The 72,089-nt window shown below is 41.5% G+C and overlaps 1 protein-coding gene across 14 annotated transcripts; it reads right to left on the bottom strand.

The window, feature by feature from the left end:
* Positions 1 to 18,149: 18,149 nt before the first annotated feature.
* brca2 (BRCA2 DNA repair associated) lies at positions 18,150 to 61,238 on the bottom strand. 14 transcript variants are annotated; one of them, XM_029772142.1, is made up of 29 exons: positions 60,058 to 60,375; positions 50,053 to 50,127; positions 49,680 to 49,928; positions 43,732 to 43,792; positions 43,509 to 43,558; positions 43,380 to 43,408; positions 43,171 to 43,297; positions 43,021 to 43,082; positions 42,700 to 42,790; positions 41,810 to 42,583; positions 38,543 to 41,686; positions 38,006 to 38,446; positions 35,706 to 35,804; positions 35,525 to 35,594; positions 34,809 to 35,335; positions 34,357 to 34,535; positions 32,274 to 32,458; positions 31,742 to 31,912; positions 31,159 to 31,287; positions 30,651 to 30,909; positions 28,856 to 29,011; positions 28,395 to 28,542; positions 27,826 to 27,938; positions 27,097 to 27,301; positions 26,704 to 26,873; positions 23,448 to 23,586; positions 22,206 to 22,474; positions 21,894 to 22,025; positions 18,150 to 19,045 (listed from the first exon to the last, which is right to left on the bottom strand). In XM_029772142.1, exons 2-29 carry the CDS (start codon positions 50,084 to 50,086, stop codon positions 18,665 to 18,667), a joined length of 8,394 nt encoding a protein of 2,797 aa, XP_029628002.1. In that variant the 5' UTR covers positions 50,087 to 50,127; positions 60,058 to 60,375; the 3' UTR covers positions 18,150 to 18,664. The 14 variants fall into 14 exon arrangements, with proteins under 14 accessions (XP_029628002.1, XP_029627995.1, XP_029627994.1 ...); XM_029772135.1 differs by lacking the exon at positions 60,058 to 60,375 and adding an exon at positions 61,061 to 61,238 and having other exon boundaries at positions 38,006 to 41,686; XM_029772134.1 differs by lacking the exon at positions 60,058 to 60,375 and adding an exon at positions 60,467 to 60,629 and having other exon boundaries at positions 38,006 to 41,686.
* Positions 61,239 to 72,089: the final 10,851 nt, after the last annotated feature.

Here is a 72,089-nt window from a genome sequence, read left to right as displayed (position 1 = left end):
ATTCTATGTACATAGCCCAGCCATCACGGGCTAGCGATTTAGACACCCGGCAAGATTAGCCTTCACCAAAATCACATTTCCTATAAGAAAAATGGTCTTACCTTTCCTGTTCTTCGTCAGAATGCACTCCCAGGACTTCTACTTCAATAACAAATGTTGGTTTGGTCCCAAATAATCCATCGTTATGTTCCATCAACGACGTTTTGTTTGTGCGTTCTAGACACTATCCCAATGGTAAATCACGGTCGTGCGCATGGCGCAGAACGTGACAAAAAAAATTCTAAATATTCCATTACCGTACTCCGAAGCATGTCAACCGCTGTTTAAAACCAATTTTTATGCAATTTATCTCGTAGAAAAGCGATAATATTCCGACCGGGAATCTGCATGTCTGTAAACTGAGGGAAAAACCGAAAGACGGGGGCGGGGCAGGTCGCGAGCCTAAGCATTTATCCACTGATTGCCCACTTAGCTTTTGCTCTCGTGTGCTTCAGCCAGGGCTTTGAATTACGTCATTCCTGTTTTTCCCGGGCTCTGAGAGGCCATTGGAGACGTGGGAAGTGTCACGTAAGAGCAGAGATCCTTTGTAATAGATAGAGAGAATCAACAAGGGCAAGAAATGTTCAGACAGGGTACTTCCTGAACAGAACCTTCTCAGGTTTTTGCCTGCCATAGGAGTTCTGTTATACTCACAGACACCATTCAAACAGTTTTAGAAACTTTGGAGTGTTTTCTATCCAAAGCTAATAATTATATGCATATTCTAGTTTCTGGGCAGGACTAATAATCAGATTAAATCGGGTACGTTTTTTATCCAGCCGTGAAAATACTGCCCCCTAGTCATAAGAGGTTAACCAAACCCATATGTCCAAGATTTTGTGTCCAACAGGTGAATTACAGGAGAAGGTGATTCACTCAATCCAACCAGGAGACTGGGTGTGGATCCAGTCCCTGAGGAGAAAAAACTGGAAGCAACACCGTGGGGAAGGCCCATACCAGGTTCTGTTAAACCACTGCTTTTTGCCATTAGAAAAGCTGAGAGAGTCACTTGGGTCTACGTTACCCACTGCAAGGAGGTATGTACACATATGAACACTGTTGATCACACACAGAGTTAGGAGAAGAACCGATACCAACAGGGTCCGGGGGTTACCTCCTTAACGAAGATTTCCTATCCCGACCGTTCATCACTATGTGTGCTCCTAGAGGTGTGAGTATGGGGTGGTACCTAGCAGAGAGACTAAGGGCAGGAGAGGGTTGGCGATTTTTGGGAAGAGTAGAGACTCTGAGCTGCATAATAGTCTAATCTGACTGATACATTCAGATCCACCACCTTCTGACACTAATCATACGATACCGTTGTCATTGAGAAGAAGTAGAAGATAAACTATATAATACACTGATGAGTGACTTACAGAATAAGGAGTCAAAGAAGATCAAGATGTAGGATTTAAGGTAAACATTAAACAATTTCCTGGGAAAGAAGACAACTGTACAGGAATTGGGGTTGGCCAGATTGAAGTACTCAGCCAACCCACTTCGGTTCACCTTAACTCCTGATGAGCACCAGTGTTATAGATACAAGAATGGCACCGAGAACTCAAGATGACTTTAATGTCTGAAAGTAATCGTGAATGTGACTTAGGTTTGAAAGACGAATAGAACATGTTTAACCTCACAGCACCTATAACTGATGAAGGGTGGGCTAGTACCAGCAAAGGACGCATACGACAGAAATTACCACGAAGGGTGGTTAGCTTGCGCCCTGGGGTTATAGGTCCAACCAGTTCGAATTAGTCATCAGAGGCCAGTTATAGGAGGCTAAAGTAGGCACAGGAGGAGTTTTGACCAGGATGGGAGTAGCTTTGTCTAGATGGATGCTATTGGCATCCTCAGGGAAGTTCCAGATGAATACAAAGCTATGAATCAAATATGTGAAGGCATATTTGTCAAGGCAACACTACATTATTTTGGTGGTTGACAATAAATAGAAATGTGGATTGGATTAATGACATCTTTTATAATCAACAGAGATTCATGAATGAAAACGGGGATGCAGTAAAGAGGTTCTCTGACCAATTATCCACCACCCCCCTCATGACCTGGTAAAATAGATTGACTCTCGATATGTTATTGGCAGAAGAGGGCAGTGTAGGTAGAATGATTAGGTTCAGCGATACACGTACATTCCTGAGAACACATCCCATGTTTGGGGAATGGAAAAGTGTTGTAAGAACTGTATTATGGGCTGCTTTCACCTGTATGAGTGTGTTTGTGTTGTGTGGATGTTGTCTCGTCCCATGTGTGAGAGGTTTAATCACCAGGACTCTAGAGAGATCAATGACGCAGCAGATGGTGAGATATGGACCAATCCCGAGCTCCGATCAGTGGGATGGCGAATGCGGGCCTCCAGGCCAGGAAGATGGCTCTGTCTCTTTCAATAACGAGGAGCCAATGTTTGATGAAACGATTTTCAACATTTAGATTCACTGTTCCTTTAATGAAAATTATGATGAAAATCCTAAACAGAAGTGTCATAATTGGAAATAGGCCTAGGACAGTAATGGAGGAGTAGGAGGAATATTCATGTATTGGACTTGTTTAAATCCTTGTATCACAATTTATTTCCATATAGCATGAGATTGTTAGTGATTACTCATAGTATGTGATCATCATTAGGTAATCCCATATAGCGTGTGATGTATTTCCATATAGCGTGTGATTATTGTATTTCCATATAGCGTGTGATGTATTTCCATATAGCGTGTGATTATTGTATTTACATATAGCGTGTGATTAGTAGCATGTGATCATATCATGGTGAATTATTTAATAATTTAAGGGTGGAATTGATAAGAGAATTATCTAATAAAGGTAAATGAATCAATAAACCATGATGAATTATTAGTCATACAGCATGGTTAATGAATAATCAATGTAATGATCAATGTAGGGATCGATTAGTCTGATTAGTTCCGGAAAGTCCAGGAACCACTGGAGGGAAAGAAATGTGTGTATGCAATTAGTATAGAGAGATAGAGGGACAGATGGTCAAGGGAGTAAAAGCTTCAAAGAATTCCTAACCTTGAGGGAAAAGAACAGGCTGAGCTCTGGATAGTGATAAACAAGTGTGTGAAGTCTATAGGGGATGCAGGTCACCAACAGTTTGTGTGTAAATGCATGTGCGTAAGAAAGCAAGAACTATATAATGACTGTTTTGTTATCCTGACCTCAGAACGTTCTCATGAATAAAGCTACAGAAACCTTTTGCAGAAAGCTGAGTCCTTGCCTAATTATTTTAACCCATTGTCTTACAAACCTTGGGCATTAGTCAAGGCGAATTGATTATTGATTATTATCATCAAAGATATAAAATTCCTTTAACAACTGTATCTCAGTAAAATCTTTGAAATTGGTGCATATTGCGCTTATTTTTGTTCAGAATAAATTGCTACTGTGTATACCTCTTGAATTAAGAAACAAAACATTGCTGACAAGTGTGAAACATCAACTCAGTCAGACTTTTGTCCAACATCAACTCAGTCAAAGTGCTGAAAGATCAGACAGAATGGTTGTTTTTATTGGGTATTTTCAAAATTAATAATTTTCCATATTTCCAAATGTTTGTATTGAACTTTTATTTTTAGAGACAAAAATGTATGTGAGTATCTGTTGGCAAGCATATGTTAAGCATATGTTTTTGGCAGTATTCTGAAAAAATATTTTTAAACACCGTTCTGCAACATATGCTTAAACAATTGAAGTATTTGCTGTGCTAGACCTAAGGGATAATGTTTTTATTTTATTTTATTTATTTCACCTTTATTTAACCAGGTAGGCCAGCTGAGAACAAGTTCTCATTTACAACTGCGACCTGGCCAAGATAAAGCAAAGCAGTGCGACAAAAACAGAGTTACACATGGAATAAACAAACGTACAGTCAATAACACAATAGAAAAATCTGTATACCGTGTGTGCAAATGAAGCAAGGAGGTAAGGCAATAAATAGTGGCGAAGTAATTACAATTTAGCAATTAACACTGGAGTGATAGATGAGCAGACGAGGATGTGCAAGTAGAAATACTGGTGTGCAAAAGAGAAGAAAAATAAAAACAAATATGGGATGAGGTTGATGCTTAAAGTTAGTGAGGGAGATATAAGTCTCCAACTTCAGTGATTCTTGCAATTCGTTCTAGTCATTGGCAGCTGAGAACTGGAAGGAAAAGCGGCCAAAGCAGGTGTTGGCTTTGGGGAGGACCAGTGAAATATACCTGCTGGAGCGCGTGCTACGGGCGGGTGGGTGTTGCTATGGTGACCAGTGAGCTGAGATAAGGCGGAGCTCTACCTAGCAAAGACTTATAGATGACCTGGAGCCAGTGGGTTTGGCGACGAGTATATAGCGAGGACCAGCCAACGAGAGCATACAGGTTGCATTGGTGGGTAGTATATGGGGCTTTGGTGACAGAACAGATGGCACTGTGATAGACTGCATCCAATTTGCTTAAAAGAGTGTTGGAGGCTATTTTGTAAATGGCATCGTCGAAGTCAAGGATCGGTAGGCTAGTCAGTTTTAGGAGGGTATGTTTGGCAGCATGAGTGAAGGAGGCTTTGTTGTGAAATAGGAAGCAGATTATAGATTTAATTTTGGATTGGAGATGCTTAATGTGAGTCTGGAAGGAGAGTTCACAGTCTAGCCAGACACCTAGGTATTTGTAGTTGTCCACATATTCTAAGTCAGAACTGTCCAGAGTAGTGATGCTGGACGGGCGGGCAGGTGCGGGCAGTGATCGGTTGAAGAGCATGCATTCAGTTTTACTTGCATTTAACAGCAGTTGGAGGCCACTGAAGGAGAGTTGTACGGCATTGAAGCTCGTTTGGAGGTTGGTTAACACAGTGTCCAAAGAAGGGCCAGATGTATACAGAATGGTGTCGTCTGCGTAGAGGTGGATCAAAGAATCCCCCGTAGCAAGAGCGACATCATTGATAATACATTTTATACAGCATAGCATTTTGACATGTTTGACATAAACTAACGAAATTAGATCTGGAACTTTTAATAGTGCTATAAAAGAAAACAATACGTTTGGAGATTTGTATTACATAATTGAATAATCTACTGTTAGAACTAAACAATCAAGGCCTTTAAACACTTGTTGGACAGTAATTGTAAAAATGAAATGCCTTTTATGCTGTCTGAAGGAGTTTAAATAAATCCAGTTAGTTGCATTTAAGGAACAAAATTATATTAGGTTGTTCCTTTACATGGTGAGATAGCTAATACTTTGGTCTATCAAAATATGTAAAATGTTAATATTATAGGGTGTTCATCCATAAAATTATTCTTTCATTCTATGTTTATGAAAATAACCTGCACCAGAAAAACCCTAGGTTTCTACCATATATAGTTCAAAAGTTATACTATTTCATCAGTGAATTTAGCATGATTAGAGCGAAAAGAATGTTATTACGAACATGGTCAAAAAGTGTTCTCTGCTCAGAACTCTGTCACTGCTCGGTGGGCAGAACAGCACCAACTTCGAACACCAACTGACAAGCTAGCTAGTGGCTGCAGGTTTGTGTGTGATAACATGGGCTTTTTCTAAATGAAATACAGGGAATAACAGAGCTAACAGACTGAATTTCATTATGTACCATCCCCCCCAAAAAAATCTGTTCCGGATATGATTGTGAATTTCTGAGTTTTCCCTTTTAAAATTGCCATAGAAACAGCCCCTCTCAACATTGACTGACCGTGATTAGAGGATCAGGAGATGAAAATGATCAGACTGATGCTGGCACTAAGACCACACTGACGAGCTGTATTCCGCCATTAGCAAGCAGGAAAACACTCACCCAGAGGCAGCGCTCCTAGCAGCCCGGGAATTTAATGCAGTGGATCATTAATCCTTCTTACCAAATTTTTATCAGCATGTTAAATAAGCAACCAGAGGAGAGAGAAAAATAAATAAAAATAATAAAATAAACTCTGGACCACCTTTACTCCACACACAGAGACACATACAAAGCTCACCCTTCATTTGGCAAATCTGACCAGAATTCTATCCTCATGATTTCTGCTTACAAGCAATAATTAAAGCAGGAAGCACCAATGACTCGATCAATAAAAAAAAAGTGGTCAGATGAAGCAGATGCTAAGCTATAGGACTGTTTTGCTTGCACAGACTGGAATATGTTCCGGGATTCCTCCGATAGCATTGATGAGTACACCACATCAGTCATCGTCTTCATCAATAAGTGCATCGATGACGTCGTCCCCACAGTGACTGTACGTACATACCCCAACCATAAGCCATGGATTACAGGCAACATCTGCACTGAGCTAAAGGGTAGAGCTGCCGCTTTCAAGGAGCAGGACTCTAACCCAGACACTTATAAGAAATCCCGCTACGCCTCCGACAAACCATCAAACAGCCAAAGCGTCAATACAGGACAAAGATCAAATCGTACTACACCGGCTCCGATGCTCGTCTTATGTGGCAGGGCTTGCAAACTATTAGACTACAAAGGGAAGCACAGCCGCGAGCTGCCCAGTGACGCGAGCCTACCAGACGAGCTAAACTACTTCTATGCTCGCTTCGAGGCAAATAACACTGACACATGCATGAGAGTACCAGCTGTTCTGGAAGATGGTGCAATCAGGCTCTCCACAGCCGATGTGAGTAAGACCTTTAAACAGGTCAAAATTCACAAGGCCGCAGGGCCAGACGGATTACCAGGACGTGTACTCAGAGCATGCGCTGACCAACTGGCAAGTGTCTTCACTGACATTTTCAACCTCTCCCTGTCAGAGTCTGTAATACCAACATGTTTCAAGCAGACCACCATAGACCCTGTGCCCAAGAACCGACCCGTAGCACTCACGTCTGTAGCCATGAAGTGCTTTGAAAGGCTGGTCATGGCTCTAATCATCATCATCATCATTATTATCCCAGAAACACTAGATCCACTCAAATTTGCATACCGCCCTAACAGATCCACAGATGAGGCAATATCTATTGCACTCCACACTGCCCTTTCCTACCTGGACAAAAGGAACACCTATGTGAGAATGCTATTCATTGACTACAGCTCAGCATTCAACACCATAGTTCCCTCAAAGCTCATCAATAAGCTAAGGACCATGGGACTAAACACCTACCTCTGCAACTGGATCCTGGATTTCCTGACAGGCTACCCCAGATAGTAAGGGTAGGTAACAACACAACTGCTACCCTGATTCTCAACACGGGGCCCCTCAGGGGTGCGTGCTCAGTCCCCTCCTGTACTCCCTGTTCACTCATGACTGCATGGCCAGGCACGACTCCAACACCATCATTAAGTTCGCCGATGACACAACAGTGGTAGGCCTGATCACCGACAACGATGAGACAGCCTATAGGGAGGAGGTCAGAGACCTGGCCGTGTGGTGCTAGGACAACAACCTCTCCCTCAACGTGATCAAGACAGAGATGATTGTGGACTACAGGAAAAGATGGACCGAGCACACCCCCATTCTCATCGACGGGGCTGTAGTGGAGCAGGTTGGGAGCATCAAGTTCCTTGGTGTCCACATCAACAACAAACTATCACGGTCCAAACACACCAAGACAGTCGTGAAGAGGGCACAACAAAACCTATTCCCCCTCAGGAGACTGAAAAGATTTGGCATGGGTCCTCAGATCCTCAAAAAGTTCTACAGCTGCACCATTGAGAGCATCCTGACTGGTTGCATCACTGCCTGGTATGGCAACTACAGAGGGTAGTGCGTACGGCCCAGTACATCACTGGGGCCAAGCAGGACCTCTATACCAGGCGGTGTCAGAGGAAGGACCTAAATAAAATAAAAAAAATAAGACTACAGCCACCCTAGTAATAGTCTCTCTGCTACCACACGGCAAGCGGTACCGGAGCGCCAAGTCTAGGTCCAAGAGGCTTCTAAACAGCTTCTACCTACAAGCCATAAGACTCCTGAACATCTAATCAAATGGCTACCCAGACTATTTGCACTGCCTACATATTACCTCATTTACCTCAACTAACCGGTGCCTCCGCACATTGACTCTATACCGGTATCCCCTGAATATAGCCTCGCTATTTTTATTTTACTGCTGCTATTTAATTATTTGTTAATTTTATTTCTTTTTTTGGGGGGGGGGGGTTTCTTAAAACTGCATTGTTGGTTAAGGGCTTGTAAGTAAGCATTTCACTGTAAGGTCTACACCTGTTGTATTTGGCGCATGCGACAAATAACATTTGAACACTTGTTTTCATTATCCTTTGCAAAGCATTTTGCTACAGTGCAGAACGTTTTGCTACGGTGTGCACTAATGAATACACCCCCAGGACATAAGGACTAGTTGTTCTCTTGTGTCTCTGCTGCTGTGAGGGATGTCTTGTGGGTCTAAACGGCTCCTGGGAGTTCATCACAATGTCCAGGGACATGGGCATCTCAAACCGCTCCAGCATCTGCCCAATCTTCTTCCTTGACACACTGTGCTTGTTTCTCCTGGACGTGAGAAATGATGGGTGTATTGGAAGGTTTCTTCTGCTCTACATAGTATTTGTTGTTCTATAAATATGCTACAAAGTATGTCTTCATGCAAAAAATATCAAATACAGGCAATGTATTATAGGGTGTTCACCTATAAAATGAGTATTTCATCCAAGGTTTATAAAAACAATGCACTACATGACCAAAAGTATGTCGACACCGTTAAGATGTCCCTTCACTGGAACTAAGGGGCCTAGCCGGAAACCATAAAAAACTGCCCCAGACCATTATTCCTTCTCCACCCCACTTTACAGTTGACATTATGCATTCGGGCAGGTTGCGTTCCCCTGGCATCCGTCAATCCCAGATTTTTCTGTTGGACTGCCAGATGGTTAAGCGGCTGCTTGGCTTTGGAAACCTATTTCATGAAGCTCCTGACTTACTGTGCTGATGTTGCTACCTGCCCGATTAATCTTACAGAATACAATGACATTCTAGACAATTCTGTGCTTCCAACTTTGTGGCAACAGCTTGGGGAAGGCCCTTTCCTGTTTCAGCATGACAATGCCCCTGTGCACAAAGCGAGGTCCATACAGAAATGGCTTGCTGAGATCGGTGTGGAAGAACTTGACTGGCTTGTGAAAGGGGTCCACCTAGGGGTTATGATAGGGGCTGTACCAAATGTTTGATGTATTATAATAATTGATTATGCTTATGTTCTATTAATAGAAGGGGAGGGGTTATAAGACCCCTCCTTACATTTATACGGTTCTAGACTACAGATTAACAATTTATATACACATTAAGAGGCTTAATATTGTTCCACAGTACTTTTCTAGTCCCTCTGCCTCTTATGAAGAAACTGTCTGAGAAGTGTGACTGTGAAGACAGAACTCTGCAGGGGAGTGTAAGAGATAAGTCAGACATTCCACTATAAATCAACTTGGACATTTACTGCTAAGCTTTTAGATAGCTATATAAACAAGAGTTTTAGTGTTGAGTAGGCATGGTTTTGGTCTCATGAGTAGAAGATAATGATGACAGTGACATCACTAGGGCTAGACTTCGGGTTTAATAAAATAACTTAGGACCTTTTCTTTTATGCAGAACTTACTCGGAAACATGCGTTATGTTCCTGTTGTCAACTTCTGTCTGCAATTGCGTTAAAGGTTTTGGAATGATTTAATTAAAGATATTGTCATAATGCTAATTTCACCAATGACTCAATGATTGACAACAAGGAAATGAACCCCAACACCTCCACTGAGCCCCCAACTCAACCCAATCGAACACCTTTGGGATGAATTGGAACTCTGACTGCGAGCCAGGCCTAAACGCCCACCATCAGTGCCTGACCTCACCAATGCTCGTGGCTGAATGGAAGCAAGTCTCCGCAGCAATGTTCCAACATCTAGTGGAAAGTCTTCCCAGAAGAGTGGATACCGTTATAGCAGCAAAAAGGGGGACCAACTCCATATTAATGGCGATGATTTTAGAATGAGAGGTTAGACAAGAAGGTGTCCACATACTTTTGGTCATGTGTAGATAAACAAGTTCCTTGAATTTTCTTTAGTGGGTGCCTTTTCATTATAGGATATAGACAATCAAAGCAGTGGACCTGAGCATGTAGTAAAGTAAAACTTTAGTCGTCAAAAACATTGATCTTGGGGCGACGGGGGGAGAGGGGATACAAAATGCAATCATATAACGCATTGACACCATTTATAAAATGGTTAGATATATATAATTAATACAGACAAGCTAGAAAATAAGTGAAAATTGACAAATTATCCAACGGATTAGAATAATTCTGGTAAAAAAAAAAAGTGTAGGTGCAAAAACATAAGTTTGCAACCACTATTTTAATTTGTACAATGGGCTCAGGCAGCTAAGTGGTTGCAAGGCTGTTTAGCTCCACTCAGTTGTAAAGAGGAATAACTTTGCAGGTATTTCTGATAAATAATCAATGCCGTGCTGCGAACATTCAAATAAAACCCAGCCATGAAGTATAACAGGCTAAAAAGAAATTGCACGTATTGGACATTTTCTAGTACATATGTGACACCTTAGAGTAAAATAACTGCACTCTGTGTGTCTAGGTCATTAGACGCCATTAGACATGCACCTGTCTTGGGAGTGGGCATGTCTGTTTATTTTTGTACCATTGCTATGGCTCTAATATTTATATGCCCTAATATGAAACCAAACTAAAATTTGTGCAAGGCAAAAAGATAATGGTGGCTAAATGCCAGAGGGGATGAATCATTAACATAAAGAGGAGTTGTGTGTGACGTAAGGATGAAACCTGTATAAAAAGTGTGCCAAGGCTGGAAAAGGAGTTACTTCATGAACCAGCTCGGCTTATATTACTTTGTAATCAAGTCTAAGTGAACTCACAGGCTCTGGTATTTGAGAAATATTATTGACTGAATATTTCCACGACACACGTCATCTCATAAGAAAAGACAGCGCATTGACACAGATTTACACGAATGTCCCACTTCAGATTTCCCACTTTAAAGCCAAATATCATACTTTGGCTAAAATGACAACCTTTTGAAATAAATCGATGTACTACAACATGGGCCATTGTCTTTCAGATCAAAAAAGTGTATTTCTGCTGGTGTGGGCATATAAATAGCCATATAAACAGCCTCTCAACATAGATTGATCGTGGTTATAGCCAATGATCTGGAGATGAAACTGACGAGGGTATCAAGTTAATTTTGATTGGTCCACAGTGTGGAAACGCCTCCAAATGTTACCACGTTCAAACACCGGAAATGATAGCGACAGTCAGTCTAAACTTGCAATGGTCACAAAAAAACAAACGTTCTTATTTCATCATCACTGCTAAGTAAGGTTATAATATTGTAGAGAATAATGTAATGAATAATTGTATGTGATTTATGATGACATAGGGCAAAGAAAACTAGGTTGACATTAATTTAGTAGCACCCTCTTAAATTGACCAGTTTTCCTCTGCATTCTAGAGCAGCGAGTGAATGCCCTTTGATGTAGCATATATAATTTGTACAATGCATATTCTCTAAATACATGGGCATGGCATCTTACATGACGTTAGCACAGGTATCTTTTAATGCAGACAATCATGGACAGAATTACTTCTCTAACTCTATGGGATCAAATTTACAACTGGTGTGAGGCTCATTGAAGGTGATACTGTATCCTCTCGCCAAGGCCTGCATTGTGAAAAATGAGTATTCATCATGTACATAAAATGGGTAGATTTTTGATAACTGAACAATGCAGTCTGCAACACAGACAATATAACAGGATAAAAACTTACCAGTTTAACGTATGGCTTCATTTCCCAAGCTTGCATGTTTGTGTTATCAATAATGACAGGAGAACAGCGTTTACACATGACTTTGGCTGAAAGAATACAAAGCATTGATGTAAAATTATGAATCTATTCACCTTTTTACATGTTTACAAAACAAACATAACACTATATCCAATTAAACAATACAAAATATTAATAGCAATGATGGTGGCCTGGCTGGTCTAACATGAATGCCTCAGCTTCCAACATGCATCTTCAGTATCGGCATAGGTTTGAATCAGGCCTACGACACAATTTCTATCTTTCCCACTATCATTCTCTCTTTCTGGGTTTTCAATAAAATCAGAATATAGCTTAAAAACATTTTAAAACTATAACAACGATGGACTTTTGTAAAGACACTGCTATGAGCCAACCTCTGTTCTGGTTCCAATAGTGTGCGGCCCCAAGCAGACTGGGGTCGTAGGGGTAGCCTTCCTCCAGGAAAAAGTAGACATCTGTACTCAGCCCACTGGAGCCTGTCGACAGCAGTTCCCTAGAGTAACACACATGCAATGGCTCAAAACAAATGCTTAAAAAAAAGAGATTCAAACATGAGTAGAGTCGTGTCTCTATGATTAAATTATATGACATGCTATTTTATCAAATCGATAACCTAACGTTTAATTGATTACGTGATTGAATTAAACCATGCAACAATTAAACCATTAATAACCTGGGGCACCACGGAAGCATTAATTTATATAGAGCGGTTATCTCGTCAATCTACTCTTAAAGATCTGAAGATCTTTTATATCAATAGGAGTCAATTATTAATCGTCACCTCGATCGGTCTCATTCTGATTGTCGTAAGTACTTGGTTATCTGCACAAACCCTAGCTAACAAGTTGAATCAGCAATACACAAATTGGCTTAATTATTTATTTACTAAATAAAAATCACACGATAGATCATACATCGATTACTAATCATGTAATGAAAAGCCCCTAGTGGGCTAACCCGATATGACGGCTGGTTACACAAAGGAAGGGGTTGGGTTTGAATGAAAGAGCGGGAAGACTGAAGGACAAAGGGATTGGGTCTATCGGACCTTGAGAAGCTATGCTACCGTAAATACAGAATGTTATGCATTCTAATAGTCGCCCATTCGGAAAAGTAAAATGCAAGATATATATTTACACTGAGCTGTGCTTCGATAGTTGGAAGACTGGTTTACCCAGCCGAGATCGCCGTTGTCCTTTGAAGAATCTTTGTGGTCGTAGTGTTGTAGAGCGGATACGTTGAAGTACCCTGTCGTTCTTCGGAGATTGTTTGTCCTTTCCTAGGCCACGTACGTTTACAGCTGCAGCTGATAACTCGACGTCTTGGACATATCACTTCTTTAGTGAATAATTGTTCAAAGTTCATACCAAGTTGCCATAATCAGCTCGTGCTGAATTCTGGCTGGTCTAGTCAAAATTCACCATTCCAGCGTGGTGATCGTCACCTCCACATTGAAATTAGCCCTTTTAAAACATACGGACACCAGTCCTCAGGTCATCGTGAACTAAGTTTGACTTCCGTCAATGGCCTTTTGTACTGGGGGAGAGAAGGGCGTGTTTCATAGTTCTCAAGCAATGTTCACTTGGGCTTGGCCACTGAGTGGACCTACATTTTACTTACAATTCTCTTATTTAGGCAGCTAAAATTACATTTAATCTTTTCACAAATAGTCTCATATTTAACCTGTTGAGGATCTTATCCCGATCTTATCCCGGTATTGGGATTCATTGTCATGTGACCATGGCGGGGAATTCAAAACTGCAAGAGTAATCATTTCAAAAAATCAAATAATCAACTATTTTCCTCCATTTGAAAGATATATCTCCTAAATCTAACCACGCTGTCCGATTTTCAGAGGCATTACGGAGAATGCATAAAGTTAGGTTATGTGAGGAGAGTACATTGACAATAGCTGCGTGTAATGTTTAGCCAATTCAAAGAAGGGCATCTACAGACAGAAAACTAGCTAGAATTATGCACTTACCTTTGACAATCTGCATCAGATGACACTCATAGGACATTATGTTATACAATACATGCATTTTTAGTTCCATCAAGTTCATATTTATATCCAAAAACAGCATTTACAGTCGCGGTGAAATTCAGAATTTTTTTCGGCTCGAATGCACCCAGTGAATCCAGCATTACAAATCACGGAATTACTATTCGAAAACATTGGTAAATTATAATATTGTCATTCAAAGAATAATATATTATCATCTCGTAATTGCTACCGAAGGGCCAGATCTCAAAATAACTTTACTGGGAAATCACATTTTGTATAAACTGGGTACTATGCTAACAACAATAAGCTATATGCTAAGCTAAGCTAAGCTATACCGTTAGCATTAGCATCATCTAATATCGATAATAACATTCTAAATATCCCCTTACCTTTGATTATCTCCATCAGAAGGCGCTGCCAGAGATCCCAGGTCCAGAACAAATGTGGTTTCTTTTGACAAAGTTCATAATTTATGTCCAAATAGTTAGCGTTCAGTAGGCTCCCACAAAATGAGGTGGGCAGTGTAAAGTCACGTCGAAAAACTAAAGAAAACCTAGTAAATAATCTATTTACGTTTGTTTAAACATGTCAAACGTTGTTTAGCACTAATCTTTTGTTCCATTTTTAACGTGAAACATCAGTAAACATCAGTAATATTTTCACACAACCTATCAAGTGTCTAGAATAAACGATAATGACAAAGGCACTCTTCTCAGATTCATGCGCAGGCGCAAAAAATGAAGTGATGACGTGTCAACTTGTAAGCTTTCTAATTCGGTGTGTATTTATCACAGATGCTTCAAACAACTTTCTAAAGATCGTTGACATCTAGTGGAAGCAGTAGGAGTTGCGAACTGAATCCTTTCTCACTGTGGTATCTTTAAAACAATGACACTAAATAGTACAGCCACAAAATTCTCATTTTTTTTAATCTATTTTTCTCAGGTTTCTGCCTGCAATATGAGTTTTGTTATACTTACAGACACCATTCAAACTGTTTTAGAAAATTCAGAGTGTTTTCTATCCGAATGTGTTAATAATATGCATATCCTAGCTTCTGAGTTGGTGTAGGAGGCAGTTAAAATTGGGCACATATTTTTTTCAAAATTCTCAATACTGCCCCCGTGGCCCGTAGAGGTTAAACATTGAAATTGCACAACAAATCCACGTGAATCTGACTTTCCAAGATACAATTTGTCGTCCTATCATCAGATATAATGTCCCAGACACCAAGTGATCTGAAATCATATTCTTTTTGTAGCAATGGACACTTTCAACTGGTTGAGAAAGGGAAATATTGTTCCATTCCCCCCAACCTTTTGATGGTACCATACTTTCTCTGTGGTAACACAAGGCTTTCCAAGAGTCCATTCTGTAGAGTGGAGAAAAAAGTGGGAAAGGTATTTGGGGGGGGGGGGGGTTATAAACCTCACCCAAAAGGGCAACGTCATGACAGTAGTAAATAGTTAACATATTGGTTGAAATTGTGCGATTGTCATTTTGATGCTTGACAAATAGAATCACATAATTTCAACCAATTACAACCGTTTTATTACTGATTATTAAACTGTCTATATACTTTTTCTAAAACCTTTGTAGTATGTTACCCAACAATGTTTCCCTGATAAACACACACCTGGACAGTGTTGATTTCCCTGGTTCTCATCAGAATGAGAACCAGAGAAGGATCAGTCATATGTTGTATCTTCTGGTGGTTGGTGCGGATCCTCTGTCAAACCTCTGCCGCCATTCAGAAGAACCTTGCTGGTCATTACCCTGCTGTTCATACTCATCATCACTCCAACCATAGCCCCCTCTGTCTCTTTTAGAGTGCTGTGGGGGAAAGCCATGGTCATCCAAGTCTGGAGAGTTCCTGTACCCATCAGGGACAGGGAACTTGTGCAAACGCAGGACCTGCTGGGAGCCCTCTCTTTGGGGGTGATACTGGTGGTCAGTGGGAGGCGGTGGCGGGAGGCAGGGGTTTGGAGGTGGTGGCGGGAGGTGGTGTGGAGGTCTTTGGAACCTGGGGTATGGTGGTGTGGCATGATGGGGGAGGTTGCCAGTGATTGTGATCTGAGTTGGGACCATAGCTGGGCCCCCAAGGCATCGGTTTCCTGTGCTGGTATGGCTCGTTGTCATACCAGTGTGGGCAAGGCGCATTATTACAGTAGGTCAGTTATGGTCCAAAAAAATTTGTAAACCTCCACAAGTCTGGTTCATCCTTGGGAGAAATTTCCCAACGCCTGAAGGTAGCACGTTCATCTGTACAAACAATAGTACGCTATTAAAACACCATGGGACCACGCAGCCATTATACTGCTCAGGAAGGAGACGCGTTCTGTTTCCTAGAGATGAACGTACTTTGCTGCGAAAAGTGCAAATCAATCCCAGAACAGCAAAAGACCTTGTGAAGATGCTGGAGGAAACGGGTACAAAAGTATCTATAACCACAGTAAAACGAGTCCTATATCGACATAACCTCAAAGGCCACTCGGCAAGGAAGAAGCCACTACTTCAAAACCGCCATAAAAAAAGCCAGACTACGGTTTGAAACTGCACATGGGGAGAAAGATCGTACTTTTTGGAGAAATGTCCTCTGGTCTGAAGAAACAAAAATAGAACTGATTGGTCATAATGACCATCGTTATGTTTGGAGGAAAAAGGGGGAGGCTAGCAAGCCGAAGAACACCATTCCAACCGTGAAGCACGGGGGTGGCATCATCATGTTGTGGGGGTGCTTTGCTGCAGGAGGGACTGATGCACTTCACAAAATAGATCATGAGGGAGGAAAATTATGTGGAATGGAAAATTATGTTGAAGCAACATCAGTCAGGAAATTAAAGCTTGGTCGCAAATGGGTCTTTCAAATGAACAATACTCAAGCATACTTCCAAAGTTGTGGCTTAAGGACAACATAGTCAAGGTATTGGAGTGGTCATCACAAAGCCCTGACCTCAATCCCATAGAAAATGTGTGGGTAGAACTGAAAAAGCGTGTGCGAGCAAGGAGGCCTACAAACCTGACTCAGTTACACCAGCTCTGTCAGGAGGAATGGGCCAAAATTAACCCAATATATTGTGGGAAGCTTGTGGAAGGCTACCTGAAATGTTTGACCCAAGTTCAACAATTTAAAGGCAACGCTACCAAATACTAATTGAGTGTATGTAAACTTCTGACCCACTGGGAATGTGATGGAAGAAATTAAAGCTGAAATAAAATACCTCTACACCATTATTTCAGTCTTAAAATAAAAGTGGTGATCCTAACTGACCTAAAACAGGGAATTTTTACGAGGATTAAATGTCAGGAATTGTGAAAAACTGAGTTTAAATGTATTTGGCTAAGGTGTATGTAAACTTCTGACTTCAACTGTACAGGTCCAATGAAGGCAGCGCTGCTGGTACACAGCTTTTTGATAACTCTGCCCTTTATGCCGGGACCTCCATCAATTCTCACTGGCAGCACTCGTCTGTTACAGAGGCTCCATTTGTCTCCACTTTTGAACACTCCAGCCGTTCTCTATTTCTTCCAGTGAGAGAAGTTTCAGACTTGTCTCACGGAAATGCCATCGAGAACTTGGGGTAAATCCTTTGAATCAACATGCTACGAAGGAAACAAGACCTCAATGACAAATCCAAAATCCCTCTACTGCACATAGTAGTTCATGGGTTTGATTAGCAACACTTAGCAAATACTTGCCAAGTTAGCTTGGCAGTAAAGCTGAAATCAGTGCCAGAAAGTTAAGATACTTTGTAAAGAAACATTATTTCTTCATTGACAAGCATCAAGCTTTAACTATAGCTAGTTTCAAAGAATGGCTGAGGTAAATTAACTAGAGAAAACAACGCTAAATAGATGGCTAGCAAGCCAACATGAGAAAAAGTATTTTATATTATTTAAAGCTATTCAAAATATACAATCTAGATGAAACTAAGAGTATCCCGCTACAACGGAGTATAGCTACAAACATTAGCAAGCTAGCCAATGTTAAAGCAAGTCTTTCAAAGTTAGTGCTTGGCAAGATTTTGATAACTGATAAAATAGCCATAGGCAGCCACCAGAATTGTGCTAATGAATTAGCTACTTACCATAAAGTGATGAAGTTGAAGTATTACATGTTATGATACATTTTCATGATTTTAAATTAGCTAGGTAACATTTTGTTTATGGAAATTAACAGGAAGACCGACTGTTTGTGAAAACAATGGAGGCAGATTCGCAGCGACATCGCCACCTGCTGTTGCTGTTTAAGTGTTTGACCACACCAGTAAAATCCTGTTTATAAATTACACAAAATACTCATATTACCAATACTTTAGAACATTTATTGTGAACATGCAGATGCAAGCGACAAAAGGTCATAAAACACAAGGACAAAAATGTTACAGTATTTTTTCATTTATATTATACAGTTCGTGTCGGTTCTTCTAATGCCATTTCACTAAACTATTTCAGGAGTTCTCCAAGACGACCCCTTTTCATTCCGATGCATTTTGTTGGGCTCCTTGTTGGCGTCAATACTTTGGCCCAAAAAGGCAAGATGGACCAAATCCTAACTTGATTCAGCCTGATGTTACAAACAACTCCATATGATAATCTTCCTACATTTTGCTAGTGTTAACATTCACCTGGCACCAATCATGTCATGGTTAGCCTCTCTAAAATTCTCTCCCCCCCGTAGCTTACAAAAGGCACTACATCTTTCTAGGTGGATTCCCAACACACAAATTCAACATGTGGGCTCGGAGAAGCTGACCAGCCACCCACTGGTGCTGAGGTTTTCTGAAACCTTCAAAATAACAGTCCAATACATTCTCTGTCACGTGTCTATCCCTATGTCATCGTGTAGGGCCTGAGTGTCAATCATGACCAGCTCTTCATCCTCCACCCACTCATCCTCTAGGGGCAGGTGGACATGCTGTGGAGCGGTGGCCAGAGGTGTCTTTAGGATCCGGTGGGTCTCGGCCCTGCGAGGGGTGTTGAAGGTCTTGCTGACGCACGGCAAGGGTAAGGTCATGGTGCCCAAGGGGCAGAGTGGAGGGGGAGAGGGGATGCGACACAGGTAGTCCAGGCCCCTCTTTTTTTTCAGGCTCTTGGGGTCTTTGTTGTCCCCCCCTGAGGAGCAGGTGGGTGGAGGGTGGACGACCCTGTTCAGGGGGGTGAAGGGGCCAACGCTTCGAACTGACTGCTGGGGTGTCATCTGGAAGACAACACACACTAAAATGTTCGTACAGAGAGTGGCAAGTCAAATTCAAGGACTTTCAAGTACTTTTTCAAGCACTAATATTTACTTTCAAGGCCCATCAATTTGTAATAGTTAGTACTATGCAATTGTTTCTAGTTGCTGCCAGATGGCAGTAGATATAATTTTTTCCCATGAGGTTGTGGCTAACGATTCATCACTACCTTACAAGTTCTACTCAATAATACGTTGTTTCACTACGTTGTTTCACTACATATACATGAGTGTTAAGTCAGTACTGATGATTTTGGGAGATGCCTACTGATGAACACACATTCCCTATTTGCATTACTCCCGAGAGGCGCAGCGGTCTTAGACACTGCATCTTAGCGCTAGAGGCGTCACTACAGACCATGGTTCGATTCCAGGCTGTATCACAACCGGCCGTGATTGGGAGTCCCATTGGGCGGCGCACAATTGGCCCAGTGTCGTCCGGGTTAGGCAGTCATTGTAAAATAGAATTGGTTATTAACTGACTTGCCTAGTTAAATAAAAAAGGTTAAATATATTTTGTTTTAAATGACCTCACAATTACAGCTTAATTACTTTTTAATTGGGCATTTGGGAATCTCCTACTTAATAGCTACGAAAAAGCGTCTAGCTTCCGAGTGGCAGCTTTAGTGTCGCCGGGCGGGAGGGCTGTGTGAGGAAAACGGCATGTGAACAGCCACCAGAACCCGCTTGATATATGAATGAGGCGATTGGCAAAAGGTTGTTTTAGAGAAAGTCACAATTTGTCTTTTTCCCCCTTCTCGTGACTCTTCAGGGCCGATTCACCCATGCTCGCAAAACAAAAATATAAGACGCAACATGTAAAGTGTTGGTCCCATGTTTCATGAGCTGAAATGAAAGATCCCAGACATTTTCCATACCCATAAAAGGCAGGATTTGAATCTACCCAGCATTTTAGCTATCGATGTGACATTTGGCGGCACCTAATCAGTCAGTTCTGTACCTTCCTGGCTGAGTGGCAATGTGGGTAGAATGAGCGAGCTCGCCTGGCAACCACAGCACGAAACACGAGGAAATAATACTCGGTAGTCTGCCCGGAAATTAATTCGCAAGACCAATACATTTTTCATTTAAACATATTATTTGTCTGTTCTCTCATTTAAATTCAATTACTTTTCAATTACCAACTTGAGAAAATGTCTGATTTTCAAAGTATTCTATTTCAGAGTGCCAAATTCCAGTACTTTAACCTGTTGGGGCTAGGGAGCAGTATTTGCACGGCCGGATAAAAAACGTACCCGATTTAATCTGGTTACTACTCCTGCCCAGAAACTATAATATGCATATAATTAGTAGATTTGGATAGAAAACACTCTAAAGTTTCTAAAACTGTTTGAATGGTGTCTGAGTATAACAGAACTCATATGGCAGGCCAAAACCTGAGAAGATTCCATGCAGGAAGTGCCCTGTCTGACAATTTGTTGTCCTTCTAGGTTATCTCTATCAAAAATACAGCATCTCTGCTGTAACGTGACATTTTCTAAGGCTTCCATTGGCCCTCAGAAGGCACCAGAAAGTGGAATGAGAGCTCTGCGGTTTCTGGGCTAAGTACAGCAGCTCTGTTTCTTACTGGCCTGCCTGGGGACAGTGACACTGGAGATACGCATTCATGTGAATTCTCCATTTTGTTCGTTCAGTCTTTGAACGAATACAACGTCGCCCGGTTGGAATATTATCGCTATTTTCCGAGAAAAATCGCATAAAAATGTATTTTAAAACAGCGTTTGACATGCTTCGAAGTACGGTAATGGAATATTTTGATTTTTTTTGTCACGAAATGCGCCCGCGCGTCACCCTTCGGATAGTTACCTGAACGCATGAACAAAACGGAGCTATTTCAATATAACTATGGATTATTTCGAACCAAAACATTTACTGTTGAAGTAGAAGTCCTGGGAGTGCATTCTGACGAAGAACAGCAAAGGTAATCCAATTTTTCTTATAGTAAATCTGAGTTTGGTGAGGGCCAAACTTGGTGGGTGTCAAATTAGCTAGCCGTGATATCTACTCAGAATATTGCAAAATGTGCTTTCACCGAAAAGCTATTTTAAAATCTGACACCGCGATTGCATAAAGGAGTTCTGTATCTATAATTCTTAAAATAATTGTTATGTATTTTGTAAACGTTTATCGTGAGTAATTTAGTAAATTCACCGGAAGTTTGCGGTGGGTATGCTAGTTCTGAACATCACATGCTAATGTAAAAAGCTGTTTTTGATATAAATATGAACTTGATTGAACAAAACATGCATGTATTGTATAACATAATGTCCTAGGAGTGTCATCTGATGAAGATCATCAAAAGTTAGTGCTGCATTTAGCTGTGGTTTTGGTTTTTGTGACATATATGCATGCTTTGAAAATGGTTGTGCGATTATTTTTGGCAGGGTACTCTCCTGACATAATCTAATGTTTTGCTTTCGCTGTAAAGCCTTTTTGAAATCGGACAGTGTGGTTAGATTAACGAGAGTCTTGTCTTTAAAATGGTGTAAAATAGTCATATGTTTGAGAAATTGAAGTTATAGCATTTACGAGGTATTTGTATTTTGCGCCACATGATTCCACTGGCTGTTGACTTGCCCAGGGAGGTTAAGCACCTTCGGCGAACCCTGACACACACTCTTTGTTAATTTAATGTACAATGTGTAGATGTGACTTGATGTGTAGTGGTGAATAACATTGATACAGACTTGTGTTGCGTACATAGGAATGTAATTTTGTATTTTTTTTTAATAAACTTTCATTCCAGCTTCACCAGAATAGTTGTCTGATTGGGAAACCAACAAAAACTCACAGTAGTCCTTGCATCTGGTTTGGCATCTGCTTTCCAGCCTGGAGTCCATGGCGGCAGAGGAAGACACTGGACAGACCCCTGGACTAAGTTACATAACCTCTCCTCTGCAGTCCTGAAGAAGTGTTCCTGGCCCTGCTCAAACCACACACAACAAATGCAAATATCCTCAAATCAGTGGCAGTGAGGAAGACAAATCTTGACCTCAGAGGAATAACGTGTCCAATTTCCCTGTATAACAGCTTTTCTGTCTATCACACTCCAGGTTTGATTGTGACGTTTCAAAACCGTCAAATGCCCTCAATCCCTAGCTACCTGGACAAGGGTCCTGAGTTGAGCGGCAGCCTCCTGTAGATGTGGCTCCTTAGGGTTGGTGGAAAACGAGACCAGATCTCCAGCGTATAGGCCAGGGATGGCGCTGTGGATGGGGGAGGAGGGATGGGCTCTGAGCTGAAGGTTACTGAGGGCCACCAGAGCCAGAGGCTTGACCACCTCCTCCAAGCCCTGCTGGACCAGACTGCTGCAGCAGCGGACCTTGACAAAGTCCAGCCAGCCATCCACTAGATACACCACTGGAGAGTGACCTGCAGGCATAGCGTGTCAACAGAGTTGGTCAAATCCATCTGTTCACTCTTGTTCTTGATATACCATTTCCAAATGTGTTGTTGGTTATGTATTTGTCCCAGAACTGTGTTCAAATACTATTTATTTAAATTATCATAATACATTTTGAAGTAAGTATTTAGACAAAATAAAATAAAAGTAGTTGAACATTGTAATGTATTTGGAAAAAAAACGTGGAAAGTATTGGCATGTATTTACAACTAATTATATTCGAACATTTAAAAAATGTTCACACAAAAGTACATAAATGCCCAGTGCAGTCAAACGTGATTTTCCTGCGCTTTACATATATTTCCATACTACGAGGTTGGAATAATAAATGATTATGCCTTTTTAGATTAAGAGCGGTTTGAAAAGACCGCCTGAAATTTTAGCCTGACTTGGCGGGATGGAGTTTTGGCCGGACTGCTGACATCACCAGGCATTAAATTAGTTAACAGACCAATAAGAAAGAGAGTTCCAAACATCTCTGCCAATAACAGCTAGTTTTCAGTTTTCCCCTCCCCACTCAGACCACTCCCAGACAGTGCTGGCAAAATTATTGCTTGAGAAAAGCTATTTGTTGCTTTTTGACCATTTTAATTAAAAAACAAATCACATTAAAATGTACTTAATTGTTACACACACACACACACACACACACACACATAAATAAAAGCTGCATTTGGATCTTTAAATATGCATGTATTTGAACCCAGGTCTGATTTGTCCCTATTGTTATATTGTCTGCCTGTCACATTATAAGCCCTTTGGGAGATGAATAAAATCAATTGAACTGAATAACCTAGTTGAGAATTGAACTATTTACAGACCAAACAGGGTCCTGTCCATCAGGTACCAAAAATAAGAAAACGGACTTAAACAGGGAGGGACATTTAGAGACGCTAATTTGTCGCAAAACATTTCAGTTGTGTGCCCTGATGAACAACCCACCTTGTCTGTCTGTGATGGAGATGACGTAGCCCACCAGATCCACCTCTCCACAGAGCGGCTTTAAGTCCCGGTTCAGGAGAACGCGAAAACCGACCGCCTCTCGGGCTTGAAAACGCTCAGACAACCACCCTGCAGAAGCCTGGGTGATGGAGACAATGACACGAGACAACCAATTCCAAATCAATCCCTAAAACCCTTGCCACGTGTGAGAACCTGGGAGGATTAAATCAGTGTAATACAGTGTCTTCAGAAAGTATTCACACCCCTTGACTTATTCCACATTTTGTTGTGTTACAGACAGAATTCAAAATTGATAAATTTAGATTTTTTTGTCCCTGGCCTACACATATAATTCCACTTTGACATTGTGTTTTGTTTTTATGTTTACAAATGAAAAGCTGAAATGCCTTGAGTCAGTATTCAACCCCTTTGTTATGGCAAGCCTAAATGAGTTCAGGAGTAAACATTTGCTTAACAAGTCACATAAGTTGCATGGACTCACTGTGTGCAATAATGGTGTTTAATATTATTTTGGAATGACTACCTTATCTCTGTTAGTACCCCCCACACATACAGTGAATTTCAAAAGACATTCAACCACAAAGACCAGGGAGGTTTTCCAATACGTCAAAGGGCACCTATTGAGCATGGTGAAGTTATTAATTACACTTTGGATGGTGCATCAATACACCCAGTCACTACAAAGATAGGCATCCTTCCTAACTCCGTTGCCGGAAGAAACCACTCAGGGATTTCACCATGAGACCAACTGTGACTTTAAAACAGTTCGAGTTTAAATGGCTGTGAGGGGAAAAATTAGGATGGCTCAACAATAGTTTCTACACAATACTAACCTAATTGACAGAGTGAAAAGGAAGCCTGTATAGAATAAAAATATTCAAAAAGATGCATCCTGTTTGCTTTGCCACATTTGTTGCTGTATTACCTTAGTGCCTTGTTGCAATTCACTTTTTGTCCTGAATACAAATGTGTTATGTTTGGAGCAAATCCAATACAACACATTAGTAAGTACCACTCTCCATATTTTCAAGCATAGTGGTTGCTGCATCATGTTATGGGTATGCTAGTAATTGTTAAGGACTGGGTAGTTTTTCCAGGATAAAAAAAAAAAAAAAAACGGAATCCTAGAGAAAAACCTGGTTCAGTCTGCTTTCCACAAGACACTGGGAGATGAATTCACCTTTCAGCAGAACAATAACCTAAAACTCAAGGCAATATCTACACAGGAGTTGCTTACCAAGAAGACCGTGAATGTTTGCGAGGTGCCGAGTAAATTTTGCTAGACTAATACAATGTGTTTTGACTTAAATCTATGGCAGTGGAACTGCTTTTATGCGCAAATATTGATATAACCATATTGTATTTATGCATGAAAATCTGTAGTAAATTGGATTTAAACCTAGCTACTGGTCAACAACCAATATAACAGAGCTTGAAATCATTTTTTTAAATAATAAAAAAATCGGCAAATGTTGCACAATCCATGTGTGGAACGCTCTTAGAGACTTAATTCCACCTAGGAACAACAAAATGTGGAAAAAGTCAAGGGTTGTTGTGGTGGCATTACCAAATGAGGATTTACAAACACACCAGTCTGAGTTAAACTACATCTTTAATACTTAAGATACTTTTGCAAAAGTTCTTGACCCCCAATAATGCACTCTCTCGAATGAATCATTGAACAAGGTGATTACAGAATGGCTACAGGGATCTTTTATAGCAACGATACAGCCCCTTCAACGTACATTGACAAACCACAGATACTTAGTAACAGTTCACAAAGGTTAAGTTTTGTATGACAGATATCAATAAAACACATCAGACAGTAACTGCTATGTCAACAGGATTAATGGTATAGCCCAGTATCTGGTCTCCTTAGAACCGTCCCTCCCTGGTACGGTATTGAACAGAACTATTTCATCCAATGGCATATATCAATTGTCAACTCTAGATACTCCCATCTCAAGCAAACCCCCTCTTGACCCTACTCCTGGACAGGCTCACTGGGGAGTGAGCCTCTAGGCCATATAATATCACAGGAAAAGTGTGAGATCTTAGAGAGGACATACAAGGGTCCATTTACTGCCATAATCCTCCCCACAATAAAGAAAAGGAGGGAGTGACTTGCTCACAGACATTGTGGAGACAAGTCATTGGTTCCCCATTAATAACGCATCCCTTCACATGGTTTAAGAAATAGGTAAAGACACATTCCCATGACGACAAGTCTGACCTCTCCCCTCTCTGGGCCCCAAGTGTCTGAGCTCCAGCTAAGGTAGACGTGCAACTGAAAAGACACCAGAGTCCAATGGACACTTTCTAATGACAAGTACCTCAAATAAGCATATTATACTAATAAAACATCTTAATTATCTATGTTACCCAACTAATTCTGATTCGTCCACGACATTGTTTATACTTACCGGCCAGTTTATTTTACATACTCCACCCCGTTCACGGCAGTGAGTCACGTGGCCGTGGCTTCCTATATAAAGCAGGCAGACAGGCATCAAGGCATTCAGTTACTATTCGATTGATCGTTAGAAAAGGGCGCCCTCCTAGGCTTTTCACGCACGACTGTCTCGGGTTTACCGATATTGGTGCAATGAACAAAAAAACATCCAGTCAGTGGCAGTCCTGTGGGCAAAAACAGCTTGTTGATGAGAGGTCGAAGGAAAATGGCAAGAATCGTGCAAGTTAACAGGCGGGGCCCAAACAGACAAACAGTGCAATACAACCGCGGTGTGCAGAACGGCATCTCGGAACACACAACTCGTCGATTCTTGTCACGGACGGGCTATTGCAGAAGGTTACCACACCGGGTTCCACTCCTATCAGCTAAAAACACGAAGCAGCTCCAGTGGGCACACAATCACCAACACTGGACAATTGAGGTGTGGAAAAACATTGCCTGGCCCGACGAATCCCAGTTCCTGTTGCATCATAGTAACAGCAGAGTCAGGATTTGGCGTAAGCAGCATGAGTCCATGGACCCATCCTGCCTGGTACAGGCTGGTGGTTTACTGGTGTGGGGAATGTTTTCCTGGCAAGAATCCATGCCAAAGAATTCAGGCTGTTCTGGAGGCCCAACCCAATACTAGATGGGTGTACCTTATAAAATGGCCGGTGAGTGTATACACAAGTGCCTAGGGTATAGTTTAGGGTTGATTTGAGATTGGGAAAGATCATTTTAGAATTTATATTCGTATACTGTGCCGTTTAAGTTCAGTGTTACCTGTAAATTCTGGAACTGGGTTTTCTTGGTGGCGGTGAGCTGAATGGAGGTGTTACCGGCTCGTTTCTTGCCCTCCGACGTGGATAGTTGGTAGGCCCTGTATCGACAGCCCTCCTTCAGCAAGGACTGCAGATCCATGGAGGGGCGCCAGATATTCAACAGGTACACTGCTGGAAGGAGGGTGTTGGTTGGGTGAGAAACCAAGAATTAAACAAGGATGAACGCTGGTATACTACCCCTTTGGAGTCCGGGGTGAAATCCCTGTGTTGACCTTCTAACTTTCTCTTTTCCCATATCTGTATCCCTTTTACTTTCTCCTTGGTCTGAATAAAGTTAGGAAAAAAAGGCTCCACTACATCCCTGATTGTGCTATATACAAAGATCCATTCACACCATTGCTGCCCGGCTTGGCCCTGGAGTCAGCAACGCTGAGCTTCCAGATGGCGGTCACGTCTCGGTTGTGACAGCTCCCGCCCTCGCCCTCCTGGGTGCTTTCCAGAGCCTGGCGGAACCGCTCCTGCAGTGCCGCTTGCCTCCTCTCACCAACACAACGCCTGTAGCTGTTCAACGCCTCCCGTTGCTGCTCACTCAGACGGCCCTAGCACAAAACAATATGAAAGTCAGTAGGTCTACATAGGACTCAAGTTGTTTTAATTCCCAATTTATATTTTTAACTGTACACTTGCCATTTTTCCCTGTATAAATAAATGTATGAAATTATTATGTTTTGCTCAACTGTTATGAGGATATATTGACACAAAGACCAAAAAGAGTAAACTTTTGTCAACATCAAACATCAGAATCATGGATGGTTGTCTGTCATCACTCGTTTTTTTTTTACACTTGTTTTGGACATCCATCTAACCAAATCAGTTTGATCAACATTGGTGGGATTGAAATAAAGCATCATATAAAAGTGACTACACATAACTGATTTGATATGGCCAGTCATGTATCCTTAACCATAACTAAGACTCCTTCCTAGCAAGGGCTATGCCCCAAATGGCACCCTATTGTATATTTAGTGCACCACTTTTGATCAGATCCCATTAGGTTGATGCTTTATTTAATTAAACCCAACAATGTTGATCAAATGGATTTGGACAGGGTGATTATGGTCACCTCCAGATATACTGGGTCATTCTCCACTGCGCCGTACAGCTCCTCCCCGTCCAGCAGTGTCTCAATGTCTCGACCACGCAGGGTCCGTCTCCGGCCTCTGGGTTTACCGCAAACTGTTGGGTCATGTTCAGTAGGCGGAAAAGGTTTTGTAACTGAGTGAAATGGGGAGGCGGGACCTGAACTGACACAGATGTACATCGCAAAATGTTTTGCTACAGTGTGCCCTGCTGAAAATGACTCTGGAAGATTAGTATTAGTAGGAAGTAGTAGTAGTTGTTGTTATTGGTAGCAGTCAGACTAAATTCTATAAGAATTTGCAATACATAATACATGCAGGAACATGAAAATAATTTGTATTTGAGATATAGGAACCTGAACAAGTCTATGGACTAAATCAAACTAGAAAATTGAACTGGTAATATGATTGGCAGATCTTATCAAACCTCAACAAACCCTGTCGGTAATAATAGACAGTAATAGGGGCACCCTATTCCTTACGGACCCTGATCAAAAGTAGCGCACTGTATAGGGAATAGGTTGCCATTTGAGATGGAACCAGGATTTCCTACCGTCCTCCTCCTTCTCAAACTGGGCCTGGATCTTGGCGAACAGGATCTCCATGGCTCTGTGTTTGGCGTCGCCATGACGCCGCGCCTCCCTCTCCTCTGCACGGCCTGCGCGGAACACAAACCCTCCGTTCGACTTCTTCTCCATCCACTGGAGGGACACACACACAACCTCTCTGAATAAACCTCTCACCAAGGGCCAGGAGTTTTACATGGGCCTAAGTTATACATATGCAACACGCCCTCTCAGACTACATCACTCACAGCTAGGGGTCCAGAGTTTTTCCTTGTTCAGGTTACGTGATCTGGGAAAAATTCCTGCACCTAGCAATGCCTTCTTAGGGGATTCATTAAGTGGATGATGTGCCTAGCTCTGGTTCAGGTCATTAGTACATGTTCCTCCACTAAATGGTAAACGCACACTAACACAATGGACCAGCGCTAACGTGTACAGTGAAACACACCTGGGTAGGGTAGCTCCTCAGCACCACAATGTCCACACAGCCCACGGGGCCTCCGTTGCTGTAGAGGGAGGAGAGGGGGAGGAGGAACGGACTAGGGTTGCTGTAGAACCCTAGCCTGGTGTACCAACGCGCCGCTCTGGTGCCGTTGGCCCCAATCTGAAACCACATGCATCAGGGTCGTGTTCATTAGGCACAAAACAGAAGAAATAAGTCTAAAATGGAGTGTAATGCGGAGGTACCATCGGAACTTAACCAATAACAAACACTTCCAATCAGTTAAATTCATTATCTTGCAGCTTCCCCCTGTAGCCTATCAACTGCTTTCGTCCCCGGAGCTAGGTAAGAGCAATTGCATTCAAAATCACTGCTCAAACAAAACAAAAATGTTTCGCTTTAGGTTATGCCCAATCCCAAATTAATCCAAAAGGAGTGTGTATGGGACAATACTGTTAATGGAAAATACAGGCTAAGGGAGGGTGGGTACAACCCAACTTGTTGCTATACCATTGAGGTCCCTAGAGTGCATACGCCGACAGCAGTGGCAAAATGTTTTGTTAAAGTATGCCCTAGAGCTCTGCTACTCGAACCGAGCCCGACATTATACGTCGGTTTAGGGCCATTTAGGGCTCGGGTATCACTAAATTGATCCCTAACATTTTGAAGCGGACACATTTGCTCGTGCTCTGCTGCGCAGTACAGTCTTATCTGACTAAGATCATAACATGGTGTCAGAAGTGCTTCAACCTCGTCAAATACAGTACAAAACAGGACAGATTATTTCACAGAAAAGAATAACGGTCCTTGAGTTGTCAGATTTTAGAGTGACGAAAAGTAGCTAACAGCTAACTGCTCTCATGTCTCGTCATTGAGCAGAGCAGCCTCAGTGGAGTCGTTGCTATGGATACTCAGAGCATCCATGAGCAGAGCGAGCAGCGTGCAGAGAGCAAGTGACAGAGAGGAACAGCTAATGGATTTACTAATGGAGGAAGTTATTTTAGATTTTGGGCAAGGCCGGGCCTTAAATTTGGCAGAAGCAATCGGGCATGGGTAGGGCTTAAAAATCATGTCTGTGCAGGACTCGTGTGCCCTACTGAAAATGACCAGGGAAGATCCATCCGTAGTAGTAGTAGTAGTAGTAGTAGTAGTAGTAGTAGTAGTAGTAGTAGTAGTAGTAGTAGTAGTAGTAGTAGTAGTAGTAGTAGTAGTAGTAGTAGTAGTAGTAGTAGTAGTAGTAGTACTAGCTGTTATTGGTAGTTAGGGCTGTGACAGTTCTGGAATTTTGGATGAATTATTTGTCGGTCAGTTAAAAAAGAAATTGGTCAAATAGCAATTATAAAAAATGTAAAAAAAGATCAACAAAGCCTGGTTTACACACATTTTCTACTCTCCTCCTGGCTGCATGTGCTGCTGCAGAGAGGTGCGTTGCCTAGGCAACCGAAGACTCGTTTGCTACAACACCTTACTAAAACAAGGAGCTACAAAGATTTACCACGTTCCATAATCGTTGGTTACACGATTAGACAATTACCGTGCCAGCCCTACTGGTAGCACAGTCAGACTGAATTCTAAAGGAATTTACAGTACATTTACATGCAGTAATATGTAGTTGGAATATATCATTCTGAATACTGAGTGTCTTCTAAGCCCATATCCGCTATATTGTCTTCTTACATTTGAGTTCATTGGGGGGCGCAATGGAAAACAGCGTTTCTTATTAGACAAGTGCAAGTAGTTCCTCCCATTTACAGTCTCTTTTCTTCTGGTTGGTGCCTAATGAACACAACCCAGTTCTTACCTTCAGCATGAGGGAGTCGGGAGCCTCTAGCGGGGAGCAGGCATCCTGAGATCCCACCAGCTCGGCCCCGTGGACCAGCACCTTCCCCCCAATCGCCAGGCGGCCCCGGTGGAGCATGGCGGTCAGTGGTACGTCCAGCTGGGCCTTGATGGTGTACCAGCCATCCGTCAGCCAGATCAAGCCTACAAGGGACGACTTCGCTTTAGACCCTGCGGCGCTCTCAGGTGGGGTTTTGTTCTTGGTCTCACTCCAGCTCTGCCTGTGTGATGCACATAGGGTTCTCTTTCAGTCGGCTTACTAAATGCAACACACTAAATGCATGGGGAAGCAAGCTCCATACCTGTTTGTTGCATTTCCTTCTTGACCTTCATAGAACCGAGGTTATAAACAATAATAACATAATTTCTACAGAACTATATGACATGAAGTCAATCTTGAATAAATCAATTGACTTATTTTGGCAAACTGCACATTGAACAAAGTAACTTATTTTTCTACTCTGTTTCACCTTGTTGGATTATGGCCTTTGGTGACAACACCACATACACAAAGCACCAGGGTCTTGACTGCCGTGTCGTCTCTCTCCATGATCTTCCTTAGAGCTGACCTCTTGCTGTTGTCCACCTCCAAGTCGTACCTGACACACACACACACACAATAGCCTTGCTACTTGCTGCTGTGGTTCAGCTCCACATTGTATGTGGCACACACACAAATATGTGTTACATTTAGTTCGCACAATAATTTGTTTTGTCTGCAGTTTATGTATGCAAGTCTCTCTTCAACCTCACTGCACTGAACACATTGTTATGGGTTCGCCATATAAAAACAGAAATTGAAATATCCTGGTCACATAAAAGGCTGAATAGGCATGTACAGTATATGACACAAAACACATTCACAACCTTTATTCAAAATCATTTAATGTTCTTAAGCAGTATGAGGTTACTTGCTGGTAGCTCTGGTCCAGGGCGAGTGCACGTTCCTCTACTATCGTCCTCTATTGATGTGCTCACATTGATACAGGTCGTTAGTGAAGGAAAGTGCACCAACGACCTGCACCAGAACTAACTTTTTGGTTGCTGCCATACCTGTATTTCAGTTGTAGGAGCACCTGTTCTGGTGTGAGACAGAGGCTGCCCATCAGCGCTGGGAATGCCCTCTCCATGCAAGCCCGTTTCCACACCACCCAGCGGTAGTGGTTGAACACCCAGTCCTCACTGATCAGCTTGGGGTCCACGCCAGGGCTGTCACACAACGCTCTGAAGTAGAGGGGGAGCTTATGTTCAGTTTAATTCATTATTTAAAAATGTATACATTTTTATCAAGTTTCCCATCAAAGTATTGCGATGTAGTGTTAACTGCAGCATCAGTGATGTAACCTATAAACCAAATATTTATTCAAGTTGATTAACTAGTTATTTAAATACAAACTTAATTCATTTGTTTCTAAAAAGTATTTCGATATAGTGGTAGATGGAGCATCAGTATACCTGTTATATACATGCATTCATCCAAATTAATAATAAATATGTTCAAGGGAATACACGGCAAAGTTGAAAATTAACAACTTCATCAGTTGGAACGAATGCTTTGTGTTCCAAACAATCAATAAAACAGTACCTGTGGAACTCATGTTTCCCTGCAGTTCCATCATTGCGAGGGATGAGCCACCCCCCGTCGGCCAGCTGAATGCGCCCTTCTACAAACGCCTCGCGTCTGAAGAAGTGTCGGCAGACAAAGCGGAACGCCTCGGCACTCTCGCTGCTGATATCCGAAACATGCCGGTGCACTCCGTAGCCATACAGCTGAGTAATATCCACAATGAGGATTAGACATCAGTCATTACCCCCCCCAAAAAACACACTTAACAAGTTCAGACAAGCCCCCAGCCCCCCACCATTGTTCATATTCTAAATCAGACTTCAAAAGCCCTGTTCCACCTCTACCAATCCAGTGTGTTTATCTGTTTTTACAGTATCATTATGTGTGTGTCTTCCAACACCTGTTTGTGAGTCTGTGTTACACTACCTGTTTGTCTGTGTTTCAGTATATTTTTGTGTGTAGGTTACAGTATGTGTTTGTGTGTTACAATATACAGTGGCAAGAAAAAGTATGTGAACCCTTTGGAATTACCTGGACTTCTGCATAAATTGGTCATAAAATTTCATCTGATCTTCATCTAAGTCACAACAATAGACAAACACAGTCTGCTTAAACTAATAACACAAACAATTATACGTGTTTATGTCTTTATTGAACACAACGTGTAAACATTCACAGTGCTGGGTGGGAAAAGTATGTGAACCCTTGGATTTAATAACTTGTTAATGGCAGCAATAACCTCAACCAAATGTTTTCTGTAGTTGCGGATCAGACCTGCACAACGGTCAGGATGAATTTTGGACCATTTCTCTTTACACAACTGTTTCAGTTCAGCAACATTCTTCGGATGTCTGGTGTGAACTGCTCGAGGTCAGGACTCGGACTGGGCCACTCCAGAAGGCGTATTTTCTTCTGTTGAAGCCATTCTGTTGTTGATTTACTTCTGTGTTTTGGGTCGTTGTCCTGTTGCGTCACCCAACATCTGTTGAGCTTCAACTGGAGGACAAATAGCCTAACATTCTCCTGAAAAATGTCTTGATCAACGGAAAAATGAATTCCCAAGTTTATGATAGCAAGCTGTCCAGGCCCTGAGGCAGCAAAGCAGCTCCAAACCATGATGCTCCCTTCACTATACTTTACAGTTGGGATGAGATTTTGATGTTGGTGTGCTGTACCTTTTTCTCTCCACAGTGTTGTGTGTTCCTTCCAAACAAACTCAACTGTAGTTTCATCTGTCCACAAAATATTCTGCCAGTAGCGCTGTGGAACATCCAGATGCTCTTTTGCGAACTTCAGACATGCAGCAATGTTTTTTTTTGGGACAGCAGTGGCTTCTTCCGTGGTGTCCTCCCATGAACACCATTCTTGTTTAGTGTTTTTTTTTTACGTATCATAGACTCGTCAACAGAGATGTTAGCATGTTCCAGAGATTTCTGTAAGTCTTTAGCTGACACTTCTTAACCTCATTGAGCATTCTGCGCTGTGCTCTTGCAGTCATCTTTGCAGGACGGCCACTCCTAGGGAGAGTAGCAACAGTGCTGAACTTTCTCCATGTATAGACAATTAATCTTACCATGGACTGATGAACATCAAGGCTTTTAGAGATACTTTTGTAAGCCTTTTCAGCTTTATGCAAGTCCACAATTCTTAATCTTGGGTCTTCTGAGATCTCTTTTGTTGAGGCCTGGTTCACATCAGGTAATGCTTCCTGTGAATAGCAAACTAAAATGCTTTGAGTGTTTTTATTTTAGGGCAGGGCAGGGCAGCTCTAACCAACATCTCCAATCTCGTCTTAATGATTGGACTCCAGGTTAGCGGACTCCTGACTCCAATTCGCTTTTGGAGAAGTCATTAGCCTAAGGGTTCACATACTTTTCCCAACCTACACTGTGAATGTTTAAATGATGTATTCAATATAGACAAGAAACAAATACAATAATGTGTGTGTTATTAGTTTAAGCAGACTGCTTGTCTGTTGTTGTGACTTTGATGAATTTCAGATCAAAATGTTATGACCAATTTATGCAGAAATCCAGATCATTCCAAAGGGTTCTCATACTTTTTCTTGCCACTGTATGTTTGTGTGTGTTAGTTACAGTACCTGTTTGTGTGTGTGTTGTACAGGGTGCCAACCTCCAACAGCCTCCCTGAGGGTCAGCCTGGCCACCCCAGATGTCTTGGCCAGGTACAGGCTACCAGGGAGAGGTCTAATGGTCTGCCGCTTCTTCTTCCTGATCCTCATGTCCTGCATGTCTCGGGCCAGCTGCAAGCACTCTGCATCTACACACACACACTACTTTTTCACATTAAGTCGACTCCTGAGAAGTGCACATCGGTTACAATTTATCAGTCCCAATTCAAATGCCTTCTTGTTAATTACTTTAGGATAAATGCATGTTCTGATTCAGTACACACATTTCGTCCCAAGCCAGTGAATTTATCAGCATAATTTCTTTCACGTGTTGTCACACCATGTTGAAACTAATAACATTGTCTACAATATCCCAAAGATGACATTGGTTAAAAAGGTCAGACAAATTATTATATTTGTACCATAAACAACGTCTAGAAGGGTACCGGTGGCATCAGGGGCTAGCTGACCTGCAATAGACTCCTCTGCAGTGGCATCCTCTCCTCCTAGGGTGACAGGAAGGCAATGGCCACCATCATTGCCTACGTCCGTTCTGTCAATATTTTGTGGGTCATGTTCCTTAATGGACTCCTTTGCGTTATCACTACCAGTGTCAGTGATGGGGTTGTACTCAGGAAGTGGAACAGATGTGGTCTTCGTAGGCATTTCAGAGATGAAGGGAGAATGATTATCTTCTGAAGGCTTAAAGGAACCCTCCTTGTTTACGCGGTTGTTTTTTCGAAACGGGGAAACAAACACAGCAGGCGCTCTAGTCTTGTCCTGAAGACCACTGCTCCTCTGTGGCTCAAGCTTGACATTCTTCCGGAATGGGGGGACAAATACAGCGGTCTTGGAACTAACTGGTTTACGGTCTTCGGCGGTTGGATCTGACGTTGTCTTCTGTGGCTCGGTCTTATTCAGCCTTGTGTCTACACATCTCTGATTAGCGCTGGAAAGACAAATATAGGTGATGAGAATCTATGACACACAGATTTCCTGCTAGGTGAATGAATTAATGCATTTTATTTGATAAATAATTTCAAAATACATATGTTGTTTGAACTATGTGAAAACAACAAATACACACAGGTACTGTACTCTAGTTCAGAAATACCTTTGTTTTAAATGGATTACCTACCGATATGGCCTGGTGACATTAGGTTGAAGAGCCACATTATATTTGAAGACTCTCCTGTCTTTAAATATACCTGAAACAATCAAATATGCATTGATGAACCATCTTGTCAATGTTCATTTTCATTGTACTGGGAATTGTGTTACTTGATAATTCGTTACTTAGAAAAGGTCAACTGTCTTACCATCTGAACTGCTTTTAGCTGGAGTGAGTTTTGACCGTCTACTACAATCCACAGTTCTGTCGAATTTGGTCAAGAGTCTTCTTTTCAGAGGAGGCTGGTCTATTGAATATAACATCACATAAAGGACAATGTTGTAAATCATTTTCTTCATAACGAAATTAGATTGGTAAAACACACAACCCTGTAACTTTCATATGCAAGTAAAAAGTTCTTATGTCTAACATTACTCCTCTAGGCTCCTCCCAATCACAATATCTGATCACATTTTTGTTATTTTAGATCTGATAGATACACACAGTGTACACACATACAGTCCCAGTTAAAAGTTTGGACACACCTACGCATGCAAGGGTTTTTATTGTTTATTTTTACTATTTTCTACATTGTAGAATATTTGATGACAACAAAACTATGAAATAACAAATATGGAATCATGTAGTAAACAAAAAAAGTGTTGAACAAATCCAAATATATTTTAGCCACCCTTTGCCTTGACAGCTTTGCACTCTTGGCATTCTCTCAAACAGCATCACGAGGTAGTCACATGGAATGCATTTCAATTAACAGGTGTGCCTTGATAAAAGTACATTTGTGGAATTTGTTTTCTTAACGCGTTTGAGCCAATAGCTTGTCACAACACAACTGAGAGGTGGTATACAGAAAATAGCCCTACTTGGTAAAAGACAGAGTCCATAATGTCAAGAACAGCTCAAATAAGCAAACAGAAACGACAGTCCATCATTACTTTAAGACATGAAGGTCAGTCTAAAGTTTCTTCAAGTGCAGTCGCAAAAACCCATCAACCGCTATGATGAAACTGGCTCTCACGAGGACCGCCACAGGAATGGAAGACCCAGAGTTACCTCTGCTGCACAGGATAAGTTCATTAGTTACCAGCCTCAGAAATTGCAGCCCAAATAAATGCTTCACAGAGTTTAAGTAACAGACACATCAACTGTTCAGAGGAGACTGCGTGGATCAGGCCTTCATGGTTGAATCGCTGCAAAGAAACCACTACTAAAGGACACCAATAATAAGGAGAGACTTGCTTGGGCCAAGAAACACAAGCAATAGACATTAGACCAGTGGAAATCTGTCAGATGAGTCCAAATTTGAGATGTTTGGTTCCAATCACCGTATCTTTGTGAGACGCAGAGTAGGTGAACCGATGATCGCATGGAGGTGGTGGTGTGATGGTGTTTTGCTGGTGACACTGTCAGTGATTTATTTAGAATTCAAGGAACACTTAAGCATGGCTACCACAGCATTCTGCAGCGATACACCATCCCATCTGGTTTGCGCTTAGTGGGACTATCATTTGTTTTTCAACAGGACAATGACCCAACACACCTCCAGGCTGTGTAAGGGCTATTTGACCAAGAAGGAGAGTGATGGAATACTGCATCAGATGACCTGGTCTCCACAATCACCCAATTTCAACCTAATTGGGATGAGTTGGACCGCAGAGTAAAGGAAAAGCAGCTAACAAGAGCTCGGCATGTGGGAACTCTTTCAAGACTGTTGGAAAAGCATTCCAGGTGAAGCTGGTTGTGAGAATGCCAAGAGTGTGCAAAGCTGTCAAGGCAGGGGAGACCCCTCCCTCCTTACATTTATAGGGTCCTAGACTACAGATTATATATATAGATATATATATAGTTAAAGGTTTAATATTGTTCCACACTTTTCTAATCTCTGCCACTTAAAAAGAAACTGTCTGAGAAATGTGTGACTGAGAGAACTCTGCAGGGGAGTTTAAGAGAAGAGACTAGTCTGACATTCCACTATAAATCAACTTGGGGAGTGGACATTTATTGCTGAGCTTTTAGATAACACAAACTCTTGTTTATATAGCTGTGTAGGCATGGTTTTGGTCTCATGAGTAGAAGGTAATGACATAGGCAGTGACATTAAAGATATATGACTGTAGGAATAATAAAACAACAACTCATGCCCCTTTCTATTTTGCAGAACTTACTTGGAAACATGCATGCTATGTCCCTGTTGTCAACTTCTGTCTGCAATTGCATTAAAGGTTTTAGAATGATTTAATTAAAGATATTGTCTGAATGCTAATTTCACAAATGAGCCAATGATTGACAAGGAACGAACCCTACTTTGAAGAATCTAAAATATATTTTGATTGAATTAACACTTTTTTTGGTTACTACATGATTCCATATGTTGTATTTCATAGTTTTGATGTCGTCACTATTATTCTACAATATAGAAAATAGAAAAAATAAACTAACCCTTGAATGAGTAGTTGTTTCCAAACTTTTGACTGGTACTGTATATCTTACCTGTCATCCCTAAATCCTCTGCCGACCTTTTCCCAATTCCACTTCTCATCTCAAAACCCCCCTTGGAGGACATGGGGTTAGCTTGGATTGGTGTTCCAGGACAATGATCAGTCAAGTCTTCGTCCTCTAAAAGAGCCTTGGTACAATCCATGGTCTCCTGGGCAAAGTACCTCCTCTGGGTCACAGAGCAGCCACTGAATCCAAGGGATTCAAAATTTAACAAGGAAGACTCCGCTTGACATTCTACAGATGAAGACTGACATGCCATTCCAACAATGGTCTGGATCACTTCGCAGTCCTCCAGTCGAACTGCTTTGACCGGTACACGCTGAACATTAATATGGGGAGTAGGGACCTTCAGTGGCCTATTTTCTTCAGATCTTTTTTGAGGGTCAGTATCACTGTCAAGGGTATCATCACACGCTTCTTGAAGTGCCTTCTCTGAAACAGACAGTCCGTTACCACTGGCTGTGCTAAAACCAAAAAGGCTTCCTACTGGATTACTGCCAACTGAATATTTTACATTACCAGTCTCACCATGAACGTACACAGACTTCACATGTTGAAGAGCCTTTTCTGAAATAAACACCCCTTCCCCACTGGCTGTGCTACCATGAGAGATTTCATGCGTTTCCTTTGTTGGAATCTTTTCCAGATGCACTTTGTGGCCATTCTCAGGTTGTGGATTTTCAATTACATCACATTCGTTCAGAATAGACTTTGCTTTCTGGAGTGCTCCATCAGACATATGCACAGTCTTGCCACTGGCAGTGCTGAAATCACAGTGAGTTTCAGTGAGTAATGAAAATCTACCATCTGAAAACCAAGCCTCCTCAATGGCATTTGAGTCTGTGCAGTTATCAAGGTTTTCATTCAGAATGCTCTTCGCCTTCAAAATACATTTTTCAGATACATGCACATTCTTTCCACCAGCTGTGATGAAGGCACAATAGCTTTCCCCTGGATTGTTCATCAGACCATCAGCAGACTTTACGTCTATATTCCCTTGCTTTGCTTCAGCACTGATTAAGCTGTCCATATTGGAATCACAGTTGTTGAAAACAGCCTTTGCTTGCTTATGGGCCTTAGGTGATACGGTAACTTCTTTGACACTAGCAGTCTTAAATCCACTGTGCTTCTGTGTAGGATTCTGAATGGTATGAAGATCTACTCTGATCTTTTTCTTTGATTTAGAAAGATCCTCTCCATCTACATTACATTCACTCAAAAGAGCCTGTGCTTTCAACAGCGCCCTTTTGGACACAGACACTCTCTTACCACTGGCAGTGCTGAACCCAGATCCATTTTTCAAAGGATCTTTAGCATGGGTTTGAGAATTTTCTGGTTCAAGCATTTTCCTCTTTGCCCCTAGAACATCATGTGACGTGCCACCATCAAATGATGGAGTTTTTGCTGTAAAAGGGACCTTTGCTGATATGGAGGCTGCTTTACAACTGGGTTTCTTAAAATCACAATCACTTTTCTGCTGAATATTCCGACTTGGTATCTTTGCATTCAAGCTAGGGATTTTCCCTGGCTTAGAATTTTCCAATTCATCACAGTCATTCAGGAGAGTCCTTGCCTTCAGTAGACATGTTGCAGAAACATCAACTCTCTTACCTCGAGCAGTGCTAAAGCCACAATTGTTTCTCTCAAAATGATTACAGCCAGTCTCTGATACACTTGTTTTGCTCAGCTTTTCTGATGCACAACCTGAACTTTCCATAGCGTCACAGTCTTTGAAAACCGCATTTGTTTTTTTAAGGGCCTTTGCCGAGATGGTCACTCCTTTACCACTGGCTGTCTGGAAACCACCATCCCCATGTTTGTGAGAATGTATAAAGTCCACTTTAATCTTGTCAATGTATTCATCACGTGGTTCCTTCAGATCTACTTTTTTTTCAGGGCCATGAAAATGTGTCACATTAGAATCAACATTTGTATCAACTTCGCCTCTATATTGAACAGGTGAGGTTTCAACTTGTTCCGTATTTTTTACTGCACACTTGGGTGCACAGTTTTTTTCCTCGAAATCTGCAAACAAGGCCCTTGCTTTGCTCAGACACTTTTCTGAAACTATTATAGCATTTCCGCCAGCCGTTTTAAAACCCACACCCAACTTGGGGAGATTTTTGCTTTCACACTCCATTCCACTGGTGTTCGTATCCATATCGAGCAGATGGTTCTCGTTTGTGGTTTTTGTCAACAAACCAAAGGAGCGCTCAGCTATGTTTTCAGAGCTATAACTGGGAAAGTAAAGTACTCTTCTGTGGATAACATGTTCTTTGGGTTTCTCTGTTGAATTGCTGGATGATGCCCCACTAGATTTAATTTCGGTGGTTGTTACTTGGCAAATTTCCTTGCAATGAGAAATAGTTGTCTTTTTGTCAGGGGTGGCCATCTTCACAGATTGCTTCTCAACATCAGAGTTGAAACTGTCATCGAAATCTATGCCTGTGAGAAAGTCGGGATCCAATTCTTTCTCAGATTGACGAGGGGGGCTACCATCTGGAACATAGAAGTTCAGCTTTGCTGGTTTAAACTGTGTGAATTCAAATTGGCTGTCTGCAGCTTCTAAGAGACTGCACAATTCTGAAACATCAGCTCTCTGTGAGGCTGTCAACGGACCTTGGCTATCAACAGACCTCTGGTGTGTATAGGGTAGAGGTGGTAAATGAGATCCATCAACAAGCTCCAATCCACATGACATGTTACCTTCATCAGGAAGGCTTATCTCAGGAATATTGACTGCAGGTATTTCATCCTCAATCTCAAACAGATCCTTGTCTTTCTCCAGATTTGCTGAAAAAAAATGTATCTTCTTATTGGAGGCCATTTTGAAACCAGACCCAGGGTGTGAGGAAACCAAAACATTGATGCTCTGAGGGGTCTGAACCTGAACTTGCCCATTCAATTTTACGCTGGTTTGCTTTGACCTTTTGGCAACGTTGAGTGGACTAATGAACTTCACTTCTGTGGACAGTCGGCTTCCTGTCACACACGACAACACAGGTTTCACTTCACTGGCAGCAGTAACAACATCAGTCATATTTTCCTCAATTAAGTCATCTAATGATGCTTTTGCTTTCTTTATTGCTTCTGGAGGCAAAGAGATAATCCAGTTGTTACCTGTTATAAACCCTCTAGATGATTGATTTCCATAACTTTTTTCAGAGCTAGGGTGAACGTTGGATGATTCTGTTTGTGTGACATCAGAAAGGGTGTAAGGGGGGAAGCTGCTATCACACACTGTACTCTTCATTCTAGACGTGTTTGCAGAGTTGCTAAACTGAGAACCAGGAATATGCATTTCATCACTGATGCCAGAGTTAAGATGTTCAGGTTTCTGGCCCCATTCTAGTCTATTCAACAGTTTTCTGTTCCTTAGTCTCATTGCTGAGAGACAAGCTGATGCAGAGAAGCCATTTTTAATAGCATCTGCTCTTTTGCTGCATGGTTGACTGTAGTCAACTACTTGGCTAAAATCTTGCGCAAATACCCTGCAAAGCTGTGACATATCAAGATCAGGGTCTTTGGTTGGTGCTTGTGAAACAATATTTTCTTCAGTTGCACTTTTCTGCTGAACTTGCGGCTTTTTCCCATCCAAGGCAATTTTGTTAAGATTATTAAACTCAGCTTCATTTGGTATGGTTCCACTTTGTTTTATGTTCTGATTTTCACCTAACATGATGGAAGAGAATAAAAGCACATGCATCAATATATATCAGTGAAATAATTTCATTGAATGAAAGAAAGAAATCAATACTATAATTGGAATGAGATTAAAAAACATTACAATCTTACCCCTGGGAGCAGTTCCAGGTGATGCAGGTAACATCTGAGTAACATATTTATCTTGCACTGACAGAAGTGGATTTTGGACACAGTAAACAAATGTCCTTGTTTTCCTGGGAAAGGTGTGTTCTAGAGAGCTTTCGACTACAGACCCTGTCAATTGAGATCCCTCTGGCTGGCTGGTGCATGGTAATGTTCTCCTGGAAAGGGCTGACTCCACCTGGACAGTCTGCTTAGAGGAGCCACGATCTGGCTGCTGGCTTCCAGTGAAGTCACAGAATGTTTCACTTATGCCATCTTGTGGAATTATGTGTTTAGTAAAGGAAGACCCCTCATGGTGAAATGAATCCATATCATAGTCTGAAATGTCAGGTACACTTATTGGAGTCCACTGAGAAGTCGCCAAATCCCCAGACTTCATGTCAGTCCTGGACTCAAGAGCCTCAGAGGTTTCCCTGGTGTGTTGGTATTCTCCTGCTCTCTCACTGGATACTTTGTCATGTTCCATTGTAGAAGTAGGTACGTGTTCCTTAGTTGCGCCACTTTGCTTCCTTTTGATTCTCTCCTTGGTCTTCACCCTTTGTAAAGCCAAACTTCTGTTGCTGAAGAATATGGAGAGGACATCCTCAGCTCCATCTAGAACACCGGCCATTGTGCTGCGGATTTCTCCGTCCTCAATAGCATCTGGTAAAGTCTGTTTCCAATGGCTGCCACTGTCACCAGGTAACGTGTCTTGAAAGCCAGGGGAGATGTCAATCACACCAGGCAAGTGGGAATCCAGTCCTGTTGGTATACCAGAGAAATAATCAGTACTTGCATCTGTTACACAGTGTTATTGTGCAGAGTAACTTCTACAATATTTACTACTGTAGAACCATTACCATTCAACAAATACTCACCATTGTGTTGACAGAGAGGTCTATCATTCTGTTCTGGTGACAGCATTGTGCTTCCAGACTCCTTGGCCGAGGGGAAAAGCTTTCGCACAAACTATATGAGAGCAGACAAATCCTTCTCCACAAGTCTGATACACAAATGCCTTGAGCATGGGTAGAGTATCCAAGTGTAATCAAGGGGACACCAATGTACTGGAGCAATATTGTACTATTTATCTAATTTAGTTTTTAAAATTAAAGCAAGTCAATAGCATTAGACATCCAGAAAAATCTGTTTATGCTTAACCTGCCATGAGTTTTTCTGGGATTGTATGGAATACTCACCATAACCTGCTCTTCGGTAGCAATTCTTACTGGGCACATAGGCCTACGCTCCTCACTTTTAGCTGCAAGGGTGAGGACATGACATTTTAGACAACCAATGTAAAACTCGCATTATAATAAAACCACAAATTCATACAGTATCATACTTACTCAAAATGATGGTGGGCGACATGACAGGTGTATTGAGAGAACTGGTCCAGGACATATCAGGGTCTAACTGTGCACCAAGACTTTCAGATATACGTTTGACAGAGTGTGCCTGTGGAAATAAAAATATCTTAATTTTAAAAATGTGTAATGGAACTTTTAAAACACTAGTTTGGTTTTAAAAAGATTTCCCCAAGAACAGCTGCACCTACCGTAGAGTGTTTCGGTGTGTCAAGCAGCCCTGTAAAAAGAAAGTTGTGCAAATTTTAAATCAAAACAATAAATACCAATATATTAAATATCAACATCGATCAACACTGAAAAGTCACCAGTCAGCTTACCAAAACTGTCTCCATGCAGCCTTTTTCTATAGGATTTACTGGGGGTCTCGCTGAAAATAGAACCACTGATGTCAACCATCACAAGAGCAGGTGTTCTGACATTACATTCTGAGCAGGTGGTCAGAATATCAGGATCCAGGCATTAGCAAAGCAACGTATACTTTTAGATTAGAACATTTGTGAAAAGCCAACGTATCAGCACAAAAGAGACAGACATTCTTACCGGTCTATTGGTTTTCCAAATAAGCATGGGCTTGTGTCCATTTTTACTGTTGCAGAGGATCCTGAGCAGCAAAATGGAAAAATATCAGTGCACACATTCCGCAGCCATGTAATCAGGTATAACATAGAACATCAGGAAAAAGGAGATTGGTGAACAAGTGCTAGACCTACCTCTAACCAGTTGGCCTAGCACTCGTTCACCAAAGAGGGGTTCTCAGTTAAAGAACTTATGACGGAGCAGGAATTTGTACAACTGTTCCAACGCTCTGTCCACACGTTAACAATCCTCAATTGCAAAACGGATTTGGAAACTTTGGAACTTCACTTCCATTTATTTTCATGAAACAAAATGTAAAATTACTACACCTTTTTAACAAGATTCCCACAAAGGAATATTTCCATGTTAAAGCTTTACGGAAGAGAGGCGCCCACCAGTTCCAATCAGCTACAGTTGAAGTCAGAAGTTCACATACACTTAGGTTGGAGTCATTAAAACTCGTCTTTCAACGATTCCACAAATTTCTTGTTAACAAACTATAGTTTTGGCAATTCAGTTAGGACATCTACTTTGTGCATGATACAAGTAATTTTCCCAACAATTATTTACAGACAGATTATTTCACTGTATCACAATTCCAGTGGGTCAGAAGTTGACATACACTAAGTTGACTGTGCCTTTAAACAGCTTGGAAAATTCCTGAAAATTATGTCATGGCTTTAGAAGCTTCTAATAGGCTAATTTACATCATTTGAGTCAATTGGAGGTATACCTGTGACTGTATTTCAAGGCCAACTTTCAAACTCAGTGCCTCTTTGCTTGACATCATAGAAAATAAAAAAATTAATCAGCCAAGACTTCAGAAGAACAAAAATTGTAGACCTCCACAAGTCTGGTTCATCCTTGGGAGCAATTTCCAAACTCCTGAAGGTACCACGTTCATCTGTACAAACAATAGTATGCAAGTATAAACACCATGGGACCACGCCATCATACCGCTCAGGAAGGAGACGCATTCTGTCTCCTAGAGATTAACGTACTTTGGTGCGAAAAGTGCAAATCAATCCCAGAACAACAGCAAAGGACCTTGTGAAGATAATGGAGGAAACAGGTACAAAAGTATCTATATCCACAGTAAAACGAGTCCTATATCGACATAACCTGAAAGGCCGCTCAGCAAAGAAGAAGCTACTGCTCCTAAACCGCCATAAAAAAGCCATACTACGGTTTGCAACTGCACATGGGGACAAAGATCGTACTTTTTGGAGAAATGTCCTCTGGTCTGATGAAACAAAAATAGAACTGTTTGGCCATAATGACCATGGTTATGTTTGGAGGAAAAAGGGGGAGGCTTGCAAGCCAAAGAACACCATCCCAACCGTGAAGCACGGGGGTGGCAGCATCATGTTGTGGGGGTGCTTTGCTGCAGGAGGGACTGGTGCACTTCACAAAATAGAGGGCATCATGAGGAAGGGAAATCATGTGGATATATTGACGCAACATCTCAAGACAGTCAGGAAGTTAAAGCTTGGTCGCAAATGGGTCTTCCAAATGGACAACGACCCCAAGCATACTTCCAAAGTTGTGGCAAAATAGCTTAAGGACAACAAAGTCAAGGTATTGGAGTGGCCATCACAAAGCCATGACCTCAATCCTATAGAAAATTTGTGGGCAGAACTGAAAAAGTGTGTGCGAGCAAGGAGGCCTACAAACCTGACTCAGTTACACTAGCTCTGTCAGGAGGAATGGGCCAAAATTCTCCCAACTTATTGTGGGAAGCTTGTGGAAGGCTACTTGAAACGTTTGACCCAAGTTCAACAATTTAAAGGCAATGCTACCAAATACTAATTGAGTGTATGTGAACTTCTGACCCACTGGTAATGTGATGAAAGAAATAAAAGCTGAAAGAAATCACTATTATTCTGACATTTCACATTCTAAAATAAAGTGGTGATCCTAACTGACCTAAGACAGGGAATTTTTACTAGGATTAAATGTCAGGAATTGTAAAAAACAGTTTAAATGTATTTGGCTAAGGTGTATGTAAACTTCCGACTTCAACTATATACACTGAGATCATGTGACACTTAAAGTCCACCTGTGTGCAATCTAACTAATTGTGACCTCTGAAGGTAATTGGTTGCACCAGATCGTATTTAGGGGCTTCAAAGCAAAGGGGTGAATACATATGCACGCATCACTTCCCCGTTTATTATTTTTTAAATAAGTTATATTCATTTCACTTCACCAATTTGGACTATTTTGTGTAATGCCATTACATGAAATAAAAATAAAAATCCATTTAAATTACAGGTTGTAATGCAAAAAAAAAGAAAAATGCCAAGGGGGTGAATACTTTTGCAAGGCACTGTAGATGGAGTATTTGTCCGTTTTGTTTGCCAGAGCCACTTTACCTCTGAACATACCATGTACACTACCATTCAAAAGTGTGGGAACACTTAGAAATGTCTTTGTTTTTGAAAGAAAAGCAAAAAATTTTGTCTATTGAAAATATCAAATTGAGCAGAAATACAGTGTAGACACTTAATGTTGTAAATGACTATTGTAGCTGGAAAGGGCTGATTTTTTTATGGAATATCTACATAGGCGTACAGAGGCTTATTATCAGCAACCATCAGTCCTGTGTTCCAATGGCACGTTGTGTTAGCTAATCAAAGTTAATCATTTTGAAAGGTGAATTGATCATTAGAAAACCCTTTTTGCAATTATGTTAGCACAGCTGAAAACTGTTGTTCCGATTAACCTGTTATGACTAGGGGGCAGTATTTTCACGGCCGGATAAAAAAAACGTACCCGATTTAATCTGATTATTACCCCTGCCCAGAAACTAGAATATGCATATAATTATTAGCTTTGGATAGAAAACACCCTAAAGTTTCTAAAACTGTTTGAATGGTGTCTGTGAGTATAACAGAACTCATTTGGCAGGCCAAAACCTGAGAAGATTCCAAACAGGAAGTACCCTGTCTGACCATTTCTTGGCCTTCTTGATTATCTCTATCCAATACAGGGGATCTCTGCTGTTACGTGACACTTCCTACGGCTCCCATGGGCTCTCAGAAGCGGCAAAAAGCTGAATCGTGGCTTTGTCTTTAAAATGGTGTAAAATAGTCATATGTTTGAAAAATTTAAGTTTTTGTATTTTTGAGGAATTTGTAATTCGCACCACGCCCATCATTGGCTATTGGAGCAGGTGTTCCGCTAGCGGAACGTCTAGATGTAAGAGGTTAAAGAAGCAATAAAACTGGCCCTCTTTAGACTAGTTGAGTGTCTGGAGTATCAGCATTTGTGGGTACGATTACAGGCTCAAAATGGCCAGAAACAAAGAACTATCTTCTGAAACTGAAGATCTCGTACAACGCTGTGTACTACCTTCACAGAACAGCGCAAGAGGAGTGGGAGGCCTCGGTGCACAACTGAGCATGAGGACAAGTACATTAGTGTGTTTAGTTTGAGAAACAGACACCTCACAAGTCCTCTTCACTGTTGACGTTGAGACTGATGTTTTGTGAGTACTATTTAATGAAGCTGCCAGTTGAGGACTTGTGAGGCGTCTATTTCTCAAATAAGACACACTAATGTACAGTGGGGGGAAAAAGTATTTGATCCCCTGCTGATTTTGTATGTTTTCCCACTTACAAAGAAATGATCAGTCTATAATTTTAATAGTAGGTTTATTTGAACAGTGAGAGACAGAAGAACAAAAAAATCCAGAAAACACGTCAAAAATGTTATAAATTGATTTGCATTTTAATGAGGGAAATAAGTATTTGACCCCTCTGCAAAACATGACTTAGTACTTGGTGGCAAAACCCTTGTTGGCAATCACAGAGGTCAGACGTTTCTTGTAGTTGGCCACCAGGTTTGCACACATCTCAGGAGGGATTTTGTCCCACTCCTCTTTGCAGATCTTCTCCAAGTCATTAAGGTTTCGAGGCTGACGTTTGGCAACTCGAACCTTCAGCTCCCTCCACAGATTTTCTATGGGATTAAGGTCTGGAGACTGGCTAGGCCACTCCAGGACCTTAATGTGCTTCTTCTTGAGCCACTCCTTTATTGCCTTGGCTATGTGTTTTGGGTCATTGTCATGCTGGAATGCCCATCCACGACCCATTTTCAATGCCCTGGCTGAGGGAAGGAGGTTTTCACCCAAGATTTGACAGTACATGGCCCCGTCCATCGTCCCTTTGATGCGGTGAAGTTGTCTTGTCCCCTTAGCAGAAAAACACCCCCAAAGCATAATGTTTCCACCTCCATGTTTGACGGTGGAGATGGTGTTCTTGGGGTCATAGGCAGCATTCCTCCTCCTCCAAACACGGCGAGTTGAGTTGATGTCAAAGAGCTCCATTTTGGTCTCATCTGACCACAACACTTTCACACAGTTGTCCTCTGAGTCATTCAGATGTTCATTGGCAGACTTCAGACGGGCCTGTATATGTATTCTTGAGCAGGGGGACCTTGCGGGCGCTGCAGGATTTCAGTCCTTCATGGCGTAGTATGTTACCAATTGTTTTCTTGGTGACTATGGTCCCAGCTGCCTTGAGATCATTGACAAGATCCTCCCGTGTAGTTCTGGGCTGATTCCTCACCGTTCTCATGATCATTGCAACTCCATCATTGCAGCCCCAGGCCGAGGGATATTGAGTTCTTTTGTATTTCTTCCATTTGCGAATAATCGCGCCAAATGTTGTCACTTTCTCACCAAGCCGCTTGGCGATGGTCTTGTAGCCCATTCCAGCCTTGTGTAGGTCTACAATCTTGTCCCTGACATCCTTGGAGAGCTCTTTGGTCTTGGCCATGGTGGAGAGTTTGGAATCTGATTGATTGATTGCTTCTGTGGACAGGTGTCTTATTTTACAGGTAACAAGCTGCGGTTAGGAGCACTCCCTTTAAGAGTGTGCTCCTAATCTCAGCTCGTTACCTGTATAAAAGACACCTGGGAGCCAGAAATCTTTCTGATTGAGAGGGGGTCAAATACTTATTTCCCTCATTAAAATGCTAATCAATTTATAACATTTTTGACATGCATTTTTCTGGATATTTTTGTTGTTATTCTGTCTCTCACTGTTCAAATAAACCTACCATTAAAATGATAGACTGGTCCTTTCTTTGTCAGTGGGAAAACATACAAAATCAGCAGGGGATCAAATACTTTTTCCCCCACTGTACTTGTCCTCTTGCTCAGTTGTGCACCAGGGCCTCCCACTCTTTCTATTCTGGTTAGAGCCTGTTTGCGCTGTTCTGTTAAGGTAGTACACAGCGTTGTATGAGATCTTCAGTTTCTTGTCAATTTCCCGCATGGAATAGCCTTCATTTCTCAGAACAAGAATAGACTGACGAGTTCAAGAAGAAAGTTCTTTGTTTCTGGCCATTTTGAGCCTGTAATCGTACCCACAAATGCTGATGCTCGAGATACTCAACTCGTCTAAAGAAGGCCAGTTTTATTGCTTGTTTAATCAGGACAACAGTTTTCAGCTGTGCTAACATAATTGCAAAAGGGTTTTATAATGATCAATTAGCCTTTTAAAATGATCACCTTGGATTAGCTAACACAACGTGCCATTGGAACACAGGAGTGATGGTTGCTGATAATGGGCCTCTGTACACGTATTTTGATATTCCATAAAAAAAATATACATTTAAAAAGCTGTTTCTAGCTATAATAGTCATTTACAACTTTAACAATGTCTACACTGTATTTATGATCAATATGTTATTTTAAAATGGACAAAATTGTTATGCTTTTCTTTAAAATTAAAGAACAAGGACATTTCTAAGTGATCCCAAACTTTTGAACAGTAGTATAGGTCCTTGGATGTGAAAGGAGTAGGCTTGCCAACAATCCTTAAGAGTACATTTTGGGCTAGGGTAGGTCAATGATAAAATTAAGAATAGTTTATTTTAACAGCGCAAACAGAATATTTCTCTACCTTGATCAGGAAAGAAAAGTGCATCTTCTGTCAGTGTCTCAGGTGACTGTGGTCTTCCCTGCCTGAAAATCTTCGGGGTAGAGAACATATCACCATCAAGGGGACATTTCCCCAATGGTGTTTTGAAACTGCCATCTTGTCCACAAGATATTGCAGTGCTGGGATTCTCTTTCTCTGTATCACCCCAATCCCAACTGGAAGCTTTAGCAGTGAGTTCCTCAAACCAGTTTGGGTTCAGAGGTCCCAACTCTTCATTGAGAGGATATAAAATAGAGATGAGTCAGTATAAATATGACAATATCATTGCTAGCAGGTACAACAATATGATTATAATGAGAAAAGGAGATGCAAAGTTAAAAACATGGCTAGCTACCTTCCCATATTTGATCCTTGATAGCGTCAAACATGTTTCTCCTTATGTCCGTGTCTTAGGTCATCTGTGGTATGCCTGAAACGAGTCGATTATTAAAGTTTACTTAGCTAGATAAGCAAATAGCTAGTCTATATGCAGCATTCACGACTGGCAAACCTACAGTGCAGTCGCAAACTATTCAGACCCTTTGACTTTCCACATTATTTTACAGCCTTATTCTAAACTTTAATAAATTAAAATGTTTCGGCAATCTAAACACACTACCCCATAATGACAAAGCAAAAACAAGTTGACATTTTTGCATATTAATAAAAAACAAAGACCTTATTTACATACAGTACCAGTCAAAAGTTGACACACCTACTCATTCCAGGTATTTATTTTTTACATTTTCCACTTTGTAGAATAAAAGTGAAAACATCAACTAACATATGGAATCATGTAGTAACCAAAAAAAGTGTTAAACAAATCCAAATATATTTTATATATGACATTCTTCAAAGTAGCCACCCTTTGCCTTGATAGCTTTGCGCACTCTTGGCAATCTCTCAACAGCTTCATGAGGTAGTCACCTGGAATGCATCTCAATTAACAGGTGTGCCTTGATTAAAGTACATTTGTGGAATTTGTTTCCTTAATGTGTTTGAGCCAATCAGTTGTGTTGTGACAAGGTAGAGGTGGAATACAGAAGATAGCCCCATTTGGTAAAAGACCAAGGCCATATTATGGCAAAAACAGCTCAAATAAGCAAAGAGAAACGACAGTCCATCATTACTTGAAGATATTAAGGTCAGTCAAGGCAGAACATTTCAAGAACTTTGACAGTTTCTTCAAGTGCAGTCGCAAAAACCATCAAGCGCTATGATCAAACTGGCTCTCATGAGGACCGTCACAGGACAGGAAGACCCAGAGAGACCTCTGGTATAGAGGATACGTTCAATAGTTACCAGCCTCAGAAATTGCAGCCCAAATAAACACTTCAGAGCTCAAGTAAAAGACACATATCAACATCAACTGTTCAGAGGAGACTGCGTGGAACAGGCCTTCACGATAATATTGCTGCAAAGAAACCACTATTAAAGGACAGCAATAAGAGACTTGCTTGGGTCAAGAATAGGGCTGGGCGATATATCGATATAAAAAAATATATCGATATATTTTAAATGTGATATGAAATTAGACCATTTCGCATATATCGATATAGTTCAAATTTGCGCTTTGATCCTTGCTCCAAGCAAGCTGCAGACCCGGAGCTCTCTGTGCTGCTCCACGCGCCCCGCCCCTCCTCTTTCATGCACAGAGGGGGGAGGGGCAGGAACAGACACTTCAACAAACATGGAGGAAGCAACAGCGTCTGCGGAGCGTTTTGAGGAGGAATTGGTTAGTAAAAGAAAAAGCATTGGCTCAGTAATTTGGAGATGGTTCGGATTCAAAGTATCAGATGAGCAACAAAATCACGTTATATGTAGGCAGTGCCATAAAAAAGTTACAGCCAGGGGTGGAAGCACTACAAATCTTTTTCACCACCTAAAACAGTGGCACAAACTGCAATACGAAGAGTGTGTGAAACTGCGCGCTGCAGAAGCCCCAGCCGCAAGCTGTCGACAACCCGAAAACGCTCCAGCCCCGAAACAAAGCTCACTGCAAACTTCATTTTCCCGCAGTGTGCCTAATGTCTACCTCAAGACAGCATTACTGTTTATCAAAATAAAAAAAGAGGGGGAAAATGTTTGAGTTGATAGTCTGTTTCTTGTGCAACTGGTTGAGGCTGTTCAGATAAGAAATTGAGTTAACAAAAAGCAAATGGTAATCTCAGGCTGATGTTTAAAAAACATTTTCTCAAACTGAGCACTTTATTTTGTTCTTTATTTATTTTGTTCATTTATTTATTTATTTATTTTGTTCATTCATTTATATATATATATATATAATATATATATATATATATATATATATATATATATATAGCTCAAAAACATAAAGGGAACACTTAAACAGCACATCCTAGATCTGAATGAAAGAAATAATCGTATGAAATACTTTTTTCTTTACATAGTTGAATGTGCTGACAACAAAATCACAAAAATAATCAATGGAAATCCAATTTATCAACCCATGGAGGTCTGGATTTGGAGTCACACTAAAAATTAAAGTGGAAAACCACACTACAGACTGATCCAACTTTGATGTAATGTCCTTAAAACAAGTCAAAATGAGGCTCAGTAGTGTGTGTGGCCTCCACGTGCCTGTATGACCTCCCCACAATGCCTGGGCATGCTCCTGATGAGGTGGCGGATGGTCTCCTGAGGGATCTCCTCCCAGACCTGGACTAAAGCATCCGCCAACTCCTGGACAGTCTGTGGTGCGACGTGGCGTTGGTGGATGGAGCAAGACATGATGTCCCAGATGTGCTCAATTGGATTCAGGTCTGGGGAACGGGCGGGCAAGTCCATAGCATCAATGCCTTCCTCTTACAGAAACTGCTGACACACTCCAGCCACATGAGGTCTAGCATTGTCTTGCATTAGGAGGAACCCAGGGCCAACTGCACCAGCATATGGTCTCACAAGTGGTCTGAGGATCTCATCTCGGTACCTAATGGCAGCCAGGCTACCTCTGGCGAGCACATGGAGGGCTGTGCGGCCCCCCAAAGAAATGCCACCCCACACTATGACTGACCCACCGCCAAACCGGTCATGCTGGAGGATGTTGCAGGCAGCAAAACGTTCTCAACGGCATCTCCAGACTCTGTCACGTGCTCAGTGTGAACCTGCTTTCATCTGTGAAGAGCACAGGGCGCCAGTGGCGAATTTGCCAATCTTGGTGTTCTCTGGCAAATGCCAAACGTCCTGCACGGTGCTGGGCTGTAAGCACAACCCCCACCTGTGGACGTCGGGCCCTCATACCACCCTCATGGAGTCTATTTCTGACCGTTTGAGCAGACACATGCACATTTGTGGCCTGCTGGAGGTCATTTTGCAGGGCTCTGGCAGTGCTCCTCCTTGCACAAAGGCGGAGGTAGCGGTCCTGCTGCTGGGTTGTTGCCCTCCTATGGCCTCCTCCACGTCTCCTGATGTACTGGCCTGTCTCCTGGTAGCGCCTCCTTGCTCTGGAGGCTACGCTGACAGACACAGCAAACCTTCTGGCCACAGCTCACATTGATGTGCCATCCTGGATGAGCTGCACTACCTGAGCCACTTGTGTGGGTTGTAGACTCCGTCTCATGCTACCACTAGAGTGAAAGCACCACCAGCATTCAAAAGTGACCAAAACATCAGCCAAGAAGCATAGGAACTGAGAAGTGGTCTGTGGTCCCCACCTGCAGAACCACTCCTTTATTGGGGGTGTCTTGCTAATTGCCTATAATTTCCACCTGTTGTCTATTCCATTTGCACAACAGCATGTGAAATGTATTGTCAATCAGTGTTGCTTCCTAAGTGGACAGTTTGATTTCACAGGAGTGTGATTGACTTGGAGTTACATTGTGTTGTTTAAGTGTTCCCTTTATTTTTTTGAGCAGTGTATAATTGCTGCCCTTACTAGGGTTTGTCATATTTTATTATTTTGTAATGTTCGTTATTTGCATCTGTGGATTTGTTAGAAAGGAGAAGAAATCTGTAATTAGATTTTAATAAGCCATTTAAAGTCGTCAAACTATTTTTTTTTTTTACTTCTCATAAATATATATAATATTTATTTCAGAAAAAAATATCTTAAACAAAAATAGGCTTATTTTATAGGCTATTTTTATTTATTTAAATGTGCACCTTATGAGCTTTGATTTCAAAAAAGGTACTCCTGTTGTTATACAGTGTTATTTGAACAGCTGAGCATTTAATCTGAACCAGGTGAAGAGCCCTGTTTATTATTTATTCATTTGATTTTTCAACTGTTCACTGAAATAGCCGGTTTCAATAAAACTACTTGAGACATGTCATATCTGGCTTTGACTTTGACTGAACATTTGCTCTCACTTTGCGGAAAAAATATAGGGATATATATCTTAAATCGATATTCAGCCTAAATATATCGGGATATGACTTTTGGTCCATATCGCCCAGCCCTAGTCAAGAAACACAAGCAATTAACATTAGACCGGTGGAAATCTGTGCTTAGGTCTGTTGAGTCCAAATTTGAGGTTTTGGTTCCAACCGCCGTGCCTGTGACGCAGGGTAGGTGAACGGATGACCTCTGCATGTGTGGTTCCCACCGTGAAGCATGGAGGTGGTCTGATGGTGGTTTGCTGGTGACATTGTCAGTGATTTATTTAGAATTCAAGGCACACTTAACCAGCATGGTTACCATAGCATTCTGCAGAAATACGTAATCCCATTTGGTTTGCGTTTAGCGGGACAATCATTTGACTCCAGGCTGTGTAAGAGCTACTTGACCAAGAAGGAGAGTGATGGAGTGCTGCATCAGATGACCTGTTCTCCACAATCACCCGAACTCAAGCCAATTGAGATGGTTTGGGATGAGTTGGACCGCAGAGTTTCGGAATAGCATCCAACAAGTGCTCAGCATATGTGGGAACTCCTTCAAGACAGTTGAAAAAGCATTCCAGGTGAAGCTGGTTGAGAGAATGCCAAGAGTGTGCAAAGCTGTCATCAAGGCAAAGGGTGGCTACTTTGAAGAATCTCATATATAAAATATATTTTGATTTGTTTAACCTCTCTGGGCTAGGTGGGACGTTTGCGTCCCACCCTAGTCAACAGCCAGTGGAATCGTGTGGCGCGAAATACAAATACCTCAAAAATGCTATAACTTCAATTTCTCAAACATATGACTATTTTACACCATTTTAAAGACAACTCTCGTTAATCGAACCACACTGTCCGATTTCAAAAAGGCTTTACAGCGAAAGCAAAACATTAGATTATGTCAGGAGAGTACCCTGCCAAAAATAATCACACAGCCATTTTCAAAGCAAGCATATGTCACAAAAACCAAAACCGCAGCTAAATGCAGCACTAACCTTTGATGATATTCATCAGATGACACTCCTAGGACATTATGTTATCTTCTTTGGGATAGGCGGCAGTATTTTCACGGCCGGATAAAAAAAAATGTACCCAATTTAATCTGGTTACTACTCCTGTCCAGAAAATAGAATATGCATATAATTACTAGATTTGGGTAGAAAACACTCTAAAGTTTCTAAAACTGTTTGAATGGTGTCTGTGAGTATAACAGAACTCATATGGCAGGCCAAAACCTGAGAAGATTCCATACAGGAAGTGCCCTGTCTGACAATTTGTCATCCTTCTGTTGCATCTCTATCGACATTACAGCATCTGTGCTGTAATGTGACACTTTCTAAGGCTTCCATTGGCTCTCTAAAGCCGCCAGAAAGTGGAATGGGGTGTCTGCTGTCTCTGGGCAAAGAACAGCAGGAGAATTTGTAAGTGGTCAGCCTGGGGACAGTGAGACTGAGATGCGCATTCACGAGACTACTCCATTTTTTTCTTTCAGCCTTTGAATGAATACAACGTTGCCCGGTTGGAATATTATCGCTATTTTACGAGAAAAGTAGCATAAAAATTGATTTTAAACAGCGTTTGACATGCTTCTAAGTACGGTAATGGAATATTTGGACATCTTTTGTCACGAAATGCGCGTCACCCTTTGGATAGTTACCTGAATGCATGAACAAAACAGCGGTATTTAGATATAACTATGGATTATTTGGAACCAAAACAACATTTGTTGTTGAAATAGAAGTCCTGGGAGTGCATTCTGACGAAGAACAGCAAAGGTAATCCAATTTTTCTAATAGTAATTCTGAGTTTAGTGACCCCCAAACTTGGTGGGTGTCAAATTAGCTAGCCGTGATGGCCGAGCTATGTACTCAGAATATTGCAAAATGTGCTTTCGCCGAAAAGTTATTTTAAAAATCGGACATAGCGATTGCATAAAGGAGTTCTGTATCTATAATTCTTAAAATAACTTATGTATTCTGTCAACGTTTATCGTGAGTAATTTAGTAAATTCACCGGAAGTTTTCGGTGGGTATGCTAGTTCTGAACATCACATGCTAATGTAAAAGGCTGTTTTTTTATGTAAATATGAACTTGATTGAACAAAACATGTGACCAGAGTTCCTCTGTGGAGATGGGAGAACCTTCCAGAAAGTCAACCATCTCCGCAGCACCCCACCAATCAGGCCTTTATGGTAGAGAGGCCAGATGGAAACCATTTGTCAGTAAAATGCACATGACAGCCTGTTTGGAGTTTGCCAAAAGGCACCTAAAGGACCCTCAGACCAACAGAAACAAGATTCTCTGGTCTGATGAAACCAAGATTGAGCTCTTTGGCCTGAATGCCAAGCGTCACGTTGAAGAAACCTGGCACCATTCCTATGGTGAAGCATGGTGGTGGCAGCATCATGCTGTGGGGATGTTTTTCTGCTGCATGGATTAGGAGACTAGTCAGGATCAACAGAGCAAAGTACAGAGGTCCTTAATGAAAACCTGCTCCAGAGCGCACAGGACCTCAGACTGGGGCAAGGGTTCATCTTCCAACAGGACAACGACCCTAAGCATACAGCCAAGACAATGCAGAAGTGGCTTCAGGACAAGTCTCAATGTCCTTGGGTGGCCCAACCAGAGCCCAGACTTGAACCCATTCTAACATCTCTGGAGAGACCTGAAAATAGCTGAGCAGCGACACTCCCCATCCAACCTGACAGAGGATCTGCGGATCTGTAGAGAATGGTAGAAACTCCCAAAACTCAGGTGTTCCAAGCTTGTAGTATCATACCCAAGAAAACTCAAGGCTGTAATCGCTGCCAGAAGGTGCTTCAACAAAGTACTGAGTAAAGGGTCTGAATACTTGTGTAAATGTGATGGGTGGGGGGGGGGGGGACTATTTAATCCATTTTAGAATAAGGCTGTAACATAAAATGTGGAATAAGTCAAGGGGTCTGAATACTTTCTGAATGCACTCTGTGGCAAGCCAGCTGTTAGCTCAGCCTGGTCTGATAGACGAGACGTAACATAGTAAATGTAAATCCGGGACACTCAAATTAGTTTGATATGTAACCATACCAAATATAACCATACCAAATGTAACATAAGACAAATGGTTACTGGGTGGTTGGTCGGGGTGGGTAGGTGGGCATATAACGGTAACGTCTGGCAAGTTAGAATCTCATCACAGACAACTTTAGCATTTTATTAGCTACTTTTTAGATACTTTGCAACTACTTAGTATGTTAGCTAACCCTTATCTCTAGCTAACATCAGCTAACAGCCACCTAGCTAGAATTTGTAACATATATGTTTTGCAAACGTACAACATATTGTACATTTTGCAAATTTGGAACATAATACAAATTGTGATAAACATTCACAAAATAATACATACCATATGAAATGTAACAGTTCATTTAGCATGATGTCTCAGATTTACGTACAGAATCATATGAAATGCTGAGACCAGGTTGGTTTGCTGGCTACCTCGCTGCATGATGTTTACAAGGCTAGCACTCAGGTAGTTAGCTTGCTAACATTAAAACATTGACATCAAATAACACTATTTGACTCGTCATATAAGCTTGTTGACTAATCAAGACCTGAATATGACTGTACGTCACATAATTTAACACATTCATAAATGTTTTACATAGTTGTTATACATTCATTACACCATCACTCGTATTTCAATTGTCACAACGGTTCACGATACGAATGCTATGATGCTGGTAAAGTTCTCTTGCACCTGCCCCAAGAACGCAGACACACTTCCCAAACTCTGGACAGTGCTGGTCATAAAAAAAAGCTAGCTAGCTGATGGATGCAAACAATGTTCTTCCCCAAAAACATAGCAAAACGACATCTGTTTCAGTAGCTATAGTTAGCTAACCATCTAGCTGGGTGTCATCTAAAATACCCCTAATTAATAAGACAGTTCTTATTTGATTAATGATGTTCTGACCCACCTATGTGAAGCTAGCCACAATAGTGGAATTTGCAGTTCGCTTCAAAATAAGTCTCATTAAAAGTGATATAAATGAATACAAATAGTGGTATCATGCCATAACGGAAAAGATCGTGCTAAACGAGGTTGGAATGTTATAAATTAAACAAGACAATTTGACAATCTGTTGAAATCACACTGGATGATTTAGACTTTCAAATTCAATTGGGGACATACTTATTTCACTGTACAGGCTTACCTATGGATTGTGGATCAATGACATGGGTTATCAGTCTATTCAGTGACAACCAGAGAACATTAACGTTGTAGTTATTATTGCGGGACTCTGAAACCACTGAATTGAGCCACATGTATTGTACCAGTCAACCTACTATGTGTATTGAACACTATTCCAGAGGAAAAAGAATACAATGTGGATGCTTTGGAGTCCGATTACTCTGAGGGGGTAAGGCCATACAGTGCAATATGAATGTCAATACGCTGACTGGGGAGGTCATTTCCCACAGTCAAAGTCCTGCATTTTTTGTTGTATGTTTTACTTCTTATTTTATTTAACCTTTAATTTAATAAGATCTATGATGCTAATATTTGCGTCAACTCTTCAGTTGTGTTCTGTGGGTGTCACCGAAGACTGATACCCCATTTCATTGCTCCACATTCCAACCTTGTTTAACATTGTTTTGTCTAAATATGGCATGATTCCACCAATTGTAACCTTCAGCGTCACTTTCAAAAAGGGACTTATTTTGAAGGCGAAAAGCAAATTCCACTATTTTGGCTAACTTACCAAGCTAAAGCTAGCTACCCCAGAAGTTGCTAATAACATCCTTATCAAATATACTTGCAAACATTGATCATGTTCGTTTGATATTGATCTTATTTCAAATGCTCACACAGACGTTATCCCATTCGGTCGAACAAATAAATGACTTATTACCAACGCGGTATGGTAAACACATCGTTCGTGGCTGGTGTACTTGTTTGCAGACGTATTTTTTCTACATCTTTGACAGTGCTACTGATCGTAGTGGTGGCGCTTGGCTTGCACGTGCAAATGCAGTACACACAACATTCTATAATAGAATTGTGTTATTTGACGTGTCAAATTGAAAGTTTATTTGACGAGTCAAATAGTGTTTTGACGTGTATATGTTTTTGACGTGTATATTGTTTTACACGCAAATACCCACACGGCGTTCCATAGCCGGATGCCATTAGTTAAATAAAATGTAGTTTCAACTTACTCTGCCGATTGTCCGTACGGTTGGTCCTTATGATGGGGGGAAAATTGAGAAAAATAATATAATAGAACATGAATTAAACTTTCCAAACATGGGTCAGTTGTAGACCCACTTCCTCTCCGCTTACCTCATGCCAAAATAACAGTCCTGCAAGTGCGCCATAACTGCACAAAAAAACCCAGAAATTGTGGGGGACTTTTTGACTTGAGGTAAGCAGTAAGGAACTGACCTCCCTGAGGAAATGCAAGACCCACAGCATATGTTCCATATTCTCAAATTCCCCCTGCATAATGATCAACTATATACACAATCCACATAGTAAATTGAATTGCATTTCACTTCTGGCAGACTTTTCAGGGGGGGGGGGGGGTTGCAAGGAAATTCCCAACAACTCCAGTTTGTAAGTTAAATACTAGCGTTGCTAAACGCACCTAGCTTAGTAGCTACCTGATAAAGTTGTCACAATGAGTTGTTACCACTAACTGTTAGCTCATATTTAGCTAGATAGCTAACGTTAGTAAGCTGAAAAGTTAACGATATGAAGATTTAACTAGCTTGGTAACGTTACATAAAGACATCTAACGTTAACTAGCAAGATAGCTAACAGCAGATAACGAGTTACCACTGTTAGTCCATATTTAGCTAGATAGCTAACGTTAGTAAGCTGAAAAGTTAACGATATGAAGATTTAACTAGCTTGGTAACGTTACATAAAGACATTAACGTTAACTAGCTAGATAGCTAACAACAAACCAACACTGATAAAAAGTGATAGACAGCTAGCAAGCTACGCTAGGTGCAAGAGATAGAAAAACATGAACGTTACATTACACATGTGTCTTGTTCTCCGTCTCACAGCAGGGGTCAACAGGAGTGTGCACTGTAGCTAGCAGTCCTTACACAGAAAACAGACCGATAGTTATGACTTCCTTTGACTGCTTAATACGGTAGCGTAACATGTTTGTCAGACTGTATCAGTGAGAACCTTCATTTTCTATGGTGCAATGGCGGTCCGCAAACATACGTTTAAGGTGCATGCCGACACCTACTGTACTGGAGTGTGTGAGTCAATTACGATTTACAATATTAGCGCCACATTTCTAAATCCTCCTACCTAACTCAGTACTTCTGAGAAAATAAAAAAAGCCCTACTCTTCAAATAGGCCCATCCCCAAAATCCCGTCCAACCTCAGTGACCCTACACGTCAATCTTTCATTCTCTTCAAAATACTTACAACAATATAACGACACATTAACAAATATGTTTTATAACTAAACCAAGATACACCACAGCCTGTTGTTTCCAATGGGAACAAATTAGTCCTCGTGGGCAGAACAATCAAGGAGGTGGGCAAAGGCAAGCACGAACGGGCCAATAAGATCTCGCGGATTTTATTGGCCCGTTCCAGCAGACAGCTGCATATTTCCGTTAGGGAACACCTAGTCTGTGAAATGCGCGTGTTCAATAATTCAATTCGCCTTTGCACTCCTAAATAACGCAATTTGTAAAAACTTGGCAAAAGTTAAAGGCTAAAGTGTACAAAACTTAGTCAACTCTGTTCATAACATATTCTAGTTTTGTGAACAGAAAACTATTGATATCAAATATTTCATCTATGACGTTTGCAGAATGTAGGCCAAAATCCATCTTCTCCCACTGCTGGCCGCTGGGCCTCCTTTCACTACCATACTTGGTGGAAACGCCAAGCGGATGCTTCATATTTATACATCCAGTGAAATATCTGTCTCGTTGTTCTATCTGTGCCATTCACATGCTTGCCAACCAGAACTAATGATGAGCTAATTGTACAATGTCCTAGGCGCCTCACCTCGAGTCAGAACATGCTGCTTCTTCTTCAAGATATTATTGGCTGACTACACCCAGAAAGATGTATTGTCGCCACCAACTGGGTGGGCTAAAACCTGAGATACTTGAACGAAATAAATATAGTCAGAACATTTAACCACTGTCTTTGACTTAACTTGGCCCACTGTCGTCCGGGTGGCCGTCATTGTAATTAACTCTTTCACGCGTGAGTTCCAAATATTTCTAACGGTCGCCCCAGCGTGAGTTTTTTTATGCACGTGATGTTCGAACGTTCTCTCCATTCCAGGATGTGATTGTTACAGAAACAACAACACTGAATGCTCAAGAGTGGGAGTGAGAGGTTACCGTGATTGACTGCCTAAACGCGCAATTTGTATCAATAAAACACTATCAGAAAATGTTTTGTGTGTTATTATTGATATATTTACTATTTTATTTACGTTTTTCAATTACCCGTGATAAATAATGCGTTCCGATTTTTGCATAAATTGTAAAGGGCGCATAGTATGTGTGTAAAATAATGTTTTGAAGGTTGTACTGATTATGATGAGCTAAGCTAATTCCAGCTATGTGTATGGAGCCATGTTTGTTGACATACAATGCATTCTGGGTTTCACTTGATCGTCTGTCGGACCAAAGATGCTATAACAAAATGAGGTGAGTAAGGGTTCACTCATTTTTTGAGAACTTCAGGAAGTGAATGTGGGATGTGAATGATGGTAGACCACACCCCTTCAACAACTCATCTTGTCTTCTCTTATTATTTTCGGTGTCTGTGAGGTAAAAAAGCATGGCTGCGCGCTGAAACTAATCGTCGGATTACTTTCGATTTCTAGAAAGTGTTTTACTCAATTATTTTGATCAACGGTGAGCTCAACCGTGATGTGATTAATTTTACATAGTAATTGCTATTAGCTAATTCATAGTGTAGTTTATGTCAGCCGAGAGTTAGAAAATATGACCGCTTGTGTTGCGTCAATCTTTCCTCAGCGCTAGGACAAATGTAGCCTACATTTTTCCGGTTAGGATGATTGTGTTATGCTATAGATACTTCTGTGAATATCTGAACATTGCATCCAAAAATAAACTGCTCACATTCTGGACATAACTTTGTAAGGACTGTGTTTGTGTAAATAGTTTCTGAAAAAAGTGTGGCCAGCTGCGAGCTGAAACTAATTGTCGGATTACTTTCAATTTGTAGAAAGTGCATTACTCAATTATTTTGATCAACGGTGAGCTCAACCGTGATGTGATTAATTTTACATAGTAATTGCTATTAGCTAATTCATAGTGTAGTTTATGTCAGCCGAGAGTTAGAAAATATGACCGCTTGTGTTGCGTCAATCTTCCTCAGCGCTAGGACAAATGTAGCCTACTTTTTTCCGGTTAGGATGATTGTGTTATGCTATAGATACTTCTGTGAATATCTGAACATTGCATCCAAAAATAAACTGCTCACATTCTGGACATAACTTTGTAAGGACTGTGTTTGTGTAAATAGTTTCTGAAAAAAGTGTGGCCAGCTCAAATGTTGATTGTTGCGTCATTCGAAACTGGCCGTTCTAAATGAGCGTTCTAAATTAGTGTTCTAATCACACGGGGTGTGATCGTACGCTTCAGGGACCACTGTAGAACGATCACCCCGTGTGATGGTACGTGTGAAAGGGTTAAGAATGTGTTCTTAACTGACATGCCTAGTTAAATAAAGGTAAAATAAATAAAACAGCATTTTTTTTCCTGAGCTGTTAATTTTCTTAAAATCTAAAGACACAACCTAGATTTGAGCCAATGTCTAAAGTAGTTTTAACTTGTTAAAGTATTGGTCAAAATGGACACTGTTTGCCAAAATGTTACAGAAAATGATGTTGGTGCTGTTACTTAAACTGCTGTAACTTTTGATGCGAATATAGTTTTTTTCTCCAAACTCCAGATGTGAGTAGCAGAGAAGTAGACGAAGCTGGAAAACTTGACACATTTTGTCTAGGTGATTGCAAAGTTGAGTTATTAGCTGATTTGTGTCAAAAGTGGCTTGATTTCACTTACAGCGAATGTCAGTTGGAAGTGATGATGTCACAATGGGGCACTTTAGTATCTTGAGAAATCCAATGAAAGCGGATGGAGGACAGAAATACGACAAGAAAGTGAATAACGGAAAAAGTATTACAGATATCAAAAATTCTATACAAACAACTTGATCGAGACCTTTGCGGAATACTTGAAATTGGAATGGTATTTCTAGCTTAACTTCTATGGGCTACGTGGGACGCTACCTGCGGGACACAGCCAGTGAAATATCAGGGCGGCAAATTCAAAACAACAAAATCTCATAATTCAAATTTCTCAAACATACGACTATTTTACACCATTTTAAAGATACACTTGTCCTTAATGTAACCACATTGTCCGATTTCAAAAAGGCTTTACAGCGAAAGCAAAACATTAGATTATGTTAGGAGAGTACATAGACACAAATAACCACACAGCCATTTTCTAAGCAAGGATATATGTCACAAAAACAAGTTCATATTTTTATCCAAAAACAGCATTTTACATTGGCGCATGATGTTCAGAAAATGTATTCCCACCAAAACGTCCAGTGAATGTGCACATCAATTTAAAGAAATACTCATCATAAACGTTGACAAAATATGTAACAATTATTTAAAGAATTATAGATAGACTACTCCTGGATGCAACCGCTGTGTCAGATTTTAAAATAGCTTTAAGGAGAAAGCACATTTTTCAATATTCTGAGGACATAGCTCACCATCACAGAAAGCTATTCAGATACCTGCCAAGTTCGGGGTCACCTAAACTCAGAATTAGTATTAGAAATATTCTCTTACCTTTGCTGATCTTCGGCAGAATGCACTCCCAGAACTGCTATTTCAACAAGAAATGTTGTTTTTGTTCGAAATAATCCATATTTATGTCCAAATACCTCAGTTTTGTTCTTGTGTTCAGAGCATTATCCAAAGGCATAACGCGCAAGCGCGGTACCAGAGACGAAAAGTCAAAATGTTCCATTACCGTTCTTAGAAGCATGTCAAACGTTGTTTAAAATCAATCTTTATGGTATTTTTAACATAAAATTGCGATAATATTCCAACCGGACAATAGCGTATTCATTCAAGGAGAAAAAGAAGGAACAACGCGCTCGCGGGACCGCGCATATCCAATCCCTTTGTCCTCAGGCAGTCCACTTAGTGACTGAGCTCCTATTATCTGCCCAGTAACAGGAGAATGCTGAAAGAACTTTCTGAAGGCTTTTGACAGCCAATGGAAGCCTTAGGAAGTGCAACGTGACCCCACAGAAACTGTAGTTTCGATAGAGATTCAAAAGAAGCACTACAATTCTCAGACTTTCCACTTCCTGGTTGGATTTTTCTCAGGTTTTTGCCTGCCATATGAGTTCTGTTATACTCACAGACACCATTCAAACAATTTTAGAAACTTCAGAGTGTTTTCTATCCAAATCTACTAATAATATGCATATTCTAGTTTCTGGGCAAGAGTAGTAACCAGTTTAATTTGGGTACGTTTTTCATCCGGCCGTGAAAATACTGCCCCCTATACCTTAAGAAGTTAAACGGTGTAGGAGGAGTGTCTCCTCACGATTTTGGCCTTGCAGCGTCTGCGAGTATCCTTGCCAATGGTTCCGTTTTGGAATATCAGTATTGACACGGAGAGCTGTCCATTAGGTACCCAATATAGATATCGTACCTTATTATGTCCACGTGCGGGCCGGGACATCTGCCTATGGGGTCAAGCAAAGGGGTCCCTGAACTCTTTTTCGTAGCAACTGCCATTCAAGCGTGCTACGGGATATTACCTTGTTGGGAGGACTCCAGAGACCAGAGAGGGCTGTCTGGAGGCGCAGGGCCTTCACTCGAAAAGAGACCCCGATTGAATAACGAAGGGAAAGAGTCTGTGTCCTGGGACTTATTGATGATGAATAAAGACGTCTTTACTGTGAACTGAGGAATAAAGCGCTGTCAGATATAAAGGGTCTGGTGAGAGAGCACGTGGAAACCATGAGCACATCCTCATCCTCCTATGACTTTATGAACATATATGGAATGTGTTCCTTTGACCCACCCAATGTAACCAGGATCTCACAGCACAAGGGTGAGACTCTTATTTACCAAGCTGTCATGTCCTCAGGAGAACTCTAATTCCAACTCTCAAAGACTTATCACAGTCAGTGGGATACTCAATCCGCTAATCAGCGCTCGGGTTGACCACGGGGAGCTGGATCTCACTCACTGTGGTGAGTCAGATTACCACAGAGCCACGGAGGAGTTCGCTAGACTCGACTGCAGGAGTAAAATGAGGGTACCGAGAGTGCACAGGGTCGACTTGGGCAGTACAATCGGCAGCATGGAGAATCGATTCATTTTCACCGTGAGAGAAGACTTACACACGCTCGCCTGTGCAGATGATGGTTTTAGTTGAACTGTTACACCTAAACATGATACATTACATATATTCATAGATTTGTTTTTTGGAGGGGGGGTGTCGTGTCATGTTCCACTGTCACCCTTGGTTATTGTATATGTGTAATAAAGAATGTTACCATCACGCCATGTGTCTGTTTAAAAGTTTTATTTCATAACTACAAGACAGCAAAGTCTTAGAAATATAGGCTACACACAGCCAATCAGTAAAACACATACAGGTATACAAAATGACTACAAAGAGTCACTCTGTGTATGTGAGGTACAACAAAGGCAATCATCAGTCAGTCGTCAAAGCCAAAGTCCACCTCGGTGTCATATATTGTGAGTTCGTTTTCCACCTTGGCCTTCTTATTCTTCTTCTTCTCAGGGCTACCGTCGCTGAGTTCCTCTGTAGGTCGCTTCATACCACTGGCCCGGTATGAACCATGGCTGTTCCCTTCTGATGATGTTGAACAGGACGCAGAAGAGGAGTAAGAGCATGGCTCCTGTCCAATCACCTCGATGTTGTTATTCTTAACACACCTCGTAAGTGATATCGGCCTCTCCCTTCACCTATACTATGACAGATAGTGTGTCTGTGGACAGCACCTTCTCATGTGATGCACGGTGTGGGCATGTGAGTCATCAACCAGTCTCTTCAGAGATGATCAAGAAGCTTTACTTGAACAAGGCTGGTGTTGATGATGAATGTGATGTCTTTTGGGAAGGTGCAGCTGTGTTCATGGACAGTATTTTGAAAGAAACACCTCTACGTTTCCAATACGGAAACAGTTGTTTTACCGATTTGATAGAAAACATGTCACATCTAACTGTGTCCGGGATGAATGACATCCTAGCAGTGGGCAGCGGGTTCGGGTTAACCGAATGCTACATTGCTCACAAGGTACTTGGTGCAAAGACAGTTCATATCACGGACATCGAGCCTCCTCACGGCATGGTGGAAAAACTGTCCTGTGTCGACGCAGTTGACAAATACACCGGAGCGGACACCTTGATGTTTATATACCCCTGTTTTCATGCTAGCGGCTACGAAGGACTCATCCAAACATTCAAAGGGCAGTACATTGTACTGGTAGGGGAAATGTGTGTCTATGGCCATACCAATCCTGGTGATCTTTTGGAACAGATTAGTGATTGTTTCGAAAAAGTTGCACATGTGGATATGCGTAGAGCGAAACGCTCCTATGGGTGTCACGAGAGTCTGGCTATATACAGCAGACGTTCGTAAATGTGAAACGTGGTGTAGTTCATGAGCCTCTGTTGAGCCACTAGTCACAGTTCCATTTGCCGTATATCTCTACAAGTTTCCAATCTCTTGTCTTTCAACTGCACAAGGAACTGTTCTGACCTATTAACGTCTCCATATTTTTGCTGACAGCACAATCTCATTCCACATCGTATCAGATAGTTAGATCCTACTGCATATTCTATGATGGCCAAAGTCCTGATGGACGAGCAGCGCCATGGCCTTGACACAGGGAAACAAATTGTACCGATAGCTTTGTGTTCCACTCGATCGAAGCTGGAAAGAGATACTCGGGAGCTTCTAGACCATATGATCGAACAGGGTATACCGCCACCCATTTTCAAACCGAACTACACCGTGAGACTTTCAGGCTTTGCCAGATACAAGACAACTATTACCTGTCTAGGTTTTCCGGGATTGACTAAAACCTTGAATGAGATACAGACACTGCGCTCTGAACACCATACGTTTCACCGCTTTATGCACGAGGTACAAGCACCATGTGTTTATTATCTGGAGAAGGGGAGATGTGCCGTCAGTGAGCCTCAAACTCCGCTCAGCTCGGAGTTCATCTGCCCCAGAAAAATGGACAACGGAGACTTCGATTTAACAATCACCTTAAGCGTCGATCAAGCTCTCACACATCACACCAACATTGAGGTCAACAACAACTGCTCATATCCTCTCAAGGAGACCTTGAAAATGGGCACTCATGAGGACCTTTGTAAGGTCTGGAGGTCTATGGAGAGGGTGTCACGTCCTGACCAGCAGAGGGAGGTATTGTATTAGTTTTGGTCAGGACGTGGCAGGTTTTTTGTGTGTTAAGGGTTGTGTTGGTGATTGGACTCCCAATTGAAGGCAGGTGTGTTGAGTTGCCTTTAATTGGGAGTCCTATATAGTAGTGTGTGTTTTTCTTTGGGGTTGTGGGTAGTTGTTTTTGCACTGCGTTTGATAGCCTGCAAAACTGTTGCTGTCGTGTTTATTGTTTTTCCTGTGGATGCCTTACTTGAGTTGATTAAAACTATGACTATCCACATTCCCGCTGTGCCTTGGTCCATTCTTGAAGACAGATGTTACAGAGGGTTGTCTATTATGTGTTGTTCAACACCTTCCATGCGGTATTAGACGGACACCAGTGAACGACACACAGAAGGCATGACTGGTCTATATGTGGTACATGTGTGTCTATGTGTGAATGAATTACCTGGTGTTCATAACTGTCAGTCTTTTTAACTGTGCTCCTAACACTACCCCTATAGTGCCTTGTGACTTGATGTTTCATGGAAGCGCTTTTATCATATGGCTTGGTTTTCTAAAATATACTATTACTGTAACAGATACATCCTTGCCAAGGGAGTGTAACATCATTCCAACCGTAACTCATATACCTAACAGTAATAATAATACTGCAACTGGGTTGAATCCCAGCACAGTCAGTACAGGTGATATAAAGTCGAACACAAGAGGTGCTTACGGTACTTTCTCTGTGGATTATGTAGTAATTAGAGGGGGTAAACAGGAGCTCGACTCACATGGTCTGTTTATGAATGACACTGTGATGGATAAGGACTTCAAGTACGACTTCTTAGTAGACCTGGACTCATCGTATAGGGGAGAGTACAGCTCTATTCTGGACCAAGAGCTGCTTGTTCATGAATACACACGGTACATAACCTATAGACTGAAGGACTTTGAAAGCGCATGCCAGCAGGAGGAACGGCGCGTACTGTTTGTGTCTTCCAGTTACATACCCAGACCCTTGATCTCGATCACAGGAGCTAGGAAGGAGATGATATGCTGTTTTTTCAAGTGTTTCAACAAGGTGTATGTGGTGAACGGAGAGTCATTGTGCAACCCGGTGTTTGTGGACAAGTGGAGGGCTGAACAACAGCTCCCTGACTATCTGCTGGATGCTGATGCTGTTCTGGACAGTTACATACCTGTGCCCTTGATCAACGCAAAACGTTTATCACTCATGTCTGGTGAGCAGGAAGAGGACATTCAATTGGAGACGTATCTCCTGTATACAGAGGGCCATATCACGTATATCACAATGTCTCAGTATGTGGCGCGTCTTAGGCTACAGTGGAGATCTAAGGCTGGAGTGTTCGAGAGGAGGCGTAACTGTCAGTATGTGGTACAGCCCTGTGGTGGAATTGTCTTTATCTGTGAATTTCACTCCTTGAAGACTGTGTTTCTCTTGAACAAACTTATTTCCTTGTTAGCGTATATATGTTGATCAAATCAAATCAAATTTATTTATATAGCCCTTCGTACATCAGCTGAAATCTCAAAGTGCTGTACAGAAACCCAGCCTAAAACCCCAAACAGCAAGCAATGCATGTGAAAGAAGCACGGTGGCTAGGAAAAACTCCCTAGGAAAAACTCCCTAGAAAGGCCAAAAACCTAGGAAGAAACCTAGAGAGGAACCAGGCTATGAGGGGTGGCCAGTCCTCTTCTGGCTGTGCCGGGTGGATATTATAACAGAACATGGTCAAGATGTTAAAATGTTCATAAATGACCAGCATGGTCAAATAATAATAATCATAGTAGTTGTCGAGGGTGCAACAAGCACGTCCGGTGAACAGGTCAGGGTTCCATAGCCGCAGGCAGAACAGTTGAAACTGGAGCAGCAGCATGGCCAGGTGGACTGGGGACAGCAAGGAGTCATCATGCCAGGTAGTCCTGAGGCATGGTCCTAGGGCTCAGGTCCTCCAAGAGAAAGAAAGAAAGAAAGAAAGAAAGAAAGAAAGAAAGAAAGAAAGAAAGAAAGAGAGAAAGAGAGAATTAGAGAGAGCATATTTAAATTCACACAGGACACCGGATAAGACAAGTGAAATACTCCAGATGCAACAGACTGACCCTAGCCCCCTGACACATAAACTACTGCAGCATAAATACTGGAGGCTGAGACAGGAGGGATCAGAAGACACTGTGGCCCCATCCGATGATACCCCCCGGACAGGGCCAAACAGGCAGGATATAACCCCACCCACTTTGCCAAAGCACAGCCCCACACCACTAGAGGGATGTCTACAACCACCAACTTACCGTCCTAAGACAAGGCCGAGTATAGCCCACAAAGATCTCCGCCATGGCACAACCCAAGGGGGGGGCGCCAACCCAGACAGGAAGACCACGTCAGTGACTCAACCCACTCAAGTGACGCACCCCTCCCATGGACGGCATGGAAGAACACCAGTAAGCCAGTGACTCAGCCCCTGTAATAGGGTTAGAGGCAGAGAATCCCAGTGGAAGAGGGGAACCGGCAAGGCAGAGACAGCAAGGGCGGTTCGTTGCTCCAGCCTTTCCGTTCACCTTCACACTCCTGGGCCAGACTATACTTAATCATAGGACCTACTGAAGAGATAAGTCTTCAGTAAAGACTTAAAGGTTGAGACTGAGTCTGCGTCTCTCACATGGGTAGGCAGACCATTCCATAAAAATGGAGCTCTATAGGAGAAAGCCCTACCTCCAGCCGTTTGCTTCGAAATTCTAGGGACAATTAGGAGGCCTGCGTCTTGTGACCGTAGCGTACGTGTAGGTATGTACGGCAGGACCAAATCGGAAAGATAGGTAGGAGCAAGCCCATGTAATGCTTTGTAGGTTAGCAGTAAAACCTTGAAATCAGCCCTTGCCTTAACAGGAAGCCAGTGTAGGGAGGCCAGCACCGGAGTAATATGATCACATTTTTTGGTTCTAGTCAGGATTCTAGCAGCCGTATTTAGCACTAACTGAAGTTTGTTTAGTGCTTTATCCGGGTAGCCGGAAAGTAGAGCATTGCAGTAGTCCAGCCTAGAAGTAACAAAAGCATGGATTAATTTTTCTGCGTCATTTTTGGACAGAAAGTTTCTGATTTTTGCAATGTTACGTAGATGGAAAAAAGCTGTCCTTGAAACAGTCTTGATATGTTCTTCAAAAGAGAGATCAGGGTCCAGAGTAACGCCGAGGTCCTTCACAGTTTTATTTGAGACGACTGTACAACCATCCAGATTAATTGTCAGATTCAACAGAAGATCTCTTTGTTTCTTGGGATCTAGAACAAGCATCTCTGTTTTGTCCGAGTTTAAAAGTAGAACGTTTGCAGCCATCCACTTCCTTATGTCTGAAACACAGGCTTCTAGCAAGGGCAATTTTGGGGCTTCACCATGTTTCATTGAAATGTACAGCTGTGTGTCGTCCGCATAGCAGTGAAATTTAACATTATGTTTTCGAATGACATCCCCAAGAGGTAAAATGTATAGTGAAAACAATAGTGGTCCTAAAACGGAACCTTGAAGAACACCGAAATTTACAATTTATTTGTCAGAGGACAAACCATTCACAGAGACAAACTGATATCTTTCCGACAGATAAGATCTAAACCAGGCCAGAACTTGTCCATGTAGACCAATTTGGGTTTCCAATCTCTCCAAAAGAATGTGGTGATCGATGGTATCAAAAGCGGCACTAAGATCTAGGAGCACGAGGACAGATGCAGAGCCTCGGTCTGACGTCATTAACCTGTTAGGGCTAGGGGGCAGTATTTACACGGCCGGATAAAAAACGTACCCGATTTAATCTGGTTACTACTCCTACCCAGTAACTAGAATATGCATATAATTATTGGCTTTGGATAGAAAAGTGGCCTTTGATACTCTTCATCAGATGACACACCTAGGACATTATGTTATACAATACATGCATGTTTTGTTCAATCAAGTTCATATTTATATCAAAAACCAGCTTTTTACATTAGCATGTGACGTTCAGAACTAGCATACCCCCCGCAAACTTCCGGTGAATTTACTAAAAATGTACTAAATTACTCATGATAAACGTTCACAAAAAGCACAACAATTATTTTAAGAATTATAGATACAGAACTCCTCTATGCACTCGTTATGTCCGATTTTAAAATAGCTTTTCGGTGAAAGCACATTTTGCAATATTCTAAGTAGATAGCCCGGCATCACAGGGCTAGCTATTTAGACACCCAGCAAGTTTAGCACTCACCAAGTCAGATTTCCTATAAGAAAAATGTTATTACCTTTGGTGTTCTTCGTCAGAATGCACTCCCAGGACTTCTACTTCAATAACAAATGTTGGTTTGGTCCCAAATAATCCATAGTTATATCCAAACAGCGACGTTTTGTTCGTGCGTTCAAGACACTATCCGAAAGGGTAAAGATGGGTGACAAGCACGACGCATTTTGTGACAAAAAATGTCTAAATATTCCATTACCGTACTTCGAAGCATGTCAACCGCTGTTTAAAATCAATTTTTATGCTATTTTTCTCGTAAAAAAGCGACAATATTCCGACCGGGAATCTGCGTTTAGGTA

This window comes from Salmo trutta, chromosome 13 (assembly GCF_901001165.1).
Source record: "Salmo trutta chromosome 13, fSalTru1.1, whole genome shotgun sequence".
Taxonomy (NCBI): Eukaryota; Metazoa; Chordata; class Actinopteri; order Salmoniformes; family Salmonidae; genus Salmo; species Salmo trutta.
This window is presented reverse-complemented; position numbering and strand designations above follow the sequence as displayed.

Coding starts and splice junctions, on each gene's coding strand:
- brca2 (XM_029772135.1), bottom strand. CDS start 50,086: ATGTTTGACGCTATCAAGGATCAAATATGGGAAG. Junction 42,791..43,020: donor CTACCGAAGAGCAGGTTATG/GTGAGTATTCCA, acceptor GCTCTCATATAG/TTTGTGCGAAAGCTTTTCCC. Junction 28,543..28,855: donor TGAGGAGCTACCCTACCCAG/GTGTGTTTCACT, acceptor GTGTCCCTCCAG/TGGATGGAGAAGAAGTCGAA.